This window comes from Ictalurus furcatus, chromosome 2, assembly GCF_023375685.1.
Source record: "Ictalurus furcatus strain D&B chromosome 2, Billie_1.0, whole genome shotgun sequence".
NCBI classification, from domain to species: Eukaryota; Metazoa; Chordata; class Actinopteri; order Siluriformes; family Ictaluridae; genus Ictalurus; species Ictalurus furcatus.
The window spans coordinates 28,354,701-28,426,789 of record NC_071256.1 but is presented as its reverse complement, the minus strand read 5'-3'; the positions used below and the strand labels follow the sequence as shown (position 1 = coordinate 28,426,789).

The following is a 72,089-nucleotide window of genomic DNA, read 5'->3' as shown; positions in this document are numbered from 1 at the left end:
GGTAGGGAGCTGGGTGATAACACAGAGGAGATATGACCCAAACACAGTGCAACCATGGCTGGAGAGCAGTGTTGGAGACTTTTAAAATGTAATATATTAAATGTTAATTATTGCACTCAATTAAAAGTTTTAGGATACATTACAGTATTACTCTATGTGCCAAGTGGTATTATATTATCTTATAATTACTGTCACAAAACACCCTCAAATGAAGCACAAATTGACTTTGCAGAGTATTAAATGGAAGCTCATGAATGGCTTAGTAGAGTATACCATTAACAGTGCTACTAGCATTAGCAATTTAGAAAAATCAACTAAAGTGCAAATGACAAACAAACAGCATTATCGATAGTGTGCAATGATTTGTTAAAACCTTAAAAAACAACTAAAATATGTTACTTGGGTGGATTATTTCTTACAAATATTGCTCACGAAATATTATCACAGCTGGATGTACCTGAGCACAAAGTCTTAGGTGCATGCTAAGTGTTAAGGATAGGAATGTAACCGAATATGAATACATTATTCAGATTGAACAGATATCTGTTTAGAATGCTAACTTTAGTTAACCAACTAAATTCATTAGAAGATATCATGGGCAGGTACAAACAAAAATGTTGACTGCACGATTGAAAAAAACAAAACAAAAAACCCAGCCCTGGACACCTCTTGAGTAAAAAGAGGTTGAGGAACATTCAGAGACAGAAGTCACTGACCATGCTGACAGTTCTGGCATTTCTACTTCTGGATTTTTACAGTGTATTCATACTGTTTCATACTGGTACAGATCATATTTAGTTTAAAAAACAAACAAACAAACAAACAAAAAAACCCTTCGGGTTTAGGCCATACCCTCCACTTACTTTGGGGTTACAAATACTGGTACAGATACAGATAGTGTCATTGAATTACACACCCAATCTATGAATATAGTTTATGTTGGACAGGCTACCAGATCTGTGCTAGATGCTTTAAAACCATTTTTACTATTTTTGACTGATCTGCAAAAACTGTAATTGTGCTTGTCGCAGCAAAGTAGCTGAACAGGACAAACCTTTTATATATGTTAATCAGTTCAATTAGTTTGATTTTCAATTTAATTAATCTTTCACAAAAGTCACTAATGTAAAGAAAGGGCTCACAATAATAAACACCCATGGTCTTTAAGCACGTGGCAAAGCCATCCATAGATACTTGGCAGTGGCGGAATGGAAAACGACTTAACAAAACAGGCATAAATTAAATTTTTTGGCTACTGGTAAAAAAAAAAGTTAAAAATTCATTTGGTTGCCAATACTGACATTGTTACATTAATATTTATATTTATATCTCTTTTAATGATATTCAGCACAGAATGAATGTTTGAAAAATGTCCTGCATATGCCAGGTTCTGCTGAGATTGTACAATACATGTAATATGCATGCAGAGTTTCAGCTCAGAACTCAATTCTGATGGCAGCGAGTGTGGAAGATCAGATCTGTCTCTGACAGCAAAGACAACCTGGGTTTCTGCTGACTTGCCTATTGTACCAACTACAAACTAAAGTCCAAAAAATATGTTGCATATACCAAGTATTTTATATGACCATCATCTTGTTAATACACAGTTGTGCTGAAACACAATGATCATAAACAAGCAAGTCATGCAGAAGGCTAAAAGAAACTCTGTGAGATGAAGACAGCTGTATCAGCAGGTACCTCAGAAACACTATCTGTCTTCACACTTAATCGTCCAAACGGTGCCTTCATGCAAATCAAGCAACTATAATTAATCAGTTAGGTGTGTGCAGTGAGTGTGACAGCTAGCATTTTAGTGTCAATACAGCACATGAGTTCAGCTTGTTAATAATGTGCTCTGCTTCAGGGGAAAAAATGGCTTTTGTTCCTCCTGCTTGAGAAAAGTAATTGGTGATGAGAACGAGTAAAAACAATTTAAGATGGGCTCTGCCTCAGCAATGGTCCTCATGGAGCTGTTTAATCTGCTGTTCTTTGAAATAAATGAGCTTAATGCCACATTCTCAGGTACCTGTTTCAGTGAGACATGTTGCCTTACACAAAGAAGCACACACTCATGTCTGTGACAGAGTGCATATTCATATTTCTTTTCATTTCATATAAGCACAGCTTATATACTGTATACATACAGTATGTTTTATATATACAACCTCTTTGGGAATCTTGAGTCTATCCCAGGGAGCATGGGGCACAAGGTGGGGTGTCAATCCATTGCAGGGCACAATCACATACACATTCCCACACCTATTCATACACTACAGACACTTTAGACATGCCAATCAGCCTACTGTACCATGCATGTATCTGGACTGGGGGAGGAAACCGGAGTACCCGGAGGAAATCCCTGCAGCACAGGGAAACCATACAAACTCCAAACCTGTTGGTGTGAGGCGAATGTGCTAACCACTAAGCCAATGTGCCTACAACCTGAGTAAACACACAATACAGTTTTGATTTATACATTTTTTTATTGAAGCAAAAGAAAAAGTTATCCAACAACTATGGTAAATTGTCTGCACTTATATAGCACTTTTATCCAAAGTGCTTTCCACTGTGTCTCATTCACACCAGTGGTAGTAGAGCTGCCATGCAAGGCGCTAACTTGCCATCGGCACTAACTTGACATCTTGCTTGAGGACACTTCGGTATGTGGAGTCACGTGGGCCGGGAATCGAACCGGCAATCCTACGATTAGTGGACAACCCACTCTACCACCTGAGCCACAGCCACCCCAACTATCACCAACTATCACCAATGTGAAAAACTAATTGCCCCCTTAAACTTAGAATCTGGTTGTGCCACCTTTAGCAGCACCTTTAACTGCAACCAAATGCTTCCGATAACTGGTGATCAGACTTTCACTTCCTTCTAGGACTAGGACTTAGTCCTATACTTTGGATCATTGTCTTGCTACATAATCCAGTTGAACTTGAGTTTCAACTTACGGACTGAAAACCGAACATTCTTCTTTAGGATTTTCTGGTAGAGAGCAGAATTAATATTTTTTTTTATCAATTATTGCATGTTGCCCAGGACCTGAAGCAGCAAAGCATCCCCACACCATCACACCTCCACCACCATGCTTGACCGTAGGCATGATGTTCTTTTTGTGAAATTCACTGTTTGGTTTATGCCAGATGAAATAGGACACGCGTCTTCCATACAGTTCCACTTTTGACTCATCAGTCCACAGAACATTCTCCCAAAAAGTTTGAGGAGCAAGGTGTGCTTTGGCTAAAACACATGTCCCTCTGGGTTAGCAGTGGTTTTCACCTCACAACTCTTTCACAGATGCCATTTTTGCCCAGTGTCGTTCTGATGGTGGAGTCATGAACAGGGACCTTTATTGATGCAAGAGAGGCCTTTAGGTACTTTGAAGTTGTCCTTGGCTCTTTTGTGACTTGCTGGATGAGTAGCTGCTGTGCTCTTGGAGGAATTTTGGAAGGTCGGCCACTTCTGGGAAGGTTCACTACTGTGCCGAGTTTTTCAATTTGGAGAAAATGGCTCTTACTTTGATCCTTCGGCATCCCAGAGCCTTTGAAATAGCTTTGTAAACCTTCCCAGACTGATTTCAATCTATTTCAATCACCTTCTTCCTCAACATTTACATTTATTCACTTAGCAGACGCTTTTATCCAAAGCGACTTACAAATGAGAAAGATACAAGCAAAGCGATATATCAAGCAGAGAACAATACAAGAAGTGCTACCATACAAGATCTATTAATTGAATTCCAGAAGAAGCAAAGTGCAGAGTAGAGGTGTAAGTGCATTTTTATTTAATTTTTATTTATTTATTTATTTTATTATGAGTTGGTTAGGTGTTCATGGAAGAGGGTCTGGAACATTTCTGGAATTTCTTTCAATTTTGGCACAGTTTATAGTAATCAGGCCTGCTTGTTTCTAGTACAACTGAACCACATTATGAATGCAGCTTCATAGAGTTGGGGAATTAGTAACTATGGGGACAAATACATTTTCACAAAGGCCCGCTGGTACTGGATAACTTTTTTGCTTCAGTAAATAACATTATCATTTAAAAAAAATAGCATTTTGTGTTTATTCAGGTGGCCTTTGTTTTGTCTTAAATTTTGTTGAAAGTTCTAAAAGAGATATACACATAAACAGAAGAAATCAGGATGGTGTACAATACATTATATATATATATATATATATATATATATATATATATATATATATGTGTGTGTGTGTGTGTGTGTGTGTGATGATTTTATATACAACCCCAATTCCAAAAAAGTTGGGACAGTATGGAAAATTAAAAAAACAAACAAAAAGAGTTATTTGAAAATTCAATTCACCCTGTACTATATTCAAAACACATCAATAACACATTATTTGGTGTTTCACTTTGTGAATTTAATTTATTTTTGAAAATATACACTCATTTCAAATCTGATGACTGCAACACACTCCAAAATGGTTGGGACAGTCGACTGTTTACCATTTTGTAACATCACCTTTTCTTTTAATAACACTTATTAAGTGTTTGGGCACTGAGTGAAGACACAAGTTGAGTAAGTTTAGCAAGCGGAATTTCCCCCATTCATCCATTATGCATGTCTTTAGCTGCAAAAAGGGTCTTCGTTGCCTTATTTTGCGCTTCATAATGCACCACACATTCTCAATCGGAGACAGGTCAGGACTGCAGGCAGGCCATGCTAGTACACACACTCTCTGCTTACGCAACCATGAGCTTGTAATCAGGGCAGAATATGGTTTGACGTTGTCCTGCTCTGGATGGCAGAATATGTTGCTCCAAAATGTGTACATATCTTTCTGCATTAATGCTGCCCTCACAGATGTGCAAGTCACCCATGCCATGGGCACTGACACACCTCCATACCATGACAGATGCTGGCTTTTGGACTTGATGCTGATAACAGCTTGGATGGTCCTTTTCCTCTTTGGCCTGGAGAACACGACAGCTATTTTCTCCAAAAACTATTTGAAATGTTGTTGGACCACAAAACACCGTGCTATCTCAGATGAGCCCGAGCCCAGAGAAGTCGGCAGCGCTTCTGGACAGTGTTGATGTATGGCTTCTGTTTTGCATAGTAAAGCCTTAATTTACATCTGTGGATGCAGCGGCGAATGGTGTTGATTAACAAAGGTTTACCAAAGTATTCCCGAGCCCATGTCAGGATATCCATTACAGACTCATGACAGTTTTAAAGACAGTGACGTCTCATGGATCGGCGATCACGTGCATTCAGAAATGGTTTTCGGCCTTGCCCTTTAGATTTGACCGGATTCCTTGAATCTTATATTATGCACTGTAGAAGGTTAAATGCCCTGAACCCTACTGATTTGTCTTTGGGGAATGTTGTTCTCAAAGTGTTGGATTATTCGCTGACACGAATATAAATATCGCAAGTCAGTTGGGGTTGTGGAAATAATACAAGCCAAGGACATATGAGTTAACCCAACACACAAGATACTTTATATGAAGCACGATTTTTCCGGAAACTTTGTGTACTACATTTAAAATCACACCGATGCAGGTCAAGAGGTTCAGTTAATATTCACATGGGGAAAAAATGTGATCTCAGTGACTTTGACTGTGGCATGGTTTTTGATGCCGGATGGGCTGGTTTGTGTTAAATTACTGATCCCCAGGGATTTTTCTGCAGAACAATGAGAGAGGTCTGAAGAGAATGGCCACACTGGTTCAGCTGCCAGAAATGCTACAGTAACTCAAATAACTACTCTTTACAACAGTGATGAGCAGAAAAGCATCTCATAATGTACAACACATCAAACCTTGAGCATAAGACCACATCGGGTTCCACTTTTGTCAGCCAAGAACAGAAAGCTGAGGCTGCAGTGGGCACAGACTCACCAAAACTGCACAGTCATTTCTTGGTCTGATGAATCTTGATTTTTACTGAGACATGCAGATGAGAGGGTCAGAATTTGGCATCAACAGCATGAATCCATGGACACAACCTGTCTACTGTCAACAGTCTAGGTTGGCGGAGGTCGTGTAATGGTGTGGGGAATGTTTTCTTGGCACACTTTGGGCCCCTTAATACCAATCGTGCATCGTTTGAATGCCACAGTCTATCAGAGAATGGTTGCTGACCATGTGAATCCCTTCATGGCCACAGTCTTATAATGGCTACTTTTAGCAGGATGAGCCATGTCACAAAGCACAAGTTTTCTTGAACTGGTTCCATGAACATGCCAATGAACTCAGTGTACTTCCTGATATTCTCCTGATCTTAATCCAATAGACCACCTTTGGGATGTGGTAGAATGGGAGATTTGCAAATGACAAAAAAAAAGTGATTTTTTTATTCACTTTAAAATGCTAGATTTTTTTTCTTATGGTTGAGATATATGCAAATGAGAAACATATTTCGGGAAATGCTGTAGTTTTCAGATCTATAAATAGTAGAAAGTGTCAATTTACTATTTTCCCCAGGGTGCCACACAAATGTAGTGTTATCATTTAGCTCTGTGGTGAAAGTTATCATTTCCTTTAATAAACCAAGATATTTGATGTGATGTGTTTAATTTCTGACCCAACATAGGGCCAGATGTTACAATATTCTGTTGTGTTAGTCTGAGCCAGTTCTAACATCTTAGATCTTCTTTTGCTGTATAATTGAGGCACAACTGTGAGGCTAACTAGATGGTTACTCTGGCAAGCTAGCTAACCACTTAGACTAACTAGCTTGTTAGCTTGCAACTCAGACTAGCGAATATGTCTTCACCTCTGTTACTAGTATGAACTAGCTGAAGTCAATGAGATATGAGATATGCACAAAAACAGAAGAAATCACAGCACTGTAAATGTCACTTTGCTCACAACTGATTGGTCCAAGATGGGTTTGAGTTCTCTTACCCAGAACATAACCTGCCCCAGAGCAGGTTAGCCATGGAGGGTAATTTACCATGGCGATAAACACTGGTAAAAGCTGAGCCACTTTCATGGTACCTAAAACCCAGGGTTTTAGCTGAAACGTGCCTGGCTAGCCACCTAAACTGGCTTCATGGTACAGGCCCACATGTTTTTTGGGCTCAGACAAAGCAACCACATTAGCAATAAGCAATTAACATTAGCCTACATTACTCCTGCTTGTGAAGCAATAAAGTTAAACAAAGACAGTATGATGTATGAATTAAAGCAGATTTAGAATAAATAAAACTGCACCCCAGGATTCTGAAATAACTATTTAAGTGTATTTAAGTGTTATATATTTCATTATTTAACCAGGTATAATTAATAATTCATCTAGTATGTAATAATTTTGCATAAGTTATACACAAAAACAGAAGAAATCAGCAAATACTTTTTCACAGCACTGTATATGTCACATATCAAGAAACTCTGGACTCCACTTCCCATCAGCCACTGCACTGCTCTAGTTGTCACATGACCACCTGCACCTGATTCACGTTTTGGTTAATGAGCACTCGTGTATATATAGTCCTGGTCTGCACGATGTGCTGGTCTTTCGTTGTCTTAGACTCCCGTTGTTCATGTCTTGATGTTTGTTTCTTGCCACAGTGTGTTTCAAGGTTGTCATAGTTTATTTGTTTCTTAGTACGTTTCTTTAAATAAATGTCTTTATCTGCATCTGCTTCTGGCTCAACCCTCGAATTGTGACAGTATATATGAGACATAAGCTTGACTTTAATACCTTTGCATGATCTGTGTCTGCTTGAACTGGATGGATAACCTATACACACAATCTAACTATGAAGAGACAATTCAGCTCTCTGCCAACTTGATTAATAGCCAAATTAATTTTTTCAAATACATTTTTTAAGTATTGCTACTCATTATGGACAGAAATGTTGGGGCCATTAAAAATATTCACCTGAGCTAGAATGTCCCCAGACCTCCCTTGTAACAGCTTAGCCCCAGCTTAATATAGGAAAAATATGGAACCAGACTCTATAACATTATTTGACATTGTGAAATTAGAAAAATTTTCTGTTGGGTTTGCTTTTTAGTTTTTAGATATCTTCGTAATTAATTCCTGTTGGAAAAGTTCTATTTAAGTGTTTTTAATTGAACAGGGCTGGCAGTAATCAGGCCTGGTTGCATCTAGTCCAACTGAACCCCACTTTGAATGCAGTTTCGTACATTTGGGGAATTAGTATCTACAGGGGCAAATACATTTTCACAAAGGCCCAGTTGGTATGAGATATACACAAAAACAGAAGAAATCACAGCACTGTGTATGTCACTTTGCTCACAGCTGATTGGTCCAAGTTGGGTTTGAGTTCTCTTACCCAGAACATAACCTGTCCCGGAGCAGGTTAGCCGTGGAGAGTAATTTACTATGGCATTAAACATTGATAAAAGCTGAACCACTTTGATGGTACCTAAAACCCAGGGTCGGCAAAAACTAAACTGAAACTTACCTGGCTAGACACCTAAACCAGCTTCATGTTACAGGCCCCAGGTTTTATTCTGGGTAAGAGAACTCAAACCCAAATTGGACCAATCAGCTGTGAGCAAAGTGATATAAATCTGATGCATGAAAGCAACCCTTTAATGTTTGTAGTGACCGTTTGTGGAGAATCCTGTGGAGCTCCGAGTGCAAATAATAAAAATGCTGGCTTCTTGAGCCGCACATCTCAAGAAAAAAAAAGAATAAATCTGACACACCGAAGCCACGCTCTTACTGTACCACAAACTGTATGTATTGCTTTGTGGTTCTTTGCGAGTGGTATATATTTACACTATCAGCAGTGCTCCTGAGCTTTTGCAGCTGCAACTGTGCTGCTTTTTCGGTTAGTTTAGGTTTAAATTCCTCATATTTCTGCATTACCTTTTCCTCTTCAACCGGAAGTATGCACACCTGTTTTTTTCCATGTTGAACACTATTGGCTGTTTGCTGCAAACGTCTGGCTTTCATGTGCACATGCACACTGAGTAAATGTTGGCTGCATCTGAAATCGTGTACAGTAGGTGAGAAAAATGCCCAGATGGCGTACTGCTTCCAGCTAGATTTTTTAGTATGCAACCGATGGACATTATTCAAGTCAAAAATCCCATAATGCAATGGGACTGGTGCGGACAAGCTCAGAAAAAACAATTGCTGTAGATAGCGTGTCGGCTCTTTTTAAGTATTACACCTTGGTTAAACAGGACTTGTTTAACAATACCCAAATAAATTGTTAACTTGTTGAAGGTTTAAACAAGAAAACAGTTGTCGCAGCGTTTGAAGCCTTCTTTCTCCATCATGCCTTATCCGGCCAAGCTAATGGCAAAGAATTATCTCAACCTGTTAACCCCACCCACATTAAATTACTAATTCACTTAGTTTTCCTGATGTGCATTTTTCCATAAGTGCGGTTGCTTTAATCTGGTCCCTTTAAGATTTTTGTGTTTATGATGACATCGAAGGTCATATGACAACATGGCGGATGTAGTATGTTCGGGATTGTATCCATACTACACACGCATACTGATTAGTACATATTTCAACGGTCGTGCAGTTGGTAGTGCATCAAACAGAATATGTACTGTAACAGTATGCGATTTCAGACTCAGCCAGTGAGTCAGCGTTAAAACCTTTGGCGGCTGTGGCTCAGCTGGTAGAAAGGGTTGTCCACTAATCGTAGGGTTGGTGGTTTGATTCCTGGCCCACATGACTCCACATGCCAGCTTTCCTACCATTGGTGTGTGAGTGTGTGTGTGAATTAGTGAATGAGACACAGTGTAAAGCGCTTTGGATAAAAGCACTATATAAGTGCAGACTATTTACAAAACCTGGGTTGACTGAAAAAGTTGATAACCAGCCTCATGAAACCTGTTAACCTTAATTAATCTGGTGTAGATTTGTTTGGTTCTGACAACTCAAAACTTCTGCAACTCTGAGTTTGTTCAACTAACTTTGTGAAACAGGCCTCAAGCGATTAGCAAATAGTCTAAACTAGGCAGAGCAAAGGCAGTAAACAGAACAGGTCAAAACCAGAGGCACAATAAGAAACAATGGCTTGGTGTCATCAGTTGTACAGAGACAAAACTCAGCATATACTTCAAAACATGTTTGTGAAAGAGTGTCTCTTTTAAAGAGTCCTGTGTGAATATGTGATTGAGAACAGGTGTGCTTAATCAGAAGCTTGGTGACTGTGAGCAAGGGAGCATCTGGGGAGTGTTGTCCGAAGCAGCCATGTTTGTAGTCTGTGGAAACTGTTGGGAATTGGAGTTCATGGCTTGCTGTGACATGACAAAGTACAGTAATGAAGTACAATTACAGTACTCAAGAATTTCCCACCCCTTAGATTTGCAAATGCTGTCATGAACTGTACCACTGCCAAGATGAGATGAATTTTATTGTCTTCTCTGATATATATACCAAATATATGTATGTGTGTGTATATATATATATATATATATATATATATATATATATATATATATATATATATATATATATATACATACATACATACATACATACATACATACATACATATACATACACACACACAACTTTTGTAGGATTTTATCATATATGTATGAAAACTAAGCTGTAGTGTCTTGGCGTTCCCATGTACGTACGTGTCAATAATGTGTATTTTGAGGTACCTGGATGTCCCTGGGGCAGTAGAGAAAGAGCTACGACAGCATGCATGTACAGTATAAGTTTGGTGTTTGTTTTTCCCTGTGTGAGCAATGGAATACTGAGGAAAAAAGAGTGAGTGAAAAATTCATTGTAGCCTCATTCAACAGGCGTTTCTATGGCAACCCAACATTTTCAAGCAGAGACTGAAGGCCGCAATGCCTTAGTCAACCAGATCTCATACACTTTGATCTTTTCTTTCTATCTCTCTACATACATACTTGATGCTGTTTTCATATGAATGCTTGCTTTCCTTATGTCTACGTCTTAAAATAAAAAACAGGCATAAGAACTGTTTCACTCACTACCCTGTATCAAAATGTATCAACTTCAACTTAGAGATAAATAATGATTTTGATGATCATCTATGGGACAGATCTGTGACAGTCTTTGAGTTGCTTTTTGTATATACCGGTCTGTACACACACAAATGACATGCAGAAATAAGCTATGCGCATTATATGGGAGTGTGTTTGTAAGTAGTGTGTTTGCTTTCAAATCGGAATTAAAAATTTAATCCTCTAAGGGCACCTACAGAGAGAGCCTTAGGCAGTAGAGAGGGGTGGAAGTGCCTCTCTGTTTGCTCTCAAACAGCCAATGGCCTTGCTGTACTCTATTCCTGAATTAGTCAACAAATCCTCTGCACAAAGTTTGAGTAGATTTTAAATCATTCTTCTTCTTCTGCTTTATCTCTTAACCCTCTACCACCATCTGCCCTGGACACCTCTCTCTCTCTCATTCGCTTTCTGCACCAGTGATGGCAGGATTAAAGGATTATGAAAGGAGGTGGATGATTTATGATAGAAGCAGTCAGGTGATCAGATAGATAGGATTTGACCAGGACAGACTTTGGACTGAATTTTGGACCACTTATCACTCCAATGTTCCTTACAGCAACACTGTATATTAAACAAATACACTGACATGAATGGTAGCTGAGAAAATATAAAAAATATTATCTATACAACACCAGGATAAGTTAAAATGTTTACAGAAATTAATCTACAAGAAGAAAAAAAATGCAAAAAGGAAGGGAACTGAGAGAGAGAGAGAGAGAGAGAGAGAGAGAGAGAGAGAAAATCCAGAAGAAATTTCACAGAACTTTGAAAAGAATGAAGGTATATTAAATGATAATGATCAGGTGCTGAATATCAGACTGCTGTGCATGTCTTCAAAGTAACTAAATAACTAGTGGATTTAATTAATCAACTGCTTTTTGAGTAGGTTTTGAAAGGTTTGATCATGGAAGCTGAATATTTTTTCAGGAAACACAGGGTTAGTTTGCCTCCTAGTGGATTAAGTGTGTAGCCCAGCTCAAGGATCAAAAGACAGTCCAATACATTGCTTTAAAGAAGGTAGGCTTACATATATAGGGATAGATTTTTGATGTTCAGTGTCAGCAACATTTTTTCATACAGAAGGGCAAATGTTAAGCACCAGGAGGACTGCATTTTATAAACCATATGTTAAAAGAATGTAGTTGTGACTGTTTTTTTTTCTTTGCTAGAGTATTTCTTGTGTTTTTTGTTGCACATATTAATCTTGGTGAAGCTTCAGGAGCCAACAAGGAATTCCATAAAGATTTTCCTTCCTGACAGATTAAGGACAGTTTAAATTAAAGCAACTCTATCCAGCTTAGTTCAAGGTAAACAAAGACAATATGATGGTAGGCTGTAGAGCTGTAAAGAAAAAGAGGATGTCTAAAGTCATCTTTCAGACCTAGAACTGTGAGTAAAGATTAAAATAACAGGTAATACAAAAGGTTTCCATAACCTAAATAAAAAACAGTTTCATTTGAAATGTAAAAAAACCTCCCAGGATCGGTGAGCAAGTGGAGCCTGGGCCAGCACTAGTGCGAAGGAGACCCAGAAGGCGAGTATGGCAGCCCGCCAACTCCCACGGACAGCTAGGGGAACCGGGCGACCACAGTCGCGGCCTGCTACTAGGCCTGATCTGAGAATGGTCATAAAGGCCAAGCAGGCAAAGAAGAGCGATCCTGAGGCGACGTGGAGGGACGTATTAGGGGACTTGAGGTTGTTAGGACAGTTAGCCCCCAATGCTACTGTAGGGCCTCCCCTAGCCAAGGCGGTCCCAAGTTTTCAGTGTTCTCTGGTGAGTGAGCTGTCACAGGGCAACGAAAATCTGATGCTTTCCCTCCAATAGAATGTGGAATATTTAATGTCACTAAAAGACCATGTGGCAGCGTGGAAACTACTGCCAAATGTGTCTCCATGGGTTCTGTCTACCGTAGAAAAGGGTTACTGGGTCCAGTTTACAGCTTGACCCCCCCAGTTCAGAGGTGTGCTAACCACAGTAGTCAGCACAGACCAGAGCCCGATGTTAGCGCAGGAAGTAAGATCCCTCTTGGACAAAAGGGCTATGAAACATGTACACCGTTCCCTGAAGGAGGGAGGTTTTCACAGCCGTTATTTCCTGGTCCGCAAAAAATAGGAGTATGCGGCCAGTTTTAGATCTGCGTCATCTGAACTGTACTCTTCGAACATACAGGTTCAAGATGCTGACACCCAAACTTATCGTTCCACAGATTCAGTTTGAGGACTGGTTTGTGACGATAGATCTAAAAGGTGTATATTTACACATAGAAATATTGCTAGCTTTATCCCCTCGCACCTTCACAAAGTGCAGGGATGTCATTCTGGCTCCATTGTGACTCCAGGGCATCTGTGTACTAAACTACCTGGATGACTGGTTAATTCTAGCACGATCCATGGAACTGGAGGTTCAACATCGAGATGTTGTTCTCGCCCACATGAAGAGCTTGGGGCTCAGGTTGAACCTCAGAAAAGTATGCTTTCCCCAGTGCAGTGGACAACTTTTCTAGGGGTTATAAGGATTCTACTACAATGAGGGTGTTTCTATCCCCAACATGCCTAGGGTCAATCCTATCAATACTGAACAAGATAAAGCTGGATCTTGGGAGACTATTGGCGCTTATGGGCCTATTGCACAGGAAACCGTTCAGTGGTGGCTGAGAAGTTGGGGGTTTCGTCCAAGGACAAAACCTTTGAGAATAATCAGTGTCACACGGCGATGCCTATGTGCTATTTGTTTCTAGCCTTGGGTTACACTCTAGGGGTGTCTCCTTAGTGCAAGACAGTAATGACAGACATCTCCCTCACGGGCTGGAGTGCGGTCTTAGACAGCTGTCCAGCTCATGGTCTCTGGTGTGGCCCTCATCTGGAGCGGCATATAAATTGCCTAGAAATGTGGGCCATATTTCTAGCACTGAAATTCCTTCTTCCTCAATTGAGAGGTCACCATGTGTTTACAGACAACACACCGGTGGTCTCATATGTTGACCACCAGGGAGGATTATGTCCATGCCCCCTGTTCAGGCAGGCACAACTAATTCTTCTCTGGGCAGAAGGAAAGTTTGTCAGTGAGTGCAATGTACATTCTAGGAATATGGGGGCAACCAACCTGTTGAGGCAGGGGCTGAGGCCCAGGAATTGGTGGCTCCATCCACATACGATGGAGTCCATATGGCGAGGTTTGGCAAAGTGGGACTGCGTGTGTTTACCTCCGAGGAGACAACACACGGCCCGTTGTGGTTCGCCCTCACTCCTCCCGCACAATTAGGGCTGGACGCCATGGCGCACATGTGGCCGGGGTCACATCTGTACGCTTTTCCCCCATCACTCTGCTCCCACAAGTTCTAGCGAGAGTTTACCAAGACAAGAAGGGCTCTTTTCTACAATCAGGGTTTACATGGCCTCCATTTCGGCCAGCCATGCCCCTGTTGATGGAGCCTCTATGGGGCAACATCCTCTAACTTCAAGGTTTATGCGTGGTGTCAGGCAGCTGAGGCCGATCTGCAGGTGGCGAATACCTTCTTGGGACCTTTCTGTGGTCCTGTAAGGTCTGTCAGGGGCCCCATTTGAGCCCTCAGAGTCAGCCTCTGAGAAGCTTCTGACTCTAAATGTAGCTCTTCTGCTGGCCCCGACATCTCTCAAGCGAGTAGGAGATCTACAAGCTCTCTCTGTTGCCCCTTCCTGCCTTGACTTTGCCCCTGGATTAGCCAAGGCCTTCCTGTATGCTATGCTGGATTATATTCCTAAAGTGCCTACATCGGCTGCCCACCCTGTGGTTTTGCAGGCTTTCTGCCCTCCTCCATTCCCCACACCGGAACAAGAGAGAATGCACCTGCTTTGTCCAGTAAGGGCTCTCTGTACTTACGTCCACTGCTCCTCTGGGCATAAGGGCTCATTCCACTAAGCCGGTCGCCTCCGCGAAGGCTTTGTCCAAAGTGGTATCCTTACAGGATGTGTGTGCGGCTGCAGGGTGGTCTATGCCACACACATTCATTCGTTATTACAGCCTGGATATTCATTCCACCCTGGCCTCGAGAGTCATGCAGTGACCCTTGGGCTTGGTCTTTTTGAACAGGCCATACCCTCGGTATGATGGAGTGGGTATTCTCGTGCCCATACTGTTATGCTAAATGTAACGTCGAAGTTCGCTTTGAAAGGGAACGTCTGGGTTACACATGTAACCCTGTTCCCTGAGAAGGGAATGAGACATTGCGTAGCTTTGTCATACCAGGGCAGGCCTGTGAATTGCGTCTTCGCTTCAGATAATAGAGGCTGATGGCATGGTTCACAGGTGCCATATATATATCACGCGACGCACTTAATTGCCACGTCACCTGATCATGGCAGGCCTATAAATAGGCATGATTTTACACAAGCTTCAGATGACGGTTGCGCAAGAGGTGCTCCCATAGTGTTATGCTAAATGCAACGTCTTGTTCCCTTCTCAGGGAACAGGGTTATATGCGTAACCCAGACGTTTTGCATGTTCACCTGAGTCTGATTGGGTTTCCTCTGGGTTATTCAGTTTCCTTCAACCTCTAAAAACATTCCAGTAGGAGGGTTAGTGACTCTAAATTGCCCCTAAGTTTGAATGTGTGAACGGTGCCCTGTAAGGGACTAGCATCCCATTCCCACCTCATGGTCCCACACTGAAAAAAAGCTAACTGAATTTACTTAATTCAAATGTGTACATCAGTTCCAATTGAATTGAATTGAGTTACATTAACACAATGTGTTTCATAAATTGAACATGATTTGATCATGTATTTTCAAAAACTCTTCGCTCTCACCTGAACTAAGTTTAGTATAATCAATGAAATCATGTTTTGATGAGAAACTTAATATTTTTTTCTAAACTATATGTAATATGGTCTCTTAAATTTAACTTTATTCCATGAAATATTAAATTATATTCCATTAATTGTCAGTGACCATGGCCCTGACCAGAATAAAGCGCAAACTGAAGAATGAATGATCTACCAGTACTGAGATTAGCTGTATCACAGAAAAATGGTCTTCAGATTTTTAATAGGGACTCTGCCATCAAGATGAGCTGGAGAGGTCTGCCTATGTACAAAGAGAATAATACACATACAAATAAACTGTTAGACCCTGAGAAAGTTGGGCTGAAATGTTTCTGGGTTAAGTTGCACCCTAATATCAGTCTCTTCCTCGTTTATCATTCATGACAAGAAAATAGAAAGTAGCATCACTGATTATCTTATTACATCCACAAGTCACCCATTCTCTGTGTAGACTAATTTTCTGCTCTTCTAGTCTCTCATCAACTCTGACTCAGATTTTAGTTAAAAACAAGATTTTAAATTGCACTATACAGTTTGATCCTGCTGCTGGGCACAGCAGCTGGGCGTAAAATAGCTAGACAATTCACATAAGAGAGTAAGGACACACTATCGCGGTACCTGACTATGACACGTCTATGAAAGCAGAGAAAATGGATGGGACTTATTTTCTTCTCACTGAGAAGAAAATAAGTAACTAGTACAAACCATGGATGATGGAGAAACTCCAAATCTTTGACAGATGTGTGACAATTGGGAAGTAGAGAAATAAAATGAAGAGACTCATCTGTCATATGATGCAAATGAGATTTGTAGGGCTAAAATATTAAGGGTATATTACTTAACCCACTGCTCTCCATTGACCAAAGACAGAAATACTGTAGGTGCAGCCGAAGGTTGAATGCATGTTGTAATTTATGATTTAAATATCTGACTCCATTTAATTAATTATCTGACTCCAAAAGATAATCTTCTAGTTAGTGCTGGAAGTATAATATCTCAGATTATATTTGGTCTATAAAGCGACGTTCCTACATCAGAGGCTTTTATATAGCCAATAATAAACATTTATTTTTGTTAGCTCAGAGGTTTATATCGACGTGCAAGGCCTTTCCTATTTACTTGTCAGAGGTTGATTTTAACATGTCTAACATATAAGAACTTTAACTTAGGAAACTATTCCTAACAACCATAGAAATACAGTCATGCACTTTTAATGCAACATACTTTCTTACAGAAAAACCACTTTATATTATAGATAGCAATAACAAACAAATTTATTATGCAAAATCACAAAAGACATGCATAGAATAGAGACCAATGTAACTTACAGAAATGTGGACCAAGGCCTGACATAGGATGCACGATGATAATAGCATAATGCATTCAACCAGGCATATCTTCTTATATCCCTGAACCTCTTTGAAATGTCTAGTGACCAAGATACCAAATATGAATGATTGTTTTATGGCTAGACTCACAGCTAGTTAGCTCACCCTGCAGACCTGTATTCTGATAAAATTCCTGAGAATGGGTTTGTGGAATCAAAGGAAAAATGTCCTGGGTGTATGTGTGTGTGTGTGTGTGTGTGTGTGTGTGTGTGTGTGTGAAGAAAGAGCACATATTGCAACATATATTGTAAATGTTGTTAGCTAAATCTATATGATATTTATGATTTCACCACATCGTTCACCATGAAGTATGGATAAAAATGATACCAAACATGACCTGAGGAATACTGTAATTAAACACAGTTCAGATGACCAGCTTTGGTTATCTCTGAAACACATTTCTGATCATTTTTAAACCTTAATCAAATAACTGCCAAAATTTATAAATCTACAAATTCATAAGCTCAGGAAAACTCAAAGGAGTAGTGTGACTACATCAGTAGACCTGGGATGATCAAAAATATGAAAGCATTAATAAACTGGTCAATATAAGCAGCTTTCAGACTCTTGAAGCAGGATTGTTATTACTCCCTGTATGCTTTTCATTCATTAAATATTAATCAGCATCTCTTAAGAAGATAAATCCCAGGAAAGTTGGTAGTTCAGATGGTATTTTTTTCTTGGCTTTTTAATATTTCAGTCAAATTTAGGATGTGCACCAAATGGCTTTATATTTACTACACATGCTTATTACAGGGTGAAATGAAAAATGAACTACGTATATAAACACTATAACTATATGAACCATATTTAACTATAAAATTTTAAATATGTGTAAATTATGCCTTAACATAATTAAAATTCATCAGATTAACTATCTGAGTATTTCATTAAATATATTTTACTAATCTTATTTGGATGACAGAATTTGCTTACTTAAATTTATTGTAAGACTTGAAGGTTTTTGGTTATGCTACCATGGTTCTCAGGAATGCAACAGAAGGCAGTACAGTTCACACTACAAATGTTATTTAGCTCTGATTTAGATTAGTCCTTGGAGACCCATTTCCCAAACTCAATGTCTTAGAAAAAGCAGTTCTGAAAAAGCTTCAGCCAGCAACATTAGAGGAATATAAGAATCAGTATGCACACTTACCAGTTTACAGACATATATAATGCATAGTGTTCACAACAGATTTCAATGACCTTTTCCCCAGTTTACAGGTTACAAGAGATATGGACAATAATTAAAGCATAAAAAGGCAAAGCAGCATACATGCTCTCCTCCCCCCTGTGGCGGACTGGCAGCATCCTCTCCTCATCAGTACCTAATGAGGGAGGACGTTTTTCACTTCATACTGTAATTGGCACTGTGGAGAATTTTAATGGAATCACTCTGGGAAATGGGCTCTTAACTTGCCGAGTGCCTGCGCCCCTCCTTATACTTCTCTACTCCATCTGCTCTCTCTCTTTCCTTGCTCTCCAACCAGGTTCAAGGTGTGCCGCCTTTTGCAAATGTGTCCCACTTATAGGCTGTGCAATTAATCGCCATCATGTTTGCTTCTGTGTGGCCATGCTGTAAATAACAGTGACAATTTGTATTACAGAACTCGTTCCATGCATGGTTAGCCTGTTTGATGACTCTTTGCTAATACTAGAGGCCTGTAATTGGGAAAGGGCCTGATGTAACTGCTAAGAAAAAAGGACTAAGTCAAGGGCTTTATTCCACAAAATAGTCATTCTCATCAGAATCCTGTCTCCTGAACATCTGAATCCCACACAGAATGTCTTTTACATTAATAATTTTCTTCTAGCAGATTAGGCAACAAAAGGGTGTAACTGACAACACTGGACATTTTTTTAAAAAAAATTACGCCTTGCTGAGAACTACTAATCAGATTGACTTGACCCAGTTTCATAGCAAACGGAAGCCACATCCAGATGCCTTCACAGCACTGCTATTAAATCAGTCTGTTCCTGGTCCTCTGTGTGTGGGTGTGTGCTGCTTGATTTGGTGACAAAACATTGTGAGACACGTAACTGACACTAGAGGGACTTGCAGCTCTTTTCATTGTTTTGACAGCATGCAGGGAAGTAAGATGGTAATGGTAAGTAAGACAGAGAGAGAGAGAGAGAGAGAGAGAGAGAGAGAGAGAGAGAGAGAGGTCCATAATGTCTGTGGGTTTTTAGGTAAGAATGCTCTCCCTCTTCTCATCTATTCCTCAATTCATGTCTCCTTCTCCTTGTAATGAGATCATCCTATCACCTCCCATTACTTTGACAGACAAAGACCCTGTCAAAGTCTTTGTGAATGAGAAGCGATGACTGTATGTTTGTGTGTGTGTGTGTGTGTGTGTGTGTGTGTGTGTGTGTGTGTGTTCACTTTCCTTGTTCAAACTAAATGACCCTACAGTGGGAGGACAATATTAAAGATCCAATATTTTGTGGGTGACCTAACAATTTGTTTTGTTTTTCTTTCTAGAAGTTTTATGTATGGTCTGGAACCACTTGCAAAAATTATGAATTTGCGCCCCCTAATTGTAATTTTTTTTGGATTATTGAATATTTTCCATCTAGAAGTTTCATGCTTCTGCAATGTTTAAATAATACACTAACAATTATTGATATAAATACTTTATTTTGATCTTTATCCCAACTATGCATATCATAATTTTAAAAATATATATTTTTATTATTCTTTTTTCAGGTAGAAGTTCAACAGGTGCCTGCAATGGATTGGCACCCTGTCCAGGGTGTACCCCGCCTTGTGCCCGATGCTCCCTGGGATAGGCTCCAGGTACCCCGTGACCCTGAAGAAAAGGATAAGCGGTAAAGAAGATGGATGGATGGATGGTTCAACAGGTGTTTTTATCATTTGAATATCTATAAATTTCCTATAAGATAATGCTATGCACTACATCTTTAGACATTTCCTCAGATGTATTGAGTCATGCTGTTTACTGGTATTCTGTTGGTTACTGGCATTGTTTTATTGTATACTTTCTCAAGATTGATTGTTTTCCATATACCATTTTTTTTTCAGCCTTCATAGGAGGCACTTTGCAAACATCATTTCAGACACTGGTTTATGGGTCTTAAAACACACTTTGACACAGACTGCATTTAAAATGTTGAGTAGTTTTAGCATAAAACTAGGCAAAATTAACAGTAAACAAATTCTGAATGTTCTGGGTTATTTAAGTTGGTGCATATTTGATGATCTATTGCATTGTTTGCTTATACAGTGTAATAGTAAGTTGCAATACTGTTCATTGTATTGATGTATACTTTCAGTAGGTTAAGTTTTATTTTCATAATTGAAGTGGAATAAATAAGTAGATTTGGTTGTGGTCTTAAACAGGCATCTTTCATTTATCTTTTTGGCAAATCATAGGCTAGTTATATTATTATTTGAAAAACCAAAAAAGTTATGGACTATGGCCCTCCAAGACTAGTGTTGTGTACCCCAGGGTTATTACATTACAGCGAATGGAATGGCTAATTTTAAAAATCAATATTAGGCCTACCTAGTGTATAACATAATTGCTTTGTACACCCTAGTGCAATACATGTAGCACATGCTATTCAATACTGAGCCACAGAAAAAATGTGGCAGAAATACAGTGTATAATATAATGTTTTAAATATTATGTGTAGAATATATATGTTTTTAAATATTCATTCAAGTAAGATTAAAAATCTCCACTGCAAGTACTCTTAGAATTACAGATGATGATGATGATGATGATGATGATTATTATTATTTCATTTATTTATTTATACAATAGAGACTGCTGCTTGTAACTGAAGTGCGGATAGAAATCTGCTTCTGTTTCAAGTTCATCCTCTCATATGGTCTTACTTCTCACTCCTCAATGTTTTTCTAACCTTGGCCTGACATGACTTATCTCTTTCAGTCTAATAGTTAATGACAGCAGACAGAAGTTATAGTAGGATAAAGTATTGCCTATATGTATTTATACAGATTCTATACAGATTTTATACAGATGGTTTTTATATAACTGGAAAATCTGCTTGAAGATGGGTTAGGATTAACAAAAACATCACAGACTGCTATTTGATGATCCTGGGTCTGTAAGATCTTGTACATGAACACATTAAACTTAGTAGCTTTACAAATGCCAACACACTTATTCCTTTTTTTAAAATTCAGAATTTATTGAATTTGCAACTGTCTGAAGACTTGTTTGAGTCATAATAAATCCCTTTCATTAAGTTTCCACATGCCAGCTATTACCAAGAAAGTTATCTTCATTTTTTGTATGTTAAACATGGTGTTTGGTTCTGTACTTCCACCCACACAGGGTAAAGTTTGCATATCAGTGCTGCCTTGTATGGGCACGCTGTATAGCTCCTTAGGCCCTGTGCATCAAGGTCAAGAACCCTACACCCTCCTTACCTTGGTTTCAGTGTTTCTAACTGTGCTTTTGTACTAAAGGCATTGCTCTGGGCTTGATGTGCTTGAAAGAAAAGTGTGTGAACAGAGCCAGCCCCACTCTGAAAAATAATTGTTAAAAACATGTGTAAGAAATACAAATACATCTCCTGGTTTGGTTCAAGGTTGTGAGAGAAGCTAAATTTAATTTAGAGACTCAATTTTATTTAGTGTGTTAAAGTGGCAAGCCAAATGAGATGTGTATATTGCCAAAGTGTGAAATATAGTTTGCAGATAAACAACAACAACAATAATAATAATACATGGAACAATAAACATAATGTTGCAAGTGAAAGTTATGAAGACAGTCTAGCAAAGAGTATCAACTGCAACTGGGAGGGATGTTTCATTAACACAATCACTTCTTGTGCATTTAATTAAATGCCATATTATTTGCTGTTTTGATAACCAAGATGTCTTTTTGTGGGTTTCTCCAGGCAAGATAATGCTTACTGAGACTGTATTATTTTGTCAGGGTGATTGAGTGTTTTATCAATGGCTTTCATTTTCTTTTAAGGTGCATTTGAATTCACACTCAAATAGCCCCATGGTAATGGAAATCCTTACAAAAATGAGAATTTGTTGGTGTGTGCATTTTTAAAATCTCAGTTCACTCATTGTTTTGATTTTGTAAGAACCCTAAGTTTCTTGAGACTATTTCAAACCTGTTTTTTCCAATCCTTCATGAAATATCAAACCTGTCCTTGGGATCAGTTTCAGTGTTAGAAACAGGATGCATTTGCAGAGCAGGAATTTGATCTCTGAATCATGCAGATTGATCCTAGAATCTGCTCCAGGGCTTTTGCAAATACATTACTATAGACACTGTGCTTAAAGAACATCTCTGTCTTGCACCGTGATCCTGAGAGATATAATTAGTTAAATTATTGCTAATTTAATGCCATGGCTCATTCCTGTGTAAATGGATTTGATTAGGTCATAGGTTTTCCCCCTACAGTGGTTTTTGGTGTCAAATAGAATTGATCACATTTTAGAGCATGTAACATTTTTATTGGTGAACATAATTTTTAAATTATGTTTTGTAGGTTATAAATGTAATCTGACTGCTAATGTAGCAATCTGACTGCTATTCAAGACACTATGCAAGGAATCTTGCCTAAATTTATTTGTTTTGGTGTTCAAATATTGGAGTTATTAGGCTATGTTTTATGTGTTTATGTTTCAGCTATGCAAAAGGGAACATACTGTATTGTAGAGATGTCTTACTATCTCTTCCAATATAATGTGTTCTGCACAGAAACAAACTGATTTATTTTACAGTTTGACCTAATACACTATATGGCCAAAAGTATGTGTACACCTGGCCATCAAAGTTGGCAGCACACAGGTGTATGGGACTCTGGAATGGGGTGTTCATCAAGCACATATAATTATAATTCTTAGGTGTTAATTCACATACTTTAGGCAACATAGTGTACATTTTAGCAACCATTAAATGTTGCCATCTTGTACAAAATTGGTTAAATTTATTGGAGTGTAACACAAGATTGTACAGTAATGTTATTGACATTTTGAAATATGGCTTTTTTGTCTTGTAGCAAATATCTGTTGTAAATAATTAGGGAGCCTATTTCACTTCTCTTTTTGTTTAATCATCTCTAATAGAATTCTGTAAGTAACATTTCTTTAACTAGTGTTTCTTGGTCTGTTTGCATACTGCTCTAGAATTTAATTTGGCAGCTAATGACAGTTTTGCTATGACTGGCAGGGCTTGGAATTTGGGGAATGAGATAGGAATTAAATCTATAGTGGTGTGGATGTTTGGACTTCTCAAAGGGGTGGTTCAATAGATAAAGGGGACTGAGTAGACTTCTGCTTTCTAAGAAAAATGTCTATTCAAACTTTCTTACTAAAGAGTCTGTTGCATCTATTACCATGATGACCTTTGCAAATGCCTTGCTTGATAAATTAAGAGAACAGATAAGGATGAAGGATGAGAAAACCAAAGCAATGGCTTTGCTGAGATAGTACAGCCAAAAGGGCAGCTGACAAAGTACACGTTTGCTATCCACAACAGAGAAAATTAGAAAGGTGTTAGAGAAACAAAAGCAGGGGGATTTTCTATATTTATTCTTTAGTTTATTCTTCTACCTCTAAAACTGCCTAAACAGCTTTTAACATGGCCATGTGAAATATCCTTTCAAATATTCCAGACCAACCTGAAAAAGGAGTTGCAACTTAATTTTTCTACTTGCTTGATTTAGTGCACTAATAAGTACATTACAAGTTAATCACACACACAAAAATCAATATCTATCACTGAATGTAAATAGGCTTATATGTTGGGATTATGAAAAGCAGCAACCAATGCACTAATGACCATTTCCCTCATTGCTTTTTGCTGTATCATGCTGTACTTCCTAAATCATGTGTCCCCAATAAGCAGTGTTTCATGCTATGATGGCATTAATGCCTGCCTCAGTGATGAGCATCCAGGATTGAAAAACACTAACTCTTACATGACATGCTAGTATTATCTTGTATTTTAGTCTCTTCAGTTCAGCTCTGATAATCCTCCAAAAACACCATATGCAACTCACTGACAGCACTACTACATAAACTTTGCTTTCAAACAGCTCACACAGTGCTACCCATATGTTATAGAGTTTTCAAGTTACCAGACCAGAAAGAGACAGTGGCTGTTTTTTCACATGGCTTGCTGTATCAGCCCAGAGGCAGAGGCATGGTGCCGGGCAGCAGGGTCACTGAAAAAGGTCGTCCAATCTGCATAATTTCATATTAATGTTAATGTGGGGTGTGATTGGACTGTGCCTGCTGGGCAGCCAAGCGATAAAATTTCTTATTTCATGCTCTCCTAAATGAATTATTTTCCCAGGGCTTGCGTGGTGCGTGTATGTGTGTATGTGTGTATGTCTGTGTGTGTGTGTGTGTGTGTGTACAGTGTTTTTTGCAAAGGTGTGTGTGTGTGTGTGTGTGTGTGTGTGTGTGTGTGTGTGAGAGAGAGAGAGCGAGAGAGAGAGAACAATAATGTAGATAATGCTTATCTCTATGGTTATCAACAGTCATTATCTTTGCACCGCAAACATGTAGCCACATATGGGCCACAATGAGGAAATAATTCTATACTTAAAATGGTTTGTCATACCAGCACTGTTTCTTAAGTAATTTGAAAAGCATTTGAAGTAAATTTAACATTCTCAAGCAACTAGAAGATCTATACTAGATGCACTAGCAAGGATGTGCAAGTCAGAAAAACAAGCTTATCTTACATTTAAGCACAACTTTCACAAGCTCAACTTACACCAACCTTAAATTCATAGTCCACCTTCCAGCAATTAAGAAAGCTAATATAATTTTTTCTCCCTGTCTTCTGAAAAAGTTCATGTAAATGAGACTGGTCTGCCCTCCTGTTCTGAGTCTCTCTTCATATGTAAGGTAGGTAAAATCACATTAGTTGTCAAGATGAAGCTTAAGGGACAAAGAAAGGTCTCATTCCTTAATGTGAACATAAACAATGCATTTACAGCACTTATTCATTCATCCTTAGTGTCATGATTTCCCCTCGCGCTAGCGCTGTAGCACGCCACGTGCTTCCGGGTTTCAGTGACATTGAATTTGTTTACTTTTGATACGTGCATTTGTTATGATTTCTGTCCTTTCTCCGCCCATGTATTGTCGTTGATTGTTTCCTTTATGTGTCATCATTGTACTCTTTATAGCTGTTTTGTGTTTCACCCTTGATTTAATTTAGTATTTAACCCAGCGTATCTCTTTGTTCATTGCGAAGAATTGACTGTTATTACCGTGCTAAGCCTTTCCTTGTTTCTGTGCCATAGTTTTGATCCTGTTCTCGTCCTCATTCTTTGATTCTGTTTTGCCTCGTCTATGGCTGTTTGTCGATTGCCTGACCATTTGCCTGTTTGACTACGCTTATGTCTCACATTTTGGATTTGCCTGCCTTTCTCCTCTAATCTCTTTACAAGCACTTATCAGTCTTATCAGCACTTGCATCCATCCTCATCCTCATATTACGTGACACTTAGTAACCCCCTGGTCAGGATCGCAGTGGTTTAAATTAGGCTACTGATTTGATATGTTTTGGAAAATAAAACTAAAGTCATTAGAAAATATTTTGGACTGTGCAAGTAGGATAAACACAGCTGAAAGAAAGAAAAAGAAAACCCTACTGTTTTCTCATTAAGCCCCACTCACTTTGGGTTTTAATCTGAAATTAATCATGAAAATTGCACCATGAGTGTTGAATTTAATTGCAGCATATTTCAAGAAACCTAATGAAATCTACACTTCCTGTGTAGTCTTAAAGCAGTTGGTTCTCTGGTTTTCAACTCCTGAGCAGTCATCTTGCTGCAAGTCCTCATTTAACATAACTTTAACCTAAATCCATCAACCAGTGTTCTTGTGTAACTTTCAGTTCCATGTGGACACACATGAACAAAAGCAATCGATTTACAGACCTGCTGACAACGCATAACACATTCACATGAATAGTTTTCAAATGCAAGACATATTAAATGCATCCTTTCAAAGTGTGTGAATGAACAAATTCTCAGATTTCTTCATTACTCATTTGCTTTCTACACATTAATTGTAATTTTCGTAGAGGCCTGCTTCACAGCACTGCTGTCCTAACCATTGCGAAAGCATATTACTCAGAGATCTTCTGTGGCAGAGCTGCCATATAGGCCGGGAGATATGACCATCATTGATTCCTCCTTACAGGGACTAATTGACTTTTTCTTTGGCCATTCAGCCCCTGTAACCCTGCTCTCTGCCTGATGGCTGATCAAGGCAATGACAGGTGCTACTTCTGGGTGCTCATTTTAAGCCATTCTATTCAGTTTCTGATTTAAATATTTTGTATTGAATGTCTACAGAACATTTTGTGTATTGTGGCATTAAAAGCCAGTGTTTCCTTTCAGTTCATGCTGGTTAAGGGTTCCTGCAGTGCAGATTGTTAAGCAAGTTGAATGTTGAATCTGTAAAACATGATTTTCTTAATATTACAATTCCATAAAGATTTTGGTGATTTGCAGCCATCTCTTTCTCTCTCCTGCTCCTGGCCTCAGTGGGAGTGTGTGGGGAAGTGTGAGCCCGTCTTCTACTCCTCCATGTTTCTCTGTCGGCTGATCAGAGAAAGAAAATCGATCCGTCAGAGAGAACCATGTCACAGTTGACACAGTAGCTTACATCAATGTAATGCATCACGATTAAGTGCTGGGCTCAACTGTTTTACCATTTCGTGGCCTGTGTGTTTTAATACTATAGAAATTATTATCCAGCTATTTCTTTTTATTTTAACTATTATAAAATAATATTAACATGATTAAGTGCATTTGTACATCATAACCATGTGTGGGTCTTCTGCCACAAAGTTGGATGCACACAGTGGACTAGAATGTCTTTGTGTTCTGTAGCATTAAGATTTCCCTTCACTGGAACTAAGAGGCCAAAACATGTTCGAGCATGACAATACCCCTGTCCACAAATCAAGCTCAATAAAGTCATGATTGCCAGGTTGAAGTGGAAGAATTTGAGTGACCTGCACAGAGCCCTGACCTCAACCCCACTGAACACCTTTAGGATGAATAGGGACACTGACTGCATGTCCAACATAAGTGCCTAACCTCACTAATGCTCTTGTGGCTAAATGGGCAAAAATTCCTACAGCCATGTTCCAAAATCTAATAGAAAGCCTTCTCAGAAGAGTGGATATTATTATAAAAGCAAGGGGAACTAAATCTGGAATGGGATGTTCAACAAACACATATGTTTGTGACTGGTCAGGCATCCACATACTTTTGGCCATATAGTGAACAATACAATTAAAGAAATAGGACCAAACAGCTGATAAAGTACAAGGTAATCCACGGGCATAGAATTCGCAGGGGACTTTTAATAAAAATGAAAATTCGTAACCCCGCACTTCCAGAGTCCATCCCATCTATACTTCTGAGAGACTCTGCCTCTCTAAGATACTCTTTTTATACCCAATCATGTTACTGACCTGTTGCCAATTAACCTAATTAATTGCAAAATATTCCTCCAGCTGTTTCTTTTTAGTATCACTTACTTTTCCAGCCTTTTGTTGCCCCGTCCCAACTTTTTTGAGACGTGTTGCAGCCATCAAGTTCAAAATTACTTATTTTTTTTCTTTAAATGGTACATTTCCTCAGCTTAAACATTTGATATGTTTTCTATGTTCTTTTGTGAATAACATATGGGTTAATGAGATTTGCAAATAATTGCATTCTATTTTTATTTACATTTTACACAGCGTCCCAACTTTTTTGGAATTGGGGTTGTACTTATATTTTTAAAAAAGTTTTTAAAAGTTCATAAAAGTTTGTTTGTTGATAGCTGGTAGTTGATGGTCTAGTAAATAGTCAGTGCTTACATATTCATAACCCATCTTTGTGTATTTTATAATAATTTCATCATTCTAAAACATGCAAGTTCATATTTTAAACCAAACTTAAACATGTAGCCTATTAATTTTCTACTTTGTGGATTTACCTTTATAATTGAGCAGATTTGAAATCTGAGGTGGTCTGAGTTTGGTTGCACTGGAATTGTGCCACGATTCCCGTGAATGCGAATTCAATTCGGGTCCACACTTCTTCAGCAACATGCACTTGTTCTGCGCATGTGTTTTAGCTGATGATGACATCATTAGTTTCCACAACACATGTGTGCCATGAGTGGCAGGGGAATGTTGTGGGACACAGAAGAGGTGAGGTGCCTTACGTTTACTCTGCTGCACATAATAGTTAAAATAAAAAAAATAAATATGGTGTCGCGTTGTGTTGTCCACACACCTTTGTAATGACATAAGATGAACACAAATGCACTGGGGTTTGATAAAATCAAGCAAGTCTGAAACCAGACCAACGGGTTGCTGGGGAGCTAGAATTAATCACACTGTGATTTGGACAGCAGTAAACGTGCCCAGTGTGAAAACCACCCAATTATATATTTTTTTTAAATGAGTGAACCTCTCTAAGTTAACCAATTAGTCTTCTCAAACCACTCTTTCACCCACCAAACCTTCGCCTGAGGATAGAAACTTGTGTAATTGGTAATCGTGCAACACCTTCCAGCCTGAGAGAAGCATGGATCATGGTGCTCTGCAGGTGTTCAGTCTCTACAGCAGCTGATCAAGGCACTGGCACAGACTGTGAAACCTTCAGTAATGAGGAGACACATAGGGACTGGGGACTGCAGAGGGCTGAGCACTAACAAGACTAGCTACGAAAGTAGTACTACTGTTACCTCAGAAACTCAGCCTTCAAAGGGACTTGTGTAAAGCCAATAGATTGTCAGACAGATCTGTCCAACACTGATTATCTCTACTATTACTTTGTAGTCTGGTTCAAAAGCCCATTCACACATGCAGCACTGAACCTTTGTTAGCTTTAACAACTTAGCTACCTACTGCACCTGACTGGTAATATTTAAAAAACCTTGAAAAAATGCTGCTTATGTTATGCTCATTATGCGTTCGTAGAGTAATGACTCATAATTTTGGTGCTAAATGCTTCGGAGAATGATCATGCTGGACACCCACACTTATCCTCACATGGCCAGCAGGAGTGAATTTGTGTGGGTGCAACACATATAGCTAGCCAAATTCACACTGTTTCTTCACCACATGTAGTAGTTAACTTAGAATACAGGTATTTTAGAAAACAACCGAGAAAATTGTGCAATTTAACTTGCAAGTAAAGCGATGGCACTTAACGTTCTTTCTCGTGTGCTTCAGCATCATTAATTCTTCATTCACTCTCAATGATGAGTGACTGAGGTCAATACCTTAGTATAGATCACTATATAGCACTAGGAAATGTGCTGAGTATAAGTATGTATGATCATGTAAGGATATGCAATAACACTTTACTTAAGGGTAGTGTTCATACAGATACTGCACATGACACCTGATTAAGACGTTTATGACAACTGACATAATCATTTAGAAAGACTTATACAGAGAGGTGTCAAATGCCATAAAGACTGCATTTGTTATTTTTTTTTTGTCAGGCTGACATAACATCTGTGTGCTGTGGTGGACAGTAGGCTAACTTTTCCGTTATTTCAGTTCACTTGGCAAAGTGATATGGAACTGTAATGTGGTCAAGACCTGACTAGAACTACTTTAGCTGTACATTTACTGAAAAATAACTGCACATCTCAGAACACCTGTCAGCCAATCAGAATCGAGACTTCAACAGCAATGTGGTATATAATATAATATAATATAATATAATATAATATAACATAATATAATATAACGGGTGCAGAAGAAGACACTTATCTCTCTGTGATGGCATAAAACTAAACACTAGAGGGAGCGCTTCCTCTTCACTGCTTACTCAGACCCATTTTGTGTAACAGTAACACTGTCTTTTTACACTGTCTCTGGTTAATTAACCTCCACCTCACTATGAGTTTTTAGGCACTTTATGTATTCTGTAACAGATCGTGACAATTATATGAATCCATTTGTTTTCTAGTTTGGTTTGGCTTTTGGCTTTGTGTGTGTTTTATATTAGGGGTTTATAATGTAGATATGATGAATAGTTAACATTGCCTCTATTAAAGAGCTTTGGAAGTCATGGTTTCAGATTTGATTTGAATACATGATACTTTATATGAGAACACAGGAAAAATAGAAGAAGTGCATTCTGAATATGGAGAAAGCTGTGCTGCCCCTCATTCTGCCTTAGTGAATATGTATCGACAGCCAGTATGAGTTCTCCATGCTTTCAGCACAGAACCACCACATGATCACCTCTCCCCACAAATGTGAGAGGACAACTATAAATATTCATCAGCTGAGAAACGGCGGGGATTGGAGAAGCCAATGACATGCGGGGTGTTACTACAGGGCGGCCAGGACGTGGTACTAATCTGTCCTTTTCCACTCAGAGGACAAACTCTTGTTTGAGGCTGCCAGGGACACACAAATCATCACTTGCAATTTCAAATAATGCAAAGAGTCTGAAGACCTAAAAAACAAAAAACAAACAAAAAACAAAAAACAAAACACTACTTCTTAGCAAAGTTCTGTCTGAAGTGCAATCTGAACAACAAGTTTTAAACTTTGCCACAACTGCTCTATTAATTTTGTGTTCCCAGTCCTCTCTCATCACCAGAGAGCAAAGTGCTCACTTTGTGTGTTCTCTCCTGACATTTGACTAAATGACTAGAGTGCTTATCTGCAAATGCCATGTTCCACAAGAGTAAATTTCCACGAGTTCATCTTCTTTACATCATTGCAACATAAAAAAATAAATACTGTCATCTTCTGAATCTGAAAAAATACTTGCATTCATTGCAACAATGTGATTTGGATCCACAATGCTCTTTGTTTGTGTTGTGTTCTCCTGTTATTGTTTCCAGTGTTGTGTTTTGACTGGCTGTTCACAGGGGTCTGGGATGGGAAAATGGGATGCTGCACACTGGAGTGTATGACACAGATAATGAGGGGGCACCCGTAGAACAAGTGTGACAGAGAGAGAGAGAGAGAGAGAGAGAGAGAGAGAGAGAATGAGAATCCAGTCTGGATCTCACCTGTAGTCACCTATAGTCTGTTTCTGTCATACATTTATGTTTTTTAATCCACTGTGTGTTTACTCAGCAAGCCTACACTGGGAACAGGCTACTACTTGATTGATAAATCTGACAAATAGAAAAGACAATTTTTTGGCTCACTGAATATTTATATTCTGCAATGCAAAAGTTCTACAGTTTGTGTAAACTCTTCTTTTCATATTGACCAGGCTTACACTTTAATCTCTCATTAATTGATTTGCATTCACCAGCCACTTTATTAGGAATGCCTGCACATTCATGCAATTCTCTAATAAGCCAACCAAGCAGCAGCACAATGCATAAAGTTATGCAGATACAGGTCAAGAGCTTCAGTTAATGTTCACATTTTGTTGGTGCCAGATGGGCTGGTTTGAATATTTCAGAAACTGCAGCGCTCCTGGGGTTTTCACACAAAACCTTCTAGAGGGTTTAATGGTGAAATGGTGCAAAAACAAACAAACATCCAGTGAGCATAAGTTCTGTGGGTGGAAAGGACATGTTGATGAGAAAGGTCATAAGAGAATGACCAGAAATGTTCTAGCTGACAGTAAGTCTACAGTATTTTGAATAACCACTCTTTACAGCCATGGTAAGCAATAAATCATCCCAGAATGCACAACATATGAAAGCTTGTGGTAGATTGGCTACAACAACAGAAGACCACATTGGTTCCACTCCTGTCAGCCAACTAAATGTTTTTCTTAATTGCAGTATTATTTGACCTTTTCTCATCAAGTTAGTTAACACAGTGGAATGGTGATGCTCTATGCAGTGGTGAAGGAATCAGTTTGAGCGTGTACACCAATGGCAGTATTTTAGAGAGTGTGTGTACGTGTGTGTGTGTGTGTGTGTGTGTGTTGTGTGTGTGTGTCTGTACGAGTGTGTGTGTGTGTGTGTGTGTGTGTGTGTGTTTGCTGTCCTAGCCACCGGACTGAGACTAATATGCTGCATTGATTCTTGTGTCATTGGCCCTCCTCCCTCTCATGCCCGCAAGGTCTCCCTGAGCTTGATCTCATTTCTCTCTGCCCCAACCTTCCCTCATTTCATTAGCACTAAGCAGTTATCTACTTCCACACATTCACGCATCCTGGCCCCCCTCGCTCAATGGTCTTACTTACAGCTGGTTCTTAGCCCCATGTTTTAGCAAAGTGCAGCTGAATCAATGCTGACCATGCAGCATGAATCTGGAGCTTCCTGACCCCTAGCTGCTGATGGGACGCAGTTGTTCAAACTGCCTCATTTACATGTCAGCTGGAGGCAGGTCTAATGTACTTCTCTACTGCACTGCTGGCAGCCTGGAGAACAGATCCCTCTGTAATGACAAGCCTGGCTCAATCCTCTCTCTCCATTATGCTAACAGGTGAACATTTCACTGTGCCATGCCAGCACCTCATCATAACCTACATCAAATAGTTCATGATAATTAGAATGTATAGTCTGTATAAACAGTACTGTGACTACCTCCTGCAGAGCAGTTCTGTTGTTTACAGTCTGATCAGAGCTATGTTGTACATGCTGTACAATCAGGCTGTCATATTTAATTTATGTACAAAACAAACCTACTTCACACACATGCCTTCTGTGAGCATGAGCAGAAAGAAAATAAGTTTACCTTACTATCATGAAAGATATAATGTGAGATCATGCATGCAACTGGTGCTACATCATCTCATCTCTTTTTTTTTTCCATTTTTTATTTTATTTTATTTTTTTTTTAAACACAACATTAATAATGTAATTCTTATACCAACAGTAAGTATAAGTAACCATGTATTACCCTCAATTGGCAGTGGTGGAAAGTATACAAAACAGTGACTTGAGTAGTGCTACTGTGAATCTGCTTTTGTTTTATGTTTATGTTGTATTTGTTTAATTTGTTATTTTAATTTGCTATTTTATGTGTTGTTGTAAGAACTTTTATTTTGATGTTGCCTCTGAAATTGAGAAGGCAGGGTCAGTGAAAGTGAGTGAAGGGGGAGGAGTGAAAAGAGGATGAGATAGAGTCAGCAAGCTGTCTCCAGCTCTCCTGAGAAGCCTTTCTATTCCTATCCATTAAAGTTATATAAACGTGTTGAATCCTGAGTCTTCAGTCATTGCTGGAGGATCACAGAGTACTCAGTCACTTAAAACCCCATGCCTTACACTACTGTAGTAATAATTCAATTGAGTAAATCTAGTGATCATGAAAAGTACTAGAGTAAGAATAAATAAGTCATCCAATGAAAGTCAAACTACTTGAGTAATTACTTTACAAATTACTTTTTATATGTCTAAAGTTCACCCACCTAACTCAAAATATTCTGTCTGAACAATGCATTTTTGAACAATTATGTTAACTAACAAATTGTGCTAAGCTGAAGTGAACATCAACATTATATAAAGATAAAGAATATAACTTTAAAACATTAGCTGGCTAGATAACTTAGTCAAATGCTGTTTGGGTTTCAGTAGCTTGCTAGATACAGTGGCAAGAAAAGTATGTGAACCTTTTGGAATTTCATGGTTTTCTGCATAAATTTGTGATCTGATCTGATGTGATCTGATCTTCATCTAAGTCAAGGGTATTGACAAATATTATATGTCTAAAATAATAAATCAAAAAAATTTCTGATCTTTCATGTCTTTATTGAGAACAACCAAAAAAACCTCATAGTGCTTGTGGAAAAAGTATGTGAACCCTTGAGTTATTGACCTCAAAAAAGCTTTTTTTTTTTTTTTTTGCACACCTGGAGTCTCGTTAAGAAAATGAGTTTGGAGGTGTGGACTACAGCTACTTTGACTGATAAAAACCCCTCAAACTTTTGGAGTTTGCTCTGCACAAGAAGCACATGCTTATGTGAGCTATGCCTCGCCAAAAAGAGCTTTCAGAGGATCTACGATCAAGAATTGTTGATTTACATAAAGCTGGCAAGGGTTACAAAGTGATTTCAAAGACTTTAGAAATTCACCAGTCTACAGTTAGGCAAACATTTTACAAATGGAGACACTTTGGGACTGTTGCTACTCTACCAAGAATTGGACGCCTAGTCAAAATGACACCAAGAGCACATTGAAGACTCATCAATGAGGTAAAGAAACAACCCTGAATGACAGCCAAAGATTTGAAGGCATCATTGGAACTGGCTAACATCTCTGTTCATGAGACTACAATATGTAAAACATTGAACAAGCAGGGTATCCACGAAGGAAGCCACTGCTTACTAAAAAAAAACATTGCTGCACGCCTGAAGTTTGCAAAAGAGCACACTGACACTCCACAGCGGTATTGGCAAAATGTTTTGTGGACTGATGAAACTAAGATTGAACTATTTGGAAAAACCACACAGCACTACATCTGGCATAGAAAGGGCACGGCATATCATCATGAAAACATCATCCCAACAGTAAAGTATGGTGGAGGAAACATCATGATTTGGGCCTGCTTTGCTGCATCAGGGCCTGGCCAGCTTGCAATCATTGAGGGGAAGATGAAATCTCAAGTATATCAGACATTTCTTCAGGATAATGTGAGAATGTCTGTACGTCAGCTGAAACTGTGTAGAAGTTGGGTGATGCATTGTTATTTTTTAATGTGTAATGGTGTTCAAAAATAAATGTAGTGAAGTGCTCCTATAATGCTGTAAATTAAGTTATTGCCTTCACTATGCCGGTTACTTTCACTCACCTAAGGGTTTGATACAGTGTTGATTGCTCATAACAGTGAACTCCTTGTGCGTGAGTTTTATGGTTAAAATGTTCTATAAGTTTACTTATATTGTAGGAAGGTGCTGTTTGTCCTTGCTGGTGTTTTCTCACATTTTCCAGTCTGGTTTGCTTTGATAATTATCAATAATTGTGAAATATGACCAAATTGTTTGTTCTTTAGTGTGGCAACGTATAGTATGCTTGAAAATAAGTGCCCTCTGAAAGTATTGAAATAGCTATTGGAGTTTTTTTTTTTTTTTTTTTTTTTGCTATATGCTGAAGACATTTGAGTTTGAGCTCAAAAGATGATTTTGAGTATCATCAGCTTTTAAATTTACATCTAGATGTGTTAAACAACTTAGAACATGGCTCCTTTTGTTTGAACCCACCCATTTTTAAAGTGATCAAAAATATTGTTACATGTGACTGACAGGTGTTGCTTGTTGCCCAGGTGTGCCTGCTATGTTGATTGTTTAAACAATTAGTTACTCTGAATGTATAATCTTAGTTTGAGCCCTGGTTTTCACATATAAAGACCGAGTTTGTTGTTAAAATGGATAAACAAACATGAAGACTAGGCAGCTGTCTCTGGGAGAAAAGAAAGCCATTTTGAAACTAAGAGAAGAGGGAAAATCAGTCAGAGCCATTGCACAAGCATTGGGCTTAGCCAATACAACAATCTGGGATGTCCTGAAAAAGAAAGAAACAACTGGTGTCTGAACAGCCAGACATCAAACAAGTCAGCCAAGGACAACAACAGCAGTTCATGACAGAAAAATTATGAGAGCTGTGAAGAAAACCCCAAAAACAACAGTCAGTGACATGACGAACAACCTCCACAGGGCCGGGGTGAAGGTATCACAATCCATCATTCAATGAAGACTTCAAGCACAGAATTATAGAGGACATACCCCAAGATGCAAACCACTCATCAGCAGTAAGAATCAGAAGGCCAGATTGGAATTTGCAAAGAAATATAGAGATCTGGAACCAAGATTAACCTCTACCAATGTGATGGAAAAGCCAAAATGGGGAGAAAGAAAGGATCTGCTTATGATCCAAAATGTACGAGCTTATCGGTCAAGCACGGTGAGTGTGATAGCTTGGGCTTGCATGGCTGCTTCCGGAACAGATTCACTAATCTTTATTGATGATGTACCTCAGATTGGTAGCAGCAGCAGAATGAATTCAGAAGTCTACAGAAACATTCTGTCTGCCAAAGGATTAATATGAGACGATAAAGCAGAATTTCAGCTTTCATCTGCTGATAGTTACATTTAGATATGTTAAACATGTTAGAACATGGCACCTTTTTGGTGAGCAAAAGTATTGGAACAGATAATAAATTAAAGTAAATAACACTATACTTACATATACCTTGCTTTCAATAACTGCAACAAGCTGGTGACCCACTTTTTAAACTTTTGAACGCTTTAGAATGAAGGAAGGCTTTGAAGAATATCATATGATTTCACCTCTACAGCTCCAGAAGCACTTGGCTTGCATAACTGATGAGGACGACATGTTTCTCTGCAAACTTTGCATACCAGTCTGCATATTGTTTTAAACTCTCTCTCTCAAATTCTTTACATCACACATCAGAAAGGTGGCTTCCACTGCATGGCTGATGCACAGGCATTATTCATTCTGTAGCATCACTCTTGTCATGCAAATGACAAATACAAGAAAGTTGCAACACAGAGCTGTAACGTACAGATTAATAAGGCTGGACGCTAGTGCATAAACATAGTGAAAGTATAGTAATGGTCAAAACACGAATGGGCAACAGCAAAAGGGTTTAATCCATATACAGAAATAAAGATACAAGCAAGAGTTGGAAAAACCAGGATCAATACACAATACATGAAACAAGGCTCAAAAATGCATGATATGCTCAGCAAGAACTTGCAAGGAAATAGAGCAATAGAACACAACAAAGCATAAACAACCAAACCAATTAAGGTGAAGCACAGAACAGGTGAACACATAAATGTAATCAACCATTATAGTAACAGAGGTGGAGACAGAAACAAAGCCAGAATAACAAAACATAAGCAAAAGCACATGAAGAACGAAAAAACAAAAGCAAACAGCATTAGCCCTGCTGGAAACCAGGACTTGCATTGACATGGCGAAATAAATAACAAGAGCATTATGTTGTTCTTTGTGTTTTATATGCCTGGAAATCCTGGTAGGCTTACTTAATTTATTTTCCAGATATGGTTTCATGGGTATCATATGTTCTTCTTAGTGTCAGTGTTTTTGTGGGGGTGTATATGTGGAAATGACTTCTCTCTCTCTCTCTCTCTCTATAAAATTGGTTACAGGGTGTGGGTAATGGATGCATTGTTAGCTGAGGTACTTTTAGATGACATAGCCAAATCAATAGTTGTTGAAGTACAAGGGGAAAAATCAATGGCTTAATTTGTCTTTAAGTAGAGGGAGGATTGCTGGCTAACGTGGCTCCATTCCTTCCACAGCACAGGCTTTAAGCTCAAGCCAACTTGTCTTACAGTATGACAGACACAGATAACCATATTTTTAAATAAATAAGAACTTCATATTTGATTGATGTGTAGAGAACCAATATTTAACTTGAGATTACAATTAAAATTAAAAGTTACTACTTTCTTCTACTACTATTGTCACATAATGGAGGCTGAGACAGATGCAAGTGCAGATATGAAATTTAATCAAATGAAACAAGTACTAACACCATAAACTAAATACATACAACATGAACTATGAACTATGGGCAGAGAGAAGTAAAATGGACTAAGAAACTAGACAACATAACAACGGCAACATAAGACAATCAAAGTAAGACAAAGAGTGCAGTGCAAACTGTACCTATATACACACACAAGTGCTCGTTAACATGAATGAGAACCAGGTGCAGATGGTCATGTGACAGTGATGCAGATGTGCAGTGGCTGCCGGGAACTGAAGGCCAGAATTCCTTCAGGATATCCATGACAGAACCCCCAACCCCTCTAACCCCCCAGAAGGCGCTACTCCCGGAGTGCCAGAAAACACTCCCTCCCCCGGCAGTCCTGGCCCTCTGGGCAAAATGTCTTCAAAGCCCCTTAGGTCCCGAGGCAGGCTCCTCAGGGAGCCAAGGGGCAGACATGAGGCTGGGCATGCTCGCATGGTCGCCAGACAGCACCCAGATGTGGGAAGCTGGGTCATCAGCTTCAACTGGGTGAGAAGGCAAGGCGACGTCCTCAGCAGAACAGGAAGGCAGAACTTGTTCAGCTGTGTCAGCAGATTCGGGTGCAAACATAACATTGCTGGTCGTTGACTTCAGAGAGGAACAGGGTGTGCTTTCTGAGGTTCAGGTATGGGGCAGTCTCTTCTGCACCGCAGAGAGACAATATGATATCCCCAGTCTGGCGGGGAAGCGATATTCCCCATGACTCTAGAGGGGGGTGAAGTTCTCCTTGAGGCCAGAGGGAGGAGCAAAGTTCTCCATGAGGCCAGAGGGAGGAGAAAAATTCTCCACGAGGACAGAGAGAGGAGCGAGGTTCTCCGCGAGGCCAGAGGGAGGAGCGAGGTTCTCCGCGAGGCCAGAGGGAGGAGTGAGGTTCTCTGTGAGGCCAGAGGGAGGAGCGAGGTTCTCCGCGAGGCCAGAGGGAGGAGTGAGGTTCTCTGTGAGGCCAGAGGGAGGAGCGAGGTTCTCCGCGAGGCCAGAGGGAGGAGCGATGCCCTCCGTGGAGCAGAAAGGGGGAGCAACATATGGAACAAAGCAATGTGCCATAAGGAATGACGTCTTCAGCGGAGTATGGAGGCAGAGCGAGGTCCTCAATGCAGCAGGATGGCGGAGCGACGTCCTCAGAACAGCAGGAAGGTGGCGCAACATCCTCAGCCGAGCAGGAAGGCGGCGCAACGTCCTCAGCCGAGCAGGAAGGCAGAGTAAAGTTCGAAGCGGAGCCTGGCGTAGTGACCTCCATGGTGGAACAGGGAAGAAAAGCAGAGCTCCTGACCGCAGCGGGAGGCGGAGCAATGTCTTCAGCTGAACAGGGAGACTGAGCAGCGTCTTCAGCTGAACAGGAATTCTGAGCAGCATTCTCAGCTGAACAGGGATGCTGAGCGGCGTTCTCAGAAGAGCAAGGAGGCCGAACGACATTCTCCATCGACATGGCAGGCTGGACTAGATGGACACAGTGGAGGAGGGAGGGTTGGAGTTGGTTCCAGACTGGTTGGAAGCCTCCCCTTTGGTATACCCCATGACAGAGTACATCACGTCGAGCCATTCCCTATTGTTTTTAATGAAGGAGAACTTTCCATCCTTCTCCCACCTCAGCTTTAAATTTTAATACAGGGCCTCTTGGACCCTGAAAAATTCGGCTGCATCCATGTTGAGGTCTTGCTTTCTGTTACATAATGGAGGCTGAGACAGATGCAAGTGCAGATATGAAATTTAATCAAATGAAACAAGTACTAACACAATAACTAAAACTAAATATATAAAACATGAACCATGGGCAGAGAGAAATAACATGGACTAAGAAATTAGACAACATAACAATGGCAACATAAGACAATCAAAGCAAGACAAAGAGTGCAATGCAAACTGTGACTACATATACACAAGTGCTCGTTAACATGAATGAGAATCAGGTGCAGGTGGTCATGTGACAGTGATGCAGAGGTGCAGTGGCTGCTGGGATCTGAAGAGTTCCTTCGGGATATCCATGACAAGTACAACATGATATCTTGACTCCTATTTTTTAAAAAGAGATTTAAAACAAAAGAGGACCAGTACAGCTTTAGAGCTCAGTGAAATCACTGCCCAGACAGCTCCGTCAACAAGGAGAAAGGTAGACCAGTAAGCCTTCTTTTACTTTTTGTCTCAGCATCTATGGCCTGGAGCAAAAGATTAGCAAAAACATTCTACTAGCCATCATTTGAAGTCCAACTTTCCCTTCTATATTCTGAAGTGAAATCTAGAATGTAAGAATTTACAGTTCATTGGTTATTAGTGAGCATATATAACATATTGGCAAATTACTGTATAAATACAGTATAGACTTTGTATTTACACTTGCCATTTTATTAATTATATCAGTCTAGTCTAATAAAACTGGAAATTCAGGTGTGTAAAGAAAAATGGAATTTTCTACAGCAGGTCTTCTACATGAATAGAATCTTCTACACCAGGGATTTCCCTTACCGGGTGGAAAGGATGATAGGATTGTCTGTTGAAGTGTCCTATGTGTACATCTCCTCTCCAACTCAATATTGATCCCTCACAAAGCTCTCATACACTTTAAGTCTCAATTGTGTCTGCTGGGGTAATTATTATCAAATTGTCTTTACACCAAAAGTCTTCCACAGACATTTTTTCACTCCCTTTAATTCATTCTACTTCCTACTTAATACTCAGATTGTCATATATCAAGGAGGTAACTCTGGACTTCAGTTCCCATCAGCCACTGCACTCTACTACAACATGTCCACCTGCACCTGACTCATGTTTCTGTTAACGGGCACACTTATATAGCCATTGTTTGTACTGTCTTAGACCACCGTCTTCCATATTACCATGTTTATTGATCTTGTTAGTTTATGTTTAGTTTTTGCCACAGTATTATGCCAAGTTGTCTTAGTGTCTTTGTTTTGTTGTTTGTTTGTTTGTTTAATAAACTATCTGAAAATCTGCCATTGCTTCCAAACCCTCTTTGAAATGTGACACATATGACACTGAGATACTCAGAGACTTAACACTGACAATTATATGAAAAATCTGAAGGTCCTGCATATGTGTATATGTATATAATATATGGAATAACGCCAGTGAATTAATTCTCTCACCCTAAAATCCAAACCAGATGTATTGCATCTGTCGATTCAGTTCACACCACACACGTTCTGCACACACTCACGGTCTCTGGAGCAGTCCTCATTTAGAGTGGCATATAAAGAAATGCAGGCTGTATTCCTAGCACTGAAATTCTTTCTTCCTCAGTTGAGAGGTCGCCATGTATTAGTTGTGCCAGACAATACAGCAGTGATCTCATATATCAATCACCAGGGAGAGTTACATTCATGCCCCCTGTTCAGGCAGGCTCAACTAAATCTTCTCTGGGTGGAGGGAATGTTTTTGCCAGTGAGTGCAATGTACATTCTGGGCAACAGGAATGTAGGGGCAGACATCTGGTCAAGGCAGGGACTGAGGCCTGGGGATTGGAGGTTCCATCCACAAGTGGTGGAGTCCATATGGCGATGGTTGGCCAAGTGGAGGTGGATGTGTTTGCTTCTGAGGAGACAATACACTGCCAGATGTGGTTTGCCCTCACTCCTCCCACACCATTGGAACTGGATGCCATGGTACACATGTGGCAGAGGTCATGTCTGTACGCCTTTCCCCCGATCGCTCTGCTCCCACAAGTTCTAGTGAGAGTTCGCCAAGACCGTCTACTTCTGCTGCTAGTGGCACCTTATTGGCCAGCTTGAATATGGTTATATATGGTTATCTTGGAGATAATATCCATGCTAGATTCCACTCCTTCGGAGATTCCTGTCTGCAAGGATTTACTGTCTCCAGGTTGATTTATCACCCTCAACCAGAACTATGGAAACTGGGTCTGGCTCCTGAGGGGCACCAGCTCATAGATTCTGGTCTCTCAACTGAGTTTGTAGAGACCATGTTGAATGCTAGCGCACCATCCATGAGAATTTTAATTGGTGACGTTTTGTCTCGTGGTGTGAGGAATGTCAGTTAGACCCAGTGAATTGCACAATAGCTACAGTTCTTACAGGGACTTTCTCAGCAGGGTTGTCTCCTTCTACAATTAGGGTCTTCGTGGCTGCAATTTCGGCCAGCCATGCCCCTATTGATGGAGCCTTTGTTGGGCAGCATCCTCCAAAATAAAGGTTTATGTGTGGTGTCAGGCGGCTGAGGCCCATCTGCAGACCATGCATACTGGGACCTTCCTGTGGTCCTCGAAGGTGTGTCAGGTGACCCATTTGAGCCCTTAGAGAGCCTGAGAGAAGCTTCTGACAGTAAAGGTAGCTCTTCTGCTGGCCCTGACATCTCTCAAGCAAGTAGGAGATCTACCAGCTCTCTCTGTTGCCCCTTCCTGACTTCACTTTGCAACTGGATTAGCCAAGGCCTTTGTACATCCTAGGCCGGATTATATTCCTAAAGAGTCTTCTGCCCAGCCAGTAGTGTTGCAGGCTTTCTGCCCTCCACTGTTCCTCACACCGGAACAAGAGAAATTGGACCTACTGTGTCCAGTAAGGGCTCTCTTTACTTACGTCCACTGCTCTGGCCAGTGGCATAAGTCAGAGCAGTTGCTGGTCTGCTTTGGTGGCGACAGTAGACGGGATGCAGTGTCAAAACAGCAGCTAATTAGATAGTGGAGCAAATCTCTATCGCTTATGAGGCGTGTGGTCTCACTACGACTCTGGTAAGGGCTCATTCCTCTAGGGGGGTCACTTCCACGAAGGCTTTATCCAAGGGGGTACCATTACAGAATGTGTGTGCTGAGGTGGGGTGGGCCGTGCCGCACACATTCATTCGATATTATAGTTGATATCAAAAACGTACTCAAAAAACAGGCAAGGGTCAGGTGATGCGCAAGCAACATAATGAGGGTAGGCAAGAGCAAAACGTGAATAACAGGAACCAGATTAAACCAGGTAAACAATTAGTAAATCAAGGCTTCGTATCAACTAGCACAATAGCACAGAACATATACTTCGCAAAGCATGTGGTAACAGAGCCCTTAAAAAGTGTGTGTAGTAGTGAAGGTGATTGAGTCTAGGTGTGTGTGTTTAGTAATTAGGTGAGTGTTTGGGAGTTTGTAGAGTTCTGAGAAATGTAGTTGGATGCCGATTCCAGTGTTGACATGACAAACCACCCCTCCGAAGCACTACCTCTGGGAGCAGTTTGTCCCCTAGGTTGTGGACCTGGACAATTGGGGATGCATGCATGGAAAACCTAACACAATAGGAGGTACGTCAAGGGCTGGCCCCCACCTTGGGGCTATAGCCCTCCCAGTAAATCAGATACTGCAGCTTACATCATCGTGAATCCAGTTTTGGGCATGCTCAGCCCAAGAGAGGAATCGTGACCAGTCCTCCTGATTGTCAGCACAGAAAGCCCATAGGAAATGCCATGGTTCGCCTTTTCCACTTGGCTGTTAAATTCGGGGTGGTAGCCGATCTTTATGAAGCTCTTCCAGATACGGGATGTAAACTGAACACCCAGGTTACTCATTATGTCTTCTGGGATGCCATTGTACTGGAACACATGCTCAACACTATTTCGGCTGTTTTGAAGGCTGATGGCAAGCCCAGCAGGGTAATCATATGTAAGGACTTCGAGAACTGGTCCACAACGACCATGATGACAGTTCTGAAATGGAGGAAGGTTGGTTATGAAATCTATGGCAAGGTGTGACCAAGGTTTTTGGGATGTTGGTAGCAGGAGGAGTTTGCCTGCAGGTAGTGTTCATGGTACCTTGGCCTTAGCACAGACTGAGCATGAGAAGATAAATTGGTAGATGTCTTGTATTGTCCATGGCCACCAGTATTTGCCCTGGAGTAGTTGGTGTGTTTTGTATGTTTTGTATGACATATGTATGCAATTTCCCATGAAATCCATCCAGACAGGTCTAAACTATAAATACTTATAATTGGCTTACCTTAGTGAATCAGAGTAAGACAAAAACACGGTTTGGAAGATGGATTTATGATGTACTTACTCATTATTTAAAATTTGTTTATTTTGAACAAAAAGGGTTACATAGTGTACCTTTAATTGTATTTTTTACTACTGATTTTATTTTCTTGTGTCTACTGTATGTATATGTCTTATGTGAAGCACTTTGTAAACATTGTTTTAAAAGGTGCTATATAAATAAAGCTTTAATTACTTACTTACTTCTAGAGTGAGATTCACCACAAGGAGACCCTGATTGCTAATGTTGTAGTTCCAGTCAGCACTGGATAACTTTCTAGAGAAAAAGGCCACTGGGTGGAGCTTGGGTTTCTCTCCTGACTGCTGGGAGAGGACAGCCTTGTTGATTTGCCTCTTGGTCCCCTTCTTTAACAGGGCAGTCAGGGGGGCCATGATGCTGCTGAAGCGCCTTATGAAATGGCAATAAAATTGGCAAAGCCCACGATCTGTTGTAGTTCCATGATGTTGGTAGGGGCGGGCCAGTTGGTTACTGCTGAAACCTTATCTTGGTCAATAAGCACCCCCTCTGGTCCTATGATATAGCCTAGGAAGGCAACCTTGCACACATGTTTGAGTAGCATTTTCACTAGTGCTTTTTGATCAGACTTTTGAACCCTACTGTACCATTTCAACACTTTTACATACAGATGCACATTTAGAACTAATTATGCCACTCATTTTCTTTTATTAACAGCTTGCATCTTATCACTGTGGCAGGACTCTCTTGATGTGCTGGCTGTGGGTGGTTTTGTCAGAGGAGTAGATCAAAATATTGTTGATGTAAGCAATAACATACTTCCCCAACATTTGCTGCAGCACGTCATTGATGAGCAATGTCAGGGAGTAGTTAACTAAAAGTAGTGATGCTATTAACTTAACTACATTACAGTAGTATTGACAGTAGCTCAGCTACTTTAAAAATAGTGTAGCTTTTCCAGCAACGAGTTACTTTTTCAATTGAGTAGCTATGAAGGGCGACCAATTACTATGTATTTTGTCCAGTTATAATGGTCCTCTTCATTGCTTATCTGCGGTGCCTGCTTGCTTCCCAGAAATTAAGAGGTTCATTGTCACGTGCTTCTCATTTCTTATTTGTGCTTCCTCGTTTCCTTTCCTGACTTTCTTTCCTTGCATCTCAGCTCCACCCCCTTAGGATGCGAGGGAAAGATGCAAGTATAAGATGCGAGGAGAGAGGCATCAAAGCAAGTCAAATGGAATATCCTCGCTCTCTCAAGCGCCACCTCAAAACGATGTCAATGAATGATTGGATTGCTGGATTGCCTCACTGCAGTCCAGGGATCTGCCGTTATGTTGTTTGGTAAGCTTGGTTAATAATAACATTCTTAATAAAGCAAAATGCACTGATAGTACGTGAAATGTCTTGGTAATTCAACAATGAATTAATGAACAATGCATAATTTATCACATCTTTTGTGCAGCTTTGCATATCCAAACAGCAGAAACTGGCACCCGCACCCTCATGCCTCTCCCCATCATTAGCGTCCCCTTTGAGAGAATAAGGTATCCCCAAGGACATCCTAACTGACCAAGGTATGCCCTTTTTGTCACGTCTAATGGTTGATCTGTGTCAGCTGTTGCAGGTATAAACAAAAGTACATCTCTCTATCACCCCCAGGCTGACGGCCTCACTGATCGCTTTAACCAAATGCTCAACTGGATGCTGCGACAGGTTGTAGATGAAGAGGGGAGGAACTGGGACCTCCTCCTACCCTTCATCTTCTTCGCTGTCAGAGACTTGACAGGAATCTACAGGCTTTACCTCCTCTTCAGATAGGAGCCTCAGGGACTGTTGGATGTGGCCTGGGAAGCCTGGAGGAACAGCCCTCACTGTTCCACTCTCTCATCGATTATGTGCAGGACATGCAAGAGCGGCTCTAGCGAGTTGCTCCGATCGTCCGGGAGCACATGGAGGCCTCACAATGGGTATCTATAATCAACCTGCCCAGCCCCGGAAGTTCCATCCAGGTGATCAGGTGCTCCTCCTGCTGCCAAACGCCTCCTACAAATTTATATCATGCTGGCAGGGAACACAGTCCTCAAGAGGTGGGCCCAGTGAACTACCACCTGTCAGCCCCTGGTCCAGCACCACTGTCATGGTGCCGAAGCCCAACAGAAGTATCCTCCCCTGGGTCAACAACCTAGTGGAGCAGCTGGGGAGAACCCGCTTCATATCCACCCTCGATCTGACCAAAGTGGCCCTGGCTCCGGAAACAAAGCCCAAAAGAGTCTTTTGGGCTTTGTTGAAGCACCTTTTGATTTTATTATACCACTCAGCCTTTGAGTAAGACTCTCAGTGTGACACATCTTGACTTAGCAATATTTTCCACACCCTCTCTGCAAAAACATCAGATTGTAAGGACACAGATTTTTTGTTAGATTCAGGTCTGGGCTCTGGGTAGGTCATTCAAAAACATTGACCTTCCTTTGGTTAAGCCATTCCTATGTTTATTTGGATGTATGCTTTGGGTCACTGTCATACTGAAAGGTGAAATTCCTTTTCACCTTCTGCTTACTAGCAGACATCTGAAGGTTTTTTGCAAAAATTGACTGGGATTTGTAGCTATTCATGATTCCCTCCACCTTGATAAAAGCCCCAGTTCTGGCTGAAGAAAAGCAACCCTAAAGCATGATGCTACCACCACCATGCTGCACCACGGGTATGGTATTATTTTGGTGATGTGTTGTTGTTTTTTTCTGCACCAAACATACCTTTTGGAATTATGGAATTATTATACCTTTTGGAATTGTTCTCATCAGACTATAACACATGTTGCCACATGGTTTGGGATAATTTAGTTGGGCTTGGATGTTTATTGTGACTAATCAGTACTTGTCAGATATTTCTGCAGTTCCTTTAATGTTGCCATACTGTAGGTCTATTGGCAACCTCCCTATTAATAGTTTGTCTTATTCTTTTGTAACTTTTAGACGGACATCTTGTTCTTCGTAATGTCACTGTGGTACCCCATTTTCTCCACTTGTTGATGATGGCCTTCACAGTGTTCCATAGTATATCTAATGTTTTGGAAATTATTTTATACCCAACTCCTGACCTATACCTTTTGACAAGTGAGATACTGTACATGCTTTGTAAGCTCTTTGTGGACCATGGCTTCAGGAGTCAGATGAAACCAAGAAGATATCAAGAAAATCTGACAGAAACAGATGGTCTTTATTTGGGGTTAGTCAGAATAATTACATTGATGACAGTGGTATGATAATTACTTTTGAACAAGAGATTCAATGTGATTGGTTCATTCTGAACACAGCCACATCCCCAATTATAAAAGGGTGTACACACTTACATGACTAAGTTATTGTAACTTTTTTATTTTTCCCTAAAATGTTCCCTAAATTTTTTTTCACTTAATTTTAAGACATTGTAATTCAATGTGAGGTTCTCACAATTTATCTTGGTTTTATTTATTTATTTATTTTACATCACAAAAACCTGCCATTTTAACAGGGGTGTGTAGATGTCTTATATGCATTGTATGTGCATCCTTATAATTTGTGAATTACACTTTAAATGATCACCTTGGAATGGGTGTGTGTGTGAGTGTGTATGTGATTGTGCCCTGCGATGGACTGGCACCCTGTCCAGGGTGTACCCCGCCTTGTGCCCGATGCTTCCTGGGATAGGCTCCAGGTTCCCGTGACCCTGAAGAAGGAGTAAGCGGTAGAAGATGGATGGATGGATGATCACCTTGTATTTATAATGAATAAATATTGCAATTGCCTCATAATTTTTGACAAGCCATTATTAATAATAGTTATTAGATATAGAACATTATTAGAGCTTTTTAAGAGTAAAAATTCTTACAAGAATCATTATCAACTTACAAAGAATTATGAGTACAGACATAATGTTTTTGTCTTCTTGCTATTAGCAGTAGTACTATTTCCTGTTATCTTTATTTTCATTTTTTTACTGGCTCTGTAATAACATGAATGTTACATTTTGAATAAATCACCTTGTAATTGAACTTGAAAATCTGTGGGCTCTAACCTTTGTCTGTGTTTTTTCATGGTAAAAGTTTTATCATGGTGGCAATCACAAAAAAGAACAAGGTTACAACTGAGTAAACAGTCACTGACACTAAAACTGACATATATGAATCTCCCTTAATCCAACAAAAGTAACCATCTAAAAAAATCCAATATTATGTAATGTAATTATGTTACAGTTAAACTGTACTTGTATCTAATATTTACAGTGCCCTCCACTAATATTGGCACACTTATGAGCAAAGAAGGCTGTGAAAATGGGATCTTCTAGCAGGACAATGGTCCAAAACATACATCAAAATCAACACAAAAATGGTTTACTGACCACAAAATCAAGGTCCTGCCATGGTCATCCCAGTCCCCTGACTTGAAACCCATAGAAAACATATGGGGTGATCTGAAGAGGAGAGTCCGCCAGCGTTTGAAGGATCTGGAGAGATTCTGTATGGAGGAATGGTCTCAGATCCCTTGCCATGTATTCTCCAACCTCATCAGGCATTAAAGGACAAGACTCAGAGCTGTTATCTTGGCAAAGGGAGGTAGCACAAAGTATTTAACCAAGTATTTAACACACCTATATTTAACAAACTTTTTTTTTTTGATAAACTTGTTTTGTATTTGCAGTTATTTCATATCCATGAGAGCAGGGTATTTTTTTGAATTATTTATTTATTTATTTATTTATTTATTTAACATATTTTTCATAGCCTTCTTTGCTCATATTTAACAAGGGGGCCAATATTAGTGGAGGGTACTGTATAAAAAAATTCATTAATGGCAGCCCTTATAATAGCTGCCATGACACAAAGCCACTACTAAATAGCTGCCAGGGTCAGAAAGTGAACACATTACACAGTTAAATGTAAACTATGATATGCCGCTGACAGTGTGCATACTGTGTCATATAGTCAGATCTCTGTTTAGCCTCTAACCATTCATTAATTTCACTGACATCTCATATGAACTTCCACCTTGCATATCATTACTGAACAGGAAAGCCTTTTGTATGTCAAGAAAATTGTCAGGTCTAATCCCTTGCTGATCCCTCTGCTACTATTGCTCAGTTGTGAGTGCATCTTATTTTTCTACAGGAACTGTGTCACTACTTGCACATTAACAGTGGCCTGCAGCACAACCCTGAGGAGTTTACATGGGAATAAAGGCCTCTGTGTATTTATGAATCTATTTATGAAGCACAAGGACATGATAGCATGTTAATATTGTCATCCTTTTATTTTTTCCATCCAGATTCATCTCTCAGACTCTGCAGTCATTTGCAGTGTAAATCAAGCCGCAACAAACCTTGTCAATGGATCAAGGCAAAAAGATTACTGCACCTGGGACAAACATACACTCACTGTTCACTTTATTAGTGGACTTTATTTACTATACGCCTACATATTTATGTAATTATAAAATCAGCTAGTTATGTGGCAGCAGTGCAATGCATAAAATAATGCCACTCAAGAGCTTCAGTTAATGTTCAAATCAAACATTAGAATGGGAAAAAATATAATCTCTGTGACTTTAACTGTGGCATGGTTGTTGGTACCAGAGGGGCTAGTTTGAGTATTTCAGAAATTGCACACACAACAGTCTCTAGAGTTTACACAGAATGGTGTAAGAAAACAAAAACATCCTGTGGTCGGAGCTGAAATGCCTTGTTGATGAGAGAAATCAGATTAGAATGACCAGACTGGTTTGAGCTGACAAGAAGTCTATAGTAACTCATATAAGCACTCTTCATGGCCTTTGTGAGCAGAAAAGCATTTAAGAAAGCCCAACGCATCGAATCTTGGGGTGAATGGGCCACAATAGCAGAAGACATCATTTTCCACTCCTCTCAGCCAAGAACAAGAATATGAGGCTATCATGGCCACAAATAGTGCTTTCCACTGAGTGTGTTATGGTGTTATGGTAGCTGTTGTATGCTAAGGGAGAGCTGGCTGGTGTATAGGAATTGACAGGTGAGCAAAATAGGGGGAAATTGGCATATTTTTCCATTATTTTCCCATAAAGTGAGACCATGAAGACATGGTTTGCCAAGATTGGAGTGAAAAAAATTGAGTGACCATCACAGAGCCCTGACCTTAACCCCACTGAAAACCTTAGGGATGAATTGGAATGCTGACATGCCACAGGCCTGCTCACCCAATATCAGTGACTCACCTCACGTCAGCCACTGCTATAGGCACAGCTATAGTGCCTGCTATTGTGGCTGAATGAATACACTTCCCCACAGCCGTGTTTCTAGTGGAAAGCCTTTTCAGAAGATTGGAAGTTATTATAACAGCAAAGGGAGACTAAATCTGGAATGGAATGTTCAAAAATCACATATTAGTGTGATGGTCCAGTGTCCACAAACCTTAGGACATATAGTATAGTTTACCTAATGTCAGACAACTTTTAACTTGCAGCATAAAAAATGATAGATACCTGTAGTTAGCTGTTTGCCTAATGTCAGGATACTGAAGACAAACAAAACTCTATTGAGCCGTCTCTTTTAACTTAGATCATGTAGCAATCTTGTAGCCCAAGATACAATATACCAGTTAAACAGATTTTCTGTATGTATGTTATTCCCTAATACTTAGCTCTAATATCTGTATTGCATTGAAAATGAATAAATGGGAACAGCGTCTCCATACTTGTAACTACATGTTTTGATGTTTTATAACACAGGCATCATTTGAAATATAATGAATGCAGATTAGAAGTTTGGTGACTGTGCTATGTCCTTCTTTGTCAACTCACCTCCCAATAAAGACATTACACAAAGTGGCATAATTACACTGAGGCCATGAAGCTACATCAAAGGAACCATTTCTTCTTGCTTTATGTCACAGAAAATGATAAATTAAAGTGAGCAATTCTAGCCATTGTACTAAGCACCAATCACCAGTAAGGATGCATGCCCTAGTGTGTAAACTCAGCCAGGTAGAGATGGAGATGAAAATATAAATAGAGAATGATGCATCTTTCATGCTGCCCAGCAGGCCCCATCATCTGGCACTGCTGGATGTAGCTGTCTAACTACCCTACAGAGTTTCATCAAAGGCTTCTCACACTGAAAGCACCTGCTTACAAGAGCCTTGGCATTCTGTGCGGACATTCTCCATGCACCACATACATAACAAATTGGAGAGCATTTCATATACAGTCATGTGAAAAATTAAGTACACCCCATGGAAATTGTTGGCTTTTTATTTAATTTAATTTAATTAATTTTTTTTTTGTTTTCTTTTGTTTACATTTTTGTAATAAAGTTGTTATACTTGAACAAAACCACAAGGAGAATTAGCATTTTCAATTATTTGTTCAATAAAAATATGAATAGATGTGATATCTGTTAGAAATTGCATACTGCCTCTCAGTAGATTCCACCCCGAACTGTGTTAGTGTCATGATTTCCCCTTGAAGCAGCGTGCTCTAAGCGTGAATGCGCGAGCACCTGCTTTTCCATTGTTGACAGTAGTGACATCTGGACACGTGTGTTTTCTTTATGTTTCTGTCATGTCTCCTCCCTGTTCTGTCATTGGCTGGGATTTCACGTGTGTCTGTATTGCCCTCAGCTGCTAGCAGTTTAGACGCTGATCATGTCCACATATATACCGTGCGCCTCCTAGCACACAACGCGGAAGATTATCATAGAGTTAGATTAGTTCGTATAGTAGTCATAATCACGGTCCATGTTTAGAGTTGGTTCACGCTGGATTATCCGCTCCCAGTTCCTCGTCATAGTTCATGTTTCTCGTCTTGTTTATCGACCCTGTTTTCCATGACCACGACCTTGATTCATGTTTAACCCTGTGTATGCCTGTTTGCCGATCGCCTGACCTGTGCCTGTTTTGGATTACATTTTTGGATCACGTTTTGGATTTGTCTGCCTGTCTCTCTTTTAAAATAAACACTGTTCATACTGCACTTGCGTCCGTCCTGTCTCCGCTCCGTCACGATACGTGACAGTTAGGATAAGCTTGTTCCACAAAAAAGGCCGAATTATCAAAGGGACAATTTATCTGAGTCTCAGCAATATGTGTATAACACCACCTAAAGTGACATTTACACAGTTATAGCATGGGAGCAGCAGTGGGTCATCAAGAACCATAACTGAACCAAGGTCTATGTGACCATAATTATCATTCAGAAAGACATCTGTCTTGATAATCCTATCACCTCACAATTTGGGGGTCACACCTGTAACAACATCAGTACTGTGAGAACGGAAAGTGATCACATTAAATGCTATCATTAATTTGCATTTAGAGTGAAACTTCATTTACATTGCATACAGAAAACCTGGTTTGAAACAGTATAAAATGTCTGTTGATATTGTTCGGGGTTCATTGTGACGAACCCTGCTTCATGTTCTTTGTCACTGCCGTGCTGTAATAAAGTTTTACTTCTTTGATATCTTTGACAGCCTCATAATTTTTTCTTTCTTCTGTGGAAAAAGTAAGTACACCCTTGGCCTCAGAAACTAGTTTTTCCCCCTCTTGCAGATGCAATTTCTTGTAAGCATTTTGCATAATTGTCCACCAGTCTCTAACTCTGCCTTGCTTGAATTTTTGTCCACTCTTTCATGAAATATTCTTTCAGTTGCAAGATGTTTGAAGGTTTTATTGCATGTACTGCCCATTTCAAATGCCCCCAGAACATTTCAATGGGATTCAAATCCGAGTTTTGACTAGGCCATTCCATAACCCTCCATTTCTTCTTTTTGAGGCATTCCTTGGTGTACTAAGGATCATTATCCTGTTGCAAAGTCAACTTTCAGTTCAACTTCAACTTTTGGACAGATGGCTTCACATTATCTTCAAGCACTCTTTGATATGATGCAGAATTAATGTTTAAGTCAATGACTACATTTACATGGACAGCATTAATCTAATTATTGACCTTACTCTGATTAAGATAATAATGTGATTAAGGTGTTTACATGAGTCGCTTTTATAATACTCCTGTCATGTTCCCGTTTTACATGGTATAGAACATAATCAGATTAACAGCCCGCGTCATTACGTCACCGCGCCATGCCGTCCGATGTCCCTCCAGAATTTCACGTATCGACATACAGTTCGTCTTCGTTATGGTACAGTATACAGTTTTGGCTGTTTTTATTTAATTTTTTTTATGAACGCTTTAAGTGCAGTTAATTATTTGTCATGCTATACGTGGTAATAGACAACTGCTTGAAGCCGTGGGTGTGTCCCAAATCGTGTAGTTACCGTCTATATAGTAGCCGAGATACATGTATTTTTCCCCACTACAGGCCTATAGTAGGAAAGTATGCGATTTGGGATGCGGCCGAACTCTCTTGTTCGCCGTAAAACGTACAACTGCCGTGTGTGATCGTGTCCTGTCGCAAAATGCGGTGAAAACTCTCACATGACGTTCATAATGTGATTAAGGTGTTTTCATGTCTGTAAAACACGTCCATAATGCGACTAAAACAGGAGTACTCCACCTGTCTTAATTAGATTAGAGCTTACTTCGATTATGACCTTAATTAGATTAAGGTAAGTAAAAATTGCTGTTTACATGGTAGTTTCTTAATTAGAGTATGGTCTTAATTGGATTAAGAGTGGATTATTGTTGTCCAAGTAAATGCAGCTAATGAATGCAAGCTGTCCAGACCCCGAGGCAGCAAAGCAACCCCAAACCACAACATTTCCACCACCGTGCTTCACAGTTGGTATGAAATGCTTCTCCTGAAAAGCTGTCATTGGTCAGTGCCAAATATGTTTGATTTGTCTGTCTAGAGCACATTCAATTTCAATTATATATCTTAATCTCTTAACAAAATTCTTAATATTAAACAAGTTTTCAAACAAAATACAGCTTCAAGTGCTAATCATTGTACAAGATGAAAATTAATTTGTGGGCCATCACTTTTAAAGTGTTTATCGGAGTGTTATTGGTTAACTGCACTGCCAGCTGTCGGATTGACATACTGTTATCTTATGTAAAAATAGCCTAAATCTTTCACATAGTACTCAGTAACTGTGTGCTCAATGTAGTCTTTATTTATATATCAAGTCTTTAAGGCTGGATAGGAAATGATAAGCTACATAATTAATCAATACAACTCAAATTACAAAGTGTACTTATATGATTTGCATACAATATAGTTGTTATATATTTACCTATGTGGTAAATACTTTAGGTTCCTATTGGCATTACATATACTTCCTTCGATGTACTCCATATGCACAATATGTTCTGTGTAATGATATGAGAGTTTCAATAGGAAAACAGCCTAGTAAAGAAGCTCATGTCAGTCTCCTTCTTTATGAAGTACACGGTCACTCATAAGACATAACAAAACTGTCAACGATGATAAAAGCTCGCATATTTCTTCGAGGACACCTTCTGAAGTAACTATAATGCACTTTTGACCACATGTGATTGATTAACTCGAGCATCACAACGCTAACGGAATGGATGCATATATAAAATTCATCACACTCAGAAAATAATAAATGAAAAAGGGAAAAGAAGTGTCATCGTATGAGACTGCTGCACATCATCATAGACAATGAAAAGAGAGAGCTACAAAACAGTGAGTAAAATGCTACACAGAATAACAAATAAAAATGTGTTACAAATAACACAGAATGGCTGGTTTAATGGGGCAAATCAGACCATATGATGAAAACGTCGAGCAATGAAGCTCATATACGGTGCGGTTTGATTTTTTTGTCAAAGCTAATGGGATACAAGATGAGGTTTTAGTACCGACTTTCCTGTGTAATGGGCAGCAAGACATATAATCTACTGCGTAGTCTGGTCCAGCCTAATAAACCGGGTGAATCCTCATACACGGACATTGTAGCATTGCTTCAAGAGCATTATGCACCTAAACCTCTCATCATTGCTGAAAGATTTCGCTTCCATAAATGCAATTAGCTAGAGGGAAAATCGACTGCGCAATGTGTTGCTGTATTAAAACGGCTGTCAGAGCACTGCGAGTTTGGCACAACGCTGAATGATACGCCAAAAAACAGATTCATGTGCGGATTGCGCAGTGAGGCCATTCAAAAGCGTCTCTTGCGCAAAAGTAGTCTGACACTAGAGCGAGCAGCGGAAATCAGTGTATCCATGGAAATGGCTGCAAAAGAGGCACAAGAGATAAGCACATCCAGTCAAGTTCACAAAGTGTACAGTGAAAAACAGAAACATGGCAGCAAGAAAACGAACATTACTATTGTTGGAAATGTGGTCATCTGGCACAGGAATGCTGGTATAAAGATATGGAATGCAGAAACTGGAAAAAAGGGCACATTGAGTGTGCATGTCAAGGAAAAAGGCTGACAAAAATGAGAAAACTAAGGTAACCAAGCCTGTTGAAACAAAGAGAAAATATGGCAGAAAACAAAAAAGATAGACATAAATCAAGTGGAATATATAGAAAAACAGCAAGAGGGTGATTCTGATGATAATGAACACTTACATGTGATGTCAGTGTCTGCAAACTCTTATGGATATTGGGTGACACCACTGCTGGACGGAACACCATTCCTATGCAAGCGGACACAGACGCAGCTGTATCTCTCATGTCAGTAACAACTTACAGTGAGAAGTGGCCTCACTCTCCTGCCAAGGATGCAAAGCTGACCCAGAAAACATATACAGGAGAGCTTGTACCTCTTAAAGGTGTTGTGGATGTAACAGTGGAGCTGAACAAACAGAAGGTAAACAAGTAAAACATTTGGTTGTAAAAGAGACAACCAGTCTTCCAAATATTTTAAGAAGCCATGCTAAGGTATTTGCAGTGGATCTTGGCAGCATGAAAGACTGGATGAGCTTTGAGGCATTTAGGTGATGTAAAGCTCGCAATTAAGTCAGACTGTAGACCGAAATGCCTCAAATCTCACCCAGTTACATATGCTATTAAGAGAAAAGTGGAAGCTGAACTCAACTGGTTGGTCAAACAGGAGTACTGAAGCAAGTAAGTGTGAGCAAATAGGTGACACCAATTGTTCCTGTAATAAAAAAAGGACGGATCAGTCAGAATCTGTGGCGATTTTAAGGTCACTGTCAACCCAGTATTAACTGTGGAACAATACCCCCTGCCTCTAACTGATGATCTATTTTCAGGATTAGTAGGTGGCCAAAAATCTAGCAAAATACACTTATGTCAAGCCTATCTCCAAATGCATGTTAATCCTGGATCACATGAAATACTAACCATTGTTACTTACAAAGGACTCAGAGGCTACAAACATCAGAGGCTTCCTTTTGGAATAACTTCAGCCCTTGCCCTGTTCCAGCAAGCCAAGGACCAGATTCTGAGCAGCTTAAAGGGAGTGCAGTATTATCTTGATGACCTACTGATTACAAGAAAAGATGATGAGGAGCATCTAGGGAACTTGAATACAACACTTCAGAGGCTGAAAGAGTATGGCTTGCAGATAAAGAAAGACATATGTGAGTTCTTTCGTCCAGCCATCGAATACCTTGGATACGTAATAGACAGTGCTGGTTTCCACAAAGCACCATCAAAGGTAAAAGTGATTTGGTGATGCACCATCTCCAAAGAATGTTAGTCAGCTGAGATCCTTCTTAGGACTGTTAATGTATTATGCAAGGTTCGTGCTTAACCTTTCCAGCAGACTTCGACCCCTACACAGACTGGTGAATAAGTCCACACAGTGGAAATGGTCTGATGAATGTGAGAAGGCATTCATGGATGTAAAGTTCACATTAACTCAATCAGGGGCCCTCACACACTTCAACCATTCACTGCTGATACAGTATGGTGTAGGTGCGGTACTTTCGTATGTGATGCTGTCTGGTGAAGTGTGACCGATTGCTTTTGCGTCCAGCACACTGAACAAAGCAGAAAGTAAGTATTTTTTAGCTGCAGAAAGTTCTGTGACATCCACAAGTTTATGCTCTCTATGCAGTTTACAAGGGTGCCAATCGACTTGTGGGCATCTGGTACAAGTGAGAGATAGAGTTGCATGTCATCTGCATACTGATGCAAGGAGATGTTATATCAATTAATTACACCAGCTAATGGCAGCATATAAACTCAGCAAAAAAAGAAATGTCCCTTTTTCAGGAGACTGTAATTTAAAAATTTTAAATTTTGTATTGTGAAAATTATTTTGTAAAATCCAAATAAGCTTTACAGATATTTATTTTAATGTGTTTAACCAGTTTTTCTCATGCTTGTTCAATGACCATGAACAATTATTGCACATCCAACTGTGGAACCATCCTTAAGACACAAACAGTTTACAGGTGGTAGGCAATTATGGTCACAGTTACAATAACTTAGGACACTAAAGAGACCTTTTTACTGACTCTGAAAAACACCAGAAGAAAGATGCCTGGGTTGCCGGCTCACTTGCATGAACATGCCATACGCCTGCGGCAGGGAGGCATGAGGACTGCAGATGTGGCCAGAGCAATAGCTGCAATGTCCATAATGTAAGATGCCTAAGACTACAGGACTATAAGACTATAAATTGAAATAAAACCACTGGGTGTTTGCCAGAAATGGTGACCATCAAGGTGCCAAGTTCATAGCAGATGACCCCCTCCCAGAATTCACCTCCATCAATGGCATAAATTCGTCATGGCTGGGGTTATGGGAATGTTGTACTGTGTCCTCATCAATGAAGTTATTTGCATCACTCGAGTCAATGAATGCTGTCAAAATAGAAGATAGGCCTGACTATTGAATTATGACAGAAAAGCTAAAAGCTTGATGGGTTAAGAACTGAAATTGACTCACCAGTTGCGAACAGGGGTTGGTGCTTCTGCTCGTGTTGGAGTTGCTGCAGTTGCAAAGAGTGCACTGGCCGACAAGGTGATAAGATTGGCCGCAGTAGAAACACCACACTCTTGGTTTCATCTCTCTCTCTCCTCTTTGCTGAGCCGGGTTCGCCCCAGCTGCATGGGCTCTGAGGTGTCACTGTTACCAGCCTTTTCTGACCACAGCTGACAATGACTGTGAAGCAGACGGTCGAGACGGATAGCAAGGTCAGTGAGCACATCAAGGGTTAATTGTTTATCCTGACATGCCAGCTCTGTCAGGACTTCTGGATTTAAGCTGCGGTGAAATGTCGCTTTGAGTGTGGTGTTGTTCCATTCGCTTCCAGTCACTATCGTACAGAACTCGAGGACATAGTCAGTGATGGTCAAACACACGACGAAAAAACTCCATGAAGCGCTCACACTGTTTAAGGAGATAGTCACCGCCTTGTTCCCAAATTGCATGTACCGTGTGCCAAGTGACTACATGGCGGTAAGTTTTTTTTTCCTATGAAATGGCTGATTTTCTTCTGCTCTGACATTCCCTCTTATTTAGCAAAATACAGGGAACATTGAAGCAGAAAACCTTTACATTGGTAAAGGTTTACATTTCCCAAAAACTTCTCTGATGAGGGCATGGGTGGAAAGGGCATGACCAGTGGTGTGCTAGCTTGTGTGGTGGCAGCGAAGGCTTGGGAAAGAAGGTTGACATTATTGTCCAAATCAGTGAGTTGCCACTGGTGTGCTCCTACAAGCAGTTTGTGTACCGTGGTGGCTTGCTGCCAATCCGGCTCCCCTGCTGCATCCATTTTAGGCAAAGTATTCTGTTGTGTAATGGAAGCGAGCATGAATGCAGATTCAGGTAAAGCAGTTTATCATCACACAGGTAAATCCAAGTCGATAGGGAGTAGCAGAATCACAAAGCAGGCAAAAGTCATAGAAATGTGTAAACAGACTGTAGGAGTCAAGGCAGATACGAGAAAATGGTAACACACAAACCAGGTCAAAATCAAATTAGCAAAACACTAGAAAAAAGGCTTGGCAATGTCAGGTGTCAGGATTGTCACTCGGCCAGTCAGCTGCTTGAAAGTGATGTCCTGACAGTCCTTGCTAATGCTAGTAAACATGCTAACTCTAGTTGAACTCTATGAACCAGGTTCTGGGAGCAAAGCTTGAGTATATGACTGGGAATGGGGGGTGGGCTCAAGGAGTAAAAAAAACAACAACCCAAAAATCAATAATTCAAATGTTCTTGAAAAACCTTTAAGCAACTAATGTAGGGTGATTATTTAGTACATACTGTTAAACCTATGGGAAAATATGAAGTTATCAGAGTGAGTCCAGGGAGTTTAAACAGCTAATGCACTTGATTTGCAGCATGAGTTATCTTACAAAATGTTCTTTGACAAGTTGCTGGCAATAACAGATTCTCACAACAGAGGAACCCTAATACCAAAATCCTCAAAGTTTATGCCCTGCTGCTGTAAGTGTGCCTTTTTTGTGTGGTGGTGGGAGATGTTTTTATATCTTGGTAGGGAACAAATCATAACCACAAGTATAACCCAGTTTACCAGTGCATTATGTTTAGTTGTGCACACACTGACTAGTGTAAAGTGGGAAAGGTTTGTAGTATGTAGTTCTTAATTAAAAATGATAGTTCTTGAGATGTATATACAAAGATGTTAGGTATTATAATGTGTCATTATACTACTTATCATGCTAAAGATTCATAATGCATAACACAGATCGTGTTAAACGCTTTAAGTGCGATGGATTTTTTATAATAGTGCCTATAACAGTGCAGGTCAACTTACCTATATTAGTTCAACTGTCCTTCTGCTCAAACCTAAAACTTTCAGTTGATCTGCTGAATTATCAATTAATTAACTGAATTATCTTTCATTGTAGCTGATTAGTTTGGAATCAGCTTGGAAGTGACAGTAGGGGGATAACATTAAGCACAGATAACTTTGCTAACACTGAAAGAGTGGTCAAGGTGAGAACTTCTTCCTGACCTGGCTAACCTTCAGTGCAGCAGCTGCTTTTGATGTGACTGCTGGCCTTCTGCTGTGAGATCTTAAGTGTTTTGATTAATGCGTCACCTGGGATACCGGATTTGAAGGGTTCTGGCAATCTCCCCCCTGAATGCTCAAACAGTCCTCAGGTAAATGATTAAGTGCTGAGTTCAAAGGCCTGAGCTGTGCCCACGTCCTTATGGAAACCTTTACTGTGATGCATATTCATTTACTTCATCAACATCCTTTTCTTCTTTTCGATGGATATCAAAGTGGCCTGCTGTTCTGGCGAACATTAAGGTACCACACCATATGCCATAAAAGGTCATTCTACGGTTGTCTGTCTTGCACATGGTGATGTTAAGTTCATCTCTGATATGAAATAACAGCGAGCGTGGCATTTTTGAGAATGTGAATTTGAAACATCAAAGTGAAAGAGTTGCTGAATGTGTGATTCAGAGTTAGATTCTTCTTTTAAGGATCATTATATCAGTACGTGGTCTTTGTATGCCTAGAATGTGAGTGGAATATTTTTCAAAATTACAGGACCAAATTGGAGCAACATACAAATGTATGCAAATGTTTTGGCACCCCTGGCCAAATAACTTTTTTTTTTTTTTTTTTTTTTAAGTAAAAAGAAGTAAACACACTGTTGCAGGGGGAAAAAAATGCAAATGTTACTGTTTTTTTAAGGACAGAAAAAAAAGACGCGATTTTAGCCTGTGCAAAAATTTGGACACACTTTCAGCTTTAAGACCTCAGAACTTAATAAATTTCTTAGGTCTTAACTGACTCATTGAAGGACTCATTAGGTAGGTCAAGAATTGTTATTACAAATAACAATTCCAAGGTATATTAATTTCAAACCTTGTGCTAAAAGGCAACAACCATGGTCTCTTTTAAGCAGCTCACTGAAGATCTGAAAATGAATCTAATGCAGCCTACAAAGCATGGGAAGGCAAGAAAGCTTTCAGTTTCCACTCTCCAAAATGTCATTAACAAATGTCAGTTAAGCAGGGACATCAAATTTAGTAGGGATGCTAGGGACATATCCCTACCAATATCCAGCAACTTCTGAATTGTCCCTAGCAATAATTTTGATCAAACAATTAAAATACATCTATATATAACCACTGTTGTCCATTGGTGTCTTGTGGTTTTTATTTTTATTTTTTTATTGACCCTTTATTTAACCAGGTTAAATAAAAGTCTCATTGAGATTAAGCATCTCTTTTACAAGAGCGTCCTGGCAAAGACAGGCAGCAGCACAATTTGTGGCACACAGACAGTTAACAGATTTCGTTCTCTACAACGAACCCTGCCTCCCTAACCCATGTTGCTAATAGGATTGGCTTTGCCATTTCTTGTTAATTTGTGAGAGACTGTAACTACATCCGGCTGTATAAAGCACCAAAGCTCCATCAACTAGATGCGCATCATGCAAGCTACCAGTATGTGAGGAAGACACCATTCTTATACTAACAGTTCTGTTCTGTGCACGAAAATAGCAGACAAAATCAATCACATCTCATGTTGATTCAGGGACAGTGCATTTTAAATGCATGACAATCCGGTATTAACAGGATAAGTGGCAAGCCTAAATGTTAGTTTGTGTGTGTGTGGGTGTGTAGTTTGACTTGTAAAATAGCTCCTAATGTCCACCTTTCTTTTTTTGGCCACCATCCTGGCATATCATTAAATTAGCCTACAGTAACTGCCAAACACACACACACACACACACACACACACACACACACGAGTGGACATTAAGAGCTACTTTACAACAAGTCAAAGTGTAAATCACTTAAAATATTATGATATTTTCTAAAGTGTATATAGCAATGTGGCTCGTTTCGCAACAACTACGCCACCCCGAGAAAACTTGGAAAACAACCCAAATAAAGACACGCAAATACGTTCCACTTAGAACAGGCAAGAGGCATGGGTTTCCATACAAAAATACATTTTATTTTGAAGTTAAAAAGACTGGCCAAGAATGATTTTTAATTTTTTTTTTTAAAGCAGCCAATGCAGTCAGACATTGGTCAAATAAAACAGTCAGAAGAGGAAATTAACAATAATCATAGGAGGACTGAGGCTTCCTGTATGAAGGGCAGGCTAGTACGACAGCACCAGCTATACAAAAGGGAAAAGCACCCCACTAATCAGAATCATACCCACAAAATTCACTGCAAATAAACACAGCAATAATAATGACCCTTAATTAAGTAAAGCCTAAGGTGCAGCAAAGAACTCCCCCCAGCCTCAGGAAGCACTCAGCTCCTACAAGGAGAAAACAAAAACACAAAGTCAATTACAATATGCTCAAAGCAGACAAACAAAAGAATAAAACAAAACAAAGAAACTTACTTTCACAAAAACACAGATAACCCCGAGCTCAAACTGATTACAGGTAGCAAGTGCACCAAGACTGACCAAAACCACTACTACCACATAGCGGTATCAGCATAATTGATAAAGACTGTTACAACACAGTTAAAGAAAGCTGATCTTAGTGACAGTAACCAACACAAAACAAAATAACAAAACAAAACAGAACAAAATAAAACAATAAAGCCAAATCAAAGCACAAACAAGCAGCCCAAAGCAGAAAAACCAAACAGAATCAAGCAGCAACGTGGCTCTGTGAGGGGGAGGCACTATACCGAAACGACCACATCCCACTCAGCCCACCTTAACGCATGCAAAATCGAGGACCTGTGATCCGATGACATGATACTCACGATGGCACATACGAAAATCATGATAGCTTCTTTAATAGTTGTGACGGCAACAGCTGGTGCTCCGACCGGAGCTACATTAAATTACCATGCTACACAGTTGGGGCCTTGACGGCACACCGCACTGAGTGAGCAGCACATCACACCTGCACACAGTCTCGGTAGCCCAACGTCACACTCTGTAGTCCATAGCAACGAAAGGAAGGGGCGGGTTTTCGACCATGACGCATTCTGGGAGGCATAAACAACCACTTATATACTATGGTAGGGAGAGAGCCCATTGGCCATGTAGTTAATAAGGGTGACGTTTTAACCATGGCACACACCCCACTACATGTAGAGTCAACAATAATGGTTATAATAATACTTAACTAAGCCATACTTGTTTTTCCCCAATGTTCATGTGGCATGCATCAATGTGTTATTTTGTCAGGTCTGTTGACAGTAGCAGTCCTGCCAGGTCGTATCTCAAACAGAGCAGGAAGAGAGGCAGGTGGAGAAGCAAGGTCACATATGAGGTCAAACAATGACATGGTGATATGTTAGTAATAAGATTCAGTATTGTGACAAATGTTAGGCTGATGTACTGTATGGTTCATCCATTTGTGTTTGAAATGAAAGCTTTGAATAGGTACATGTTGTCTGTGCGGACTGCTTTTATGTCCCCACCAAAGTCAATATCAAACCTACGCCCTTGCGGGTAAGGGATACTGTGAAAGCCAAGGCAAGAGCTACAAGACCACAAAATCTTTTAGATAGAACTGCCCTTATGCTTGCCAGTAGGGCAAAGCAAAGCCACATATGACACCTGCAGGAAGGTTTAACTGACACAGGAGTGCTGGTGCACCATTCCATTGTGCAACATTGCATGCACAAACATGATCTACAAATGTATGTTTAGTGGGAAAAAAAGAGCAGCATTTGATGCAAAGTTGCCTTGCCAACTATAAGTATAGGGGTGGATCTTTTATACGTTAAAAGTAAAGTACTTTACCCCACACACTTATTTGAGGGAAATGTGTTACAGGTAGAAGTGCACAAGGAGATGGAAGAATGGATTCCAGTAAATATGAGCAAATTCTGGAAGCAAATATGACTCAGTTAGTCAAGAAACTAAAGCTGAGAAGAGATTGACAATGATCCAAAATGTAGATCTTGTAATATATAATTTGGCAAGGGGTGCCCAAACATTTACATATATACATTTTTGTTCAAACATTAATGATTTTTATTTTTTTTTTTTAGGTCCAAATAGCTTTATGGAAAGTCATTTGGAAGTACTATCTGCTAGGTGGAAGTGGAGGAACAGGGTATATTTTGATATAGAAAAAGCGAACAAATTTAACCCTCATTACGAATTCCTTTGCACACACAACTATAAATACAGTATGTTTTATTGCAGCTGGTTAATGTAAGAAATGTAATTTTTAAATACAATTAAATTGCATTTAATATCATTTGTCAGCTTTATCAAAGAGCATTACATCATCCTTCATTAAGCAGATTCCATTAAACAGGAATACAGAACACATAGGGTCATAATTGAGTCAATATTCAGCATAATTGTTGAGACATTAAAGCTATCATTGGGCTTTATAACAAAGCACTGTCTCTGTTAGGTCAGAATGTGTTGATTAATCCCTCATAACAGCAGGTCTTACAGTAGTTCCAGCTGCAAAGCAAATCATATGTTTATATTCATGCTCGTATCATCATTTCCAGAGGTGGGTTGAGTAAACAAAAACTGTACTCAAGTCAAAGTATTGTTACTTTCCAGCCCCTATTCTGGAAAAGTTGGGACAGTATGGAAAATGCAAAAAACAAAACAAAACAAAACAAAACAAAAAAACCCCACAAACAAACAAAAAGAGTCATTTGAAAATTCCGTTCACCCTGTACTATATTGAAAACACATTATTTGATGTTTTACTTGATGAATTTAACTTATTTTTGAAAATATACATTCATTTCAAATTTGTTGACTGCAACACACTCCAAAAAAGTTGGGACAGTCGACTGTTTACCACTGTGTAACATCACCAACAACAACACTTATTAAGCGTCTTGGCACTGAAGACACCAGATGGTTAAATTTAGAATGCTGAATTTTCCCCCTATCATCCATTATGCATTTCTTCAGCTGGGCAATCTTCACCTTGTTGCCTTATTTTGCACTTCATAATGCACCATACATTCTCAATCAGAGACAGGTCAGGACTGCAGGCAGGCCATGCTATCACCCGCACTCACTGCTTACGCAACCATGTGCTTGTAATCCGGGTAGAATGCAGTTTTGCATTGTCCTGCTGGAAAATGCTGGGACATGCCTGGAAAAGATGACGTCAGGATGGCAGCATATGTTGATCCAAAATGTGTACATATCTTTCTGCATTAATGGTACCCTCACAGATGTGCAAGTTACCCATGCCATGGGCACTGTCACACCCCCATACCATGACAGACGCTGGCTTTTGGACTTGATGCTGATAACAGCTTGGATGGTCCTTTTCCTCTTTGGCCCGGAGAACACAACGGCTGTTTTGTCCAAAAACTATTTGAAATGGACCACAAAACACGATTCCACTGTGCTACTGTCCATCTCAGATGAGACCGAACCAAGAGAATTCGGCTTCTGGACAGTGTTGATGTATGGCTTCTGCTTTGCATAGTAAAGCCTTAACTTGCATCTGTGGATGGAGCGGTGAATGGTGTTGATTGACAGAGGTTTACCAAAGTATTCCTGAGTCCATGTCAGGATATCCATTACAGACTCATGACGGTTTTTAAGACAGTAACGTCTGAGGAATTGGAGATCATGTGCATTCAGAAGTAGTTTTTGCCCTTGCTCTTTACGCACCAAGATTTGACCGGATTCCTTGAAACTTTTAAGGTGAAGGTGAAATGCCCAAAATCCGACCGTCTTTGTCTATGGGGAATGTTGTTCTTAAAGTGGTATCTTTTTTTTATTTTATTTATTTATTTATTTATTTTAAAAAGAGAGGAACTTAAAAAGAGATGAAATAAGGAGGTTGGTAAAGGAATGTGAATGATAGCTGGGACTTATTAAATGTAACTATAAAAAGTATTATAAAAGCATTATTTGTTGTTCTTTAATTGCTAAACAAAATATTGGTGACAAATTATTTTTGTCACCAATGATGAATAAATTACTTTGAAAACATGCTATCACATAAAAAATAATTATTAAATAAATAAAAAAAATTAGCACACTGCTGTAGAAGCCTAAATCTGCTCGGACACTCACCTTTACTTAATGCCATGCCACAGCAGCAAAGTCAAAAAGGTCAGTCCAATCCTTATTCCCGGAAGTGCCAGCAGTTGCTAGGCAACAGTCTGTTGGACTGGAGGTGTTAAAAGCTGTTTGCACATTAACAGCACTCAGACCTCAAGGTCAACCACCCTGCTTATCTCCTGTTTTGACTGGGTTAAAGAAGCACATTTACCTGGGTCCCTTACACAGAACAAACACACACACACGCACACACACACACACACACACACACACACACACACACAAATATACTGCTGGGGAAGGGATCGATCTTAGCATGCTGTCTGTTCATGGGAAGGTCTAAATTAGTAAAAGAAAAAAAAAACAGATTTATTTTACAGGTTTTAGATTTGTAGCAGTATTTGTAAGCTGATTGGCATTTACTTGTAGAATACAATAAGCTAATTAAAAACCTCTAGACATTATGTGTATGTTAGGAATAATTAACTGCTTCTCAAAACACACACCATTAGTATGCAGGAGTACATCAAATAAGCAACCTTCCATGTGGGTTTTCATAGTCACTTTCTTAATTACCAAGGACTATCCTTGGAGATTGACCTCTGATTAATGGGGTGATGTAGTTGGTTGAGGGTCCAAAACTACACAGCAGGTAAAACATTGTGGGTCCCTTGGAACTATCATGGATTGTAGAGCCTTCTGGTCTTCAGTATCTCTTGCTACTGTAACTGGGCTTGGAGCCAGGGATGCTGTGATCATTAACCTGTAACTCTGAAATCAACCAACTGCTGCCCCAACTGCTCAGATGACCTTTACAAGTGGATGGTGCCAGACTGCATCATACTGGGAATTCCGTAGGATAACTTTTAGTTTCTGTTCAAAAATTCTATTGGTGTGTAATATGCAGTGAATGAAGGAAGAAAGCAAGTGTGTAAACTCAGTGTGTGCTTTATTTAGGGCAATCCATGAATCATTGGCAGTGGTCAAAGTGGAGGTCAAAGCAAAGACAGGCAATGTTTAACCAGGATAATCCACAATTATTAAATGGGGAAAAAAGGCAAGGGTCTAAATGAGGAAGAACAACGATATACAAAACTTGATAAATGGCTTGGACTTAAGACATTAATATGACTTTTAATGACACAACAGGGTATAAATAGACAAACTAATGAAGGACTAAACACAGAAAAGATGAACATAGTATGTTAACTAACCAATAACAAGACAGGGGCAGAGACAGGACTTAAACAGAAACAAGGACACATGGCAATGCAAACAAAATTACGTGATGTGAGAGATCTGTGCTGTGCATTGTGAGGAGGCACTTGAAACAGTGTCTCAGACTGCAGCCTTAGTTTCGTGATACAACAGTTTCAGTGAAAATTAATACATCTATAGACAACTTTTAAGAAACATTTTGAATCAATAGGCTGTCTCCGATCATAATGACTTGTTGGGGTACTCAATCCCAGACTTGGACTCTAGTCTGGACTCGAGTCCAAATATGAATGAACTCTGACTTGTCACACACTCAGTCATTTTGGACTCTGAATTTTTTTCAGAGTACAGTCGAGTTTTTAAAGAAAGATAAAAAAAATAAGTAAATACATAAAATTAAGATAACAAGAAATAATGTCAGGGAGACAATGTGCAAATACCGCCTCATCGTGTGAGTAACGAATTGACTTCTGTTTAGCAGCTTATTATGCTTGAATGGGCAAATAAATACACGTCATGTCAAAATGCAGGTCTGGCCGAATATTCATGCAAACACAGTCATTATGTTATGTTATGCAGGCGCAGACTGGGACCAAAAAGTGGCCCTGGACTTTATGGTCCAGAGCGGACCACGACCCCCAGCCCACAACATGCCACATCATAACACACTGGCTCATTGATGGTTAGACCAATTTTTAACACACTTACTAGCATAAAAAATATAACACAATACAGAAATATAAATGCTACTTAAACATATTTATTTAAAGTAGTACTGAACAGATATCAATTCATATTTGTAAAATAGTCAAATAGAAACAGAAGAACAGTGTGACAAAGAATATAAAACAATCAAGACAGCATGTTAGCTAGTAAGAGGACATCATCTGGGTGCAGTGTAGGAGAGCTGCACCACTCAGCTGTACAACTCCTGAACCAGGACTCCAACTTCATTTTATAACATGAATCAACATCTGAATGGCACATTATCATCATGTGACATTAAACTCACCTATGATCATGTCTGCATAGTTCAGGGTTTCTCTTGGGAGCAGGTCAGCAGAGCTTTAGGAGGGAATGAGGAGTGTATACATATGAGAGTGTGTTTGTGTGTGTGTGTGTGTGTGTGTGTGTGTATGTGGATGAGAAAGTGTATATTTGAAAGAGAATTTGACTGTATGAGAGAGAAAGAATAATCTGTAAAGCTAGAATAATCTGTAATGCTAAAGGCGTCAACACCTGCAGAACTGAAACTTGCCTTCAGGCCAAAGGCAAAATCTGTTAAATTAAAACATTTACAGCATCTGCCTCTAACGCCTTAAAAATTTTTTCACAGAGCTTTTTTCACAGAGAGTCAACACTGTCTGTGTGAAGGGGATGTGTTTCAAGATGTGCAATGGAGCAAACCAAACCTATTTTTGAGAGGGGGAGGGGGGCAATAGATTAGAAGTATTTTGAGGGAGACAAACAACAAAACCCACTCCCCTACCACCAAGTTGGGCTGTGCTACCAGTGACTCACCCGTGCCAAAGGAAAGGAGATGCACCGATACTAAAGTTCTCAGCCAATACCGATAGCCGATTATTCAGAATGATATCGGTCAATACTGATACCGATAGTTTAGTGGTTCTGCCTTTTATACCTTCTTTTATATTAATAATAATTAATTCCACAATTCTGAAAGAAATGCAAATAAAAACTTTATTCTCTACATTTCAACAAGTTGTTTCACAGTAACTGGTCTCATAAACAGGAAACACATTACTCAAATTAAAATTAACACATTAACTACATTCTGAAGATTAAATTAAGACTTCTTAACTTATTGAATGTTCTTAATTCATATCAACATTGAGTAAATTCTAAATAAAACCTCCTGTTAGGCTTCACATTCACTCACCACAAACAAAATCATTTCTACTTCATCATTGAACATCAAATTGGTAATATATAATATAAACTTTTTTTGATGATAGTACCTCATAGTAACATTAACTGGATATGAAACGCATCATGTTCTGCTCACAGTCAATCAGCATTTCCCTCAAATAAGTGTGTGGGGTAAAGTACTTTACTGTTTAGTTTACATCAAACTGGTAATTTGTAAGTTTTTTGAGTGTTCTTAAATGACATTAACCTTATTTAAGAGTAAGGGGTAAATTCTTCTTCACAAACAAAAGCATCTCTGTTTTTATCACAGCTTAGTCGATTTCTTTTCTTGTTCATTACATTAGATGCAGAGCTAAAGGTCCTTTTTCTATCTACGCTCGTAGAAGGCGCAGACAAGTATTTTCTCGCCACTTGCGCAAGCACAGGCCGACGGCTTTGATTAGCAGCCCAGTACGTAAATGCGTTCTCGTGCCTTGTGATCACGGGCTGTGCTAGATAACTAGCAACTTGCATTGACACACTCACCCCATCTGTCACAGTCCTGTTTTCTTGAACAATTTCACTGAACATGACAGAGAAAGATGCTGTTGTTGATTCACTTGTGTCTATGCGAGCATTCTTTTGTTGTTGTATGATATCTAAAAATTAATTCCTAATATAAGAAATATTAGGTCTATGTGTTTTTGAAACGACTAAAAGCAGACTTTTGAGTTACCGAATGGCCTATTATATTGACTATTATATTTCTTTAGATAGGAAGTTACCTTCTAGATTCTGCACATCATCTCTGTCTGCAGGATGTCAGAATTTCTTAATCTCGGCAACTAGCATTTTGTACATTTGCCGTTTTGTGTCAGCATCAAAAAAAAAAAGTCTTTATATCATGGATCAAGGACCGTTCCGATACAGTACATATGGTTTGAAGTGGTGTTCCTAAAGTGTTTTTGTACTGTCTCCAGTAATGTTTTTTTTAGAGTCTCGAACAGGGGGATAATGTCAGCAGTGGATGCATCTTCTTTGCTAATCTCCCTGTTTATTTGTTCAAACGCTGAGAAAAGTGTGGTTATGTTTTCCATCAGTGCCAACCACTGTAGCTCGTAATATGCAGCGTATGCAGCAAGTGCTCTTTTCTGCTTCAAAAGACTTTCCATCATATAGAAGGTGCTATTCCACCTCGTATTTACACACTGCTTAAGTCGCTTTAGTGGAAGATCCATCTGTATCTGAATGGACTGTAGACATGAAGAAGCAAGTTGCGAGTGTTTAAAATGGCCTACAATCTTCCGGCACATACTGACCAATTCTGTCACACTTTCTGGCTTAATATGCCTTCATTGACAGTGAGCTGGAGGGAATGAGCCATGCAGGGCAAACTCATAATATCACTGTCTGTCATGGCTTTAGCCATATTCCTTGTGTTGTCATGTACAACAGCATGCACTCTGGATCTGTCAATTTTTCATCTATCTAACATGTCAGTGAATGCTTGTGAGATTTTAAGTTTAAAATCACAATCGATTCATCGAGCAGTAACACTAAGTATACTCGTTGGGCATATATCTGAAGAACAAATATCTGTGGTGAAGCTCATCGCGGAGTTGTTATGAAGAAGCTTGTGAATATGATCTGCCACATGGTTCTATATCTCTGGTAAGCAGATGTCTGCGAAATAATGTAGACTTGGTAAAGTGTAGCGAGGCTGAAGGTATCTTACCACTTGCTGAAATCCTGTGTCTTCCACAACGGAGAATGATTGATCATCAAGTGCCATAAACTCCATTACTTTCTGAGTAATTTCTTGAGCTTTTGTGCTGTCATTAGAATTTTCTGGTGCTGTCAAATACTTGCGCGATAGAGGGAATCCTGCTAGCCTTTGTTTAGTATTTAGCTTTTTTAGCTGAAGCAGCCTCTGTTTTAGCTTTGACGAACTCATCATTTTCCTTGGCATGTCAGCATCTTAGGTGTGTAATAAAATTAGTTGTGTTAAAAGATTTAACGGAAGTTCCACCTCATGAAATTTTAGCAGTGCAGAGCATACAAACTGCAGTTCCCTTTCAAAGGGAACTCAACATTGCATGAGCTTCACGCTGTGGGCTGTGGGAAGCACCCTCGTGCATGACTGGCATCTGAAGCTTGTGTAACATCATGCCTATTTATAGGCCTGCCATAATCAGGTGACGTGGCAGGCAGCCGAGGCAGCCGGCAGGCTCAGGTCCTGGGGATCTCATATGGACCTGGAAGAAGAGCCAGAGATGAGCACTGCTCTATCGCTTGCCCTGTCTTCCAGGTCCAGCTCTCCACTGGATTTTGGAGCTTGCGTCATGACTGCCCACTGTGGTTCACCCTCACTCCTTCTACACCATTGGGGCTGGACGCCATGGTGCACATATCACTGAGGTCACATCTGTACAAAGCCAGAGGGCTGATTTATCACCCTTGGCCAGAACTATGGAAACTGTGGGTCCGGCCCCTGAGGGACACCAGCTCAAAGATTCTGGTCTTGCAACTGAGGTTGTAGGGACTATGTTGAACACTAGAGCACCACTTGTTCAGTTTATGTCTCAGTTTTTTAATCTTTTGATGTTAATACAAATATTTACACATGTTAAGAAATTAGCTGGAAATAAAAGCAGTTGAATGTGAGAGGATGTGCAGTGGGCCAGCCCATTTTTCCCAGCGGCCCACTAGGAAAACTCCTGGAGCTTCAGGTGGCCAGTCCACCCCTGAGTGAATGCAAACAGTTGGGGGGGGGATAGGAGGTGTGTCAATACAGTATATTGGATCTGTGAATTAGGTCTTGAAGTGACAGCAGTCTAATAAACCTGCTACTGTCCGTGTTATTAATGTTAATCAAACAACAAAAGACAAAGATAAAATTAATCACTCACTTGACTGAATAACTTCAGTAAATTTAATAAGAATCACTGTATATGTCATACAGTGAAATCTATTTTATTTTACATTTAATTGCTTTATTCAATTTCCGTAGTATTTCTTACTTGAATGCTACTGATAGACCTACCTGAGAAAACGTATCGTTATCGTGAAATAAGATTGTAGTCATCTCGCCCACCCCTAAACATTAGCATTTTGTGATTCCAGTCTTGAATTTCATGTAAATGTGAAATGTACTTCTTAATGTAGTAAATATCATAAACCCTGCTGATAGGGATTTTTTTTTTTTCATTTTAGGAATTAAAATAAAAAAGTTACAAGAACAGAGTTGTCTTCAGAAATGAGTTTGTTGTCATTCATGGACAGATTAAAGCAGTAATAAAGCATGAATCATCTTGTTATGACATGCTGCTAAATATAACTCTACTCTCTACTCTCTTTCAGCCTATGTAACTGTGGGGAGAGGCATCAAATAATTGAAATTTCAAACTGGAGGACACAACATAGTGTGATAGAATAACAAAACAGGTTAATTTGTATTTTTGTACAGTTATAATAATACAAGTAATACAATACTAGTTCTAAATATACCTCTATATCCCTTTTTTTTCTTTGAAACCATTTTTTGATATGAATCTAGTTGAGGTGCTGATGACATGAAATAAAAATATTAAATGGCAATGGCAAGATGTAATAGTAGTATTTTTTGTTACATTTATG

The 72,089-nt window shown here is 39.6% G+C and overlaps 1 protein-coding gene across 1 annotated transcript; it reads right to left on the bottom strand.

Annotated features, from left to right (window-relative positions):
- Positions 1-38,295: 38,295 nt before the first annotated feature.
- On the bottom strand, positions 38,296-40,402 carry LOC128617605 (uncharacterized). Its single transcript, XM_053640765.1, has 2 exons — positions 40,051-40,402; positions 38,296-39,267 (listed from the first exon to the last, which is right to left on the bottom strand). Exon 2 carries the CDS (start codon positions 39,001-39,003, stop codon positions 38,296-38,298), a length of 708 nt encoding a protein of 235 aa, XP_053496740.1. The 5' UTR covers positions 39,004-39,267; positions 40,051-40,402.
- Positions 40,403-72,089: the final 31,687 nt, after the last annotated feature.

Coding starts and splice junctions, on each gene's coding strand:
- LOC128617605 (XM_053640765.1), bottom strand. CDS start 39,003: ATGTCGTTCGGCCTCCTTGCTCTTCTGAGAACGCCGCTCAGCATCCCT.